The 60,948-nt window shown below is 42.9% G+C and overlaps 3 protein-coding genes and 1 pseudogene across 9 annotated transcripts in view; 1 reads left to right on the top strand and 3 right to left on the bottom strand.

The window, feature by feature from the left end:
* Positions 1–2,243: 2,243 nt before the first annotated feature.
* LOC133894764 (uncharacterized) lies at positions 2,244–24,414 on the bottom strand (annotated as a pseudogene).
* On the top strand, positions 15,301–18,574 carry LOC133894736 (uncharacterized). 7 transcript variants are annotated; one of them, XR_009905521.1, is made up of 10 exons: positions 15,301–15,710; positions 16,031–16,214; positions 16,323–16,573; positions 16,680–16,794; positions 16,951–17,043; positions 17,390–17,533; positions 17,618–17,732; positions 17,870–17,958; positions 18,062–18,130; positions 18,257–18,574. XR_009905521.1 is itself a non-coding variant. In XM_062334913.1 (8 exons), exons 1-7 carry the CDS (start codon positions 15,373–15,375, stop codon positions 17,729–17,731), a joined length of 1,239 nt encoding a protein of 412 aa, XP_062190897.1. In that variant the 5' UTR covers positions 15,301–15,372; the 3' UTR covers position 17,732; positions 17,870–18,219. The 7 variants fall into 7 exon arrangements, 2 of the variants coding, with proteins under 2 accessions (XP_062190897.1, XP_062190886.1); XR_009905514.1 differs by having other exon boundaries at positions 17,863–17,958; XR_009905520.1 differs by lacking the exon at positions 18,062–18,130.
* A 1,020-nt stretch (positions 24,415–25,434) lies between the features above and the next one.
* LOC133894728 (sphingosine-1-phosphate lyase) lies at positions 25,435–31,530 on the bottom strand. Its single transcript, XM_062334890.1, has 15 exons — positions 30,996–31,530; positions 30,821–30,866; positions 29,539–29,690; positions 29,321–29,380; positions 28,933–29,157; positions 28,689–28,830; positions 28,437–28,487; positions 28,244–28,335; positions 27,279–27,405; positions 27,155–27,170; positions 26,682–26,789; positions 26,535–26,589; positions 26,102–26,248; positions 25,916–25,994; positions 25,435–25,797 (listed from the first exon to the last, which is right to left on the bottom strand). The coding sequence occupies exons 1-15, from the start codon at positions 31,178–31,180 to the stop codon at positions 25,675–25,677; spliced, it is 1,608 nt and encodes a 535-aa protein (XP_062190874.1). The 5' UTR covers positions 31,181–31,530; the 3' UTR covers positions 25,435–25,674.
* Positions 31,531–57,391: 25,861 nt separating this feature from the next.
* The window catches only part of LOC133894724 (uncharacterized), a 5,446-nt gene continuing 1,889 nt past the window's right edge, over positions 57,392–60,948 (bottom strand). The window contains exons 6-14 of the mRNA XM_062334884.1: positions 60,834–60,935; positions 59,721–59,810; positions 59,565–59,639; positions 59,434–59,466; positions 59,270–59,350; positions 58,892–58,942; positions 58,732–58,803; positions 58,584–58,658; positions 57,392–57,895 (exon numbers count right to left, since the gene is read on the bottom strand). Of these exons, the coding sequence (XP_062190868.1) occupies positions 57,740–57,895; positions 58,584–58,658; positions 58,732–58,803; positions 58,892–58,942; positions 59,270–59,350; positions 59,434–59,466; positions 59,565–59,639; positions 59,721–59,810; positions 60,834–60,935 (735 nt within the window). The 3' untranslated portion in view covers positions 57,392–57,739. The remainder of the gene's footprint in view (positions 57,896–58,583; positions 58,659–58,731; positions 58,804–58,891; positions 58,943–59,269; positions 59,351–59,433; positions 59,467–59,564; positions 59,640–59,720; positions 59,811–60,833; positions 60,936–60,948) is intronic.

The following is a 60,948-nucleotide window of genomic DNA, read 5'->3' as shown; positions in this document are numbered from 1 at the left end:
GTCACCGCCAGGAGGAAGGCGAAGACCTGGAAGCTAAGGAACTTGCTGAGGAGCTCTCGCCGTGTGGCCTTGACAGCCTTGACGTGCTCTTCACGTGCTACCCCCACTCCAGATCCTGTCGCCCCCACGCAAGGAGGAGGACGAGGAGGGCAGGAGGTCATCGAATCCTGCCACCCCCGAGATGGATCCTGCCGCCCGCATGACGGATCCCGCCACCCCCACACGAGGAGGCTGACGAGGAGGGCAAGGATGATGGGAGGCCGTCAAATCCTGTCGCCCCCTCATCGAGTCCCGTCGCCCCCACACGAGGAGGCTATCGAGGGCAAGGAGGGCGGGAGGTCGTCAAATCCTGCCGCCCTGCGTGAGGAGGCCGACGAGGAGGGCAAGGAGAGCGGCGGGGGAGAGGAGAGGAGGGGCCGAGGGGGAGGAGACAGGGAGGCCTGCAAGCTCGAGGGGGTGAGGAGGCCAGGATGTGCGGTGAGAGAGAGATGGAGAGATAAGTGTGTGTGTGTGAGAGAGAGAGTCGTGAGCGTGTGAGAGAGAGCGTGAGAGATAGAGTGGGGATCGAGATAGAGCCGGATGTGACCCTAAAAGAATCTAATAAAATTTTTGGGTCCAACTCCCCCTTCAATGCCGATTCAAAATAAAAGCTCAGTACTGATACTATCACTGTCAATTTTTTATATAAGTCGACAATGATAATACTTATCAGTGCTGGTTTTTACCTGAATGAATACATTTTTACTCAATTGTGTTGCGAATTGGTACAGATGAGCTGACACACAGCTAGACTTAACTAATGTGCATCATAACTATCTCTCTAGCTCAAACTTGATCAAGCTACTATTCTTAACCCTTTAATATTACGACCAAGGAAAAACAAAGTCCTATGTTGCTTTAAGTGTCTTCCAACATCAAACAACACTTAGAACTAGATATACCATAATCTTAGCGTATATCCTTTGAACCATCGATATGAAAACTAATATAGGGACCGAGAATACCAAAACATTATCACCGTAATCTAACTTTTAATAGTTACTATAAAACACATGTTAGTTACAATGACCATATTATCATTAATAACGAAAACTCGAATTACTTATTGTAAATATAACATCAAAGGTCAATATGCATACGAACGACACAAATACATATTTTGCCAAGGAACGCTACTACACATACGACCTGGACGTAGGACCCGAGCGTACGACCAAGCTGCAATAAAGTTAAATTCTTTTGATTGAGTAAGATGACATGAACGGTGCCTTTGTGCCACATTACTATAGAAAACTCACAACTCCTCATCACTAACAGTTCAAAAATCATCACATACAGTTCTCATTGTTGAATCGTTTGTGATTACATTACTCGTGGTTGGCCTTACTTACCAAACGGAAACGTTTTAGTACTCTATACGTTAATTTCAATAATGCGCATCTAGTGAACACTTGCAGTTGAGCTGCATGCATCCAAGATGCATCATAGTTCATGGACCCTCGTCAGGTGACTTAGATTAGGTTTATCTCTAGGTCACATTTTGTAGCCATTAGATTTAGATCATTTGGTTGAGATCAGCCTTAACCCTATCCCTTTTAAAATGACTTAGATTTTGTTTGCCTCAGTCACATTTTATGGAACAAATCACATGAATTTCTGGAACAGTTTCTTATTGAAGCTGGAACATTTTCTCTAATTGAGTGGAACATTTTTATTTTTTTGCTTTTACCGGGATCATTTCCCTGTAAGTTGTCTTTTGTACAACATTTTATGGAACAAATGACAGCACAAATCGCGAAGCACATCCAAGAGACATAAAAATTGTCTGAGACATAAGGAAGATCTCGAGCGATTGAGAAGTAGCAAATCTCATATATACAAAAGGACAGGCAAAGATATCAACATCCAAGATTGATTTATTAACTACAGATTTTGATTCCCTCCATCGATCCTGTCAGTTTTATACAATTTGCATCCACATCGATCTGATCTGATCTGATATGAACTTGCATATGTTAAGTGAGGATTCTCGTACAGCCGCCTCAAAGGGAAATGTGAATGCGGGCCACGAACTATTTTCTTTTGCACTGTCCCTACAAGCGACTCTCCAATTCTCCGTGACAAATGCACGCATGCTCCAGTCTACCACTCCACTACTATAACCATGCAAAAACTATGAGAGCACCGAAATTTTTTAGTGAGATATGGTTGGCATAGGCACAAATCGCATCAAAGGCCACAAATTACACGGTAAGATACTCCAATTGACACGGTGAAGGTAAGAATCCGCGGCTTCTTTCCTTCGAACTGAAGGAGCAGGGAAGGCGCATTTCATTCGTGTGAACAAAAGAGAGAACGCATTGGGATTTTCACAAAGATAAAAGCTTAGCTAAGAACACAAGGAAAAAGGCTGCCGATCTCAGGTAGTGCTCCATCCCAAGATAAATAATATTGGAGTCCCATATTGATATAAAAATCTAGATGCAGTAAGCGCATATGATTCCCTTGCAGCTACGATGCTGAGTTTCCTGAGAGAACATGCCATCACCGATTGAGTCACCCAGTACCAGTATTCATCCTCCTATACAAGGCCAAAAACGAACACAACATTTTGACCAAAAAAACAAACAAACAAAAGCAGAAAGAAAGGAAAGGAAATGAAAGAAAACGAACTGTTCAGACTTCTCAAGATACCAGATCAGTGAAAGTAAAATGACAAATTGACAACAACCTGAAACTCTGTTCCTACTTGTCAGGCACGAATTCAGTAACACAATCATTCTAACCGTAGCACAGTAAGATAGAAAAGGTAAATTGTCCAAAAAAGGGCAAAAGGTAGTAACCTGAATGCACAACATATGGTAAGACTCAGAAACACAGACAAATATCAGGACTGAGGAATGAAGATTGAAGAACTACTAAAAGGTAGGCAATTGAGGGTGCTACTCTAACCAAGAGGATCATTATTTGTTACATCCACAGCACAAACCCATACCTCATTCTAAAGGCAGGCGGATTTTAAAGTTAGCTGACTCCCTTCAAAGCATACTCCAATGGCAATCCCCGTGGAAAAACCTGCACAAGTTTTCCAGTATGACAACACCAATCGCAATTCACAGCAGGGTAAAGTGCAATCTCAGTGTTTACTGCCTAAAGAAGCAAAAACAAAATGAAGAGAAATTGAAAGATGCAAGGAATGCAATTATTTGAAGATTTGCTGCTTATCTCGGGATCTATCAAGGGGCACCACTCCAATAACAGGTTGATTGCCTCACATCGGTCACTTACACTGGCTTCTGAGGCGGAACCCTGTCACTCAAAAAGAAGAAAAGAGAAGAAAAAAAACAAACAAAAGAAAAACAATGAATCCCGGGAGATATATGCATATCAATTTAGGCAGACTGGTCAAAATTAAGCAGCAGACAAGATCATAGATAAACCTACATCACAACTCCCTGTGTTTGTCAAAAGGCCAAGTACAAATATTGGTTAAGCATATCAAACTTTTTGAACCATTACTGATACAAGATACACATGGTACTAATCATATGCAACCAAAAAAAGTACTTGAAGCAAACTAAATGCATCAGAAGACGTTTGCAGTAAGCAGAGGAACATATTGAGACCATTTCACTAGCCAAAGCATTCCAGTTGAAATGTAACATAGCCTAGAAGATAAGTTGTTTATAATCTTGTACATGGACTTTACTTGAGTAAATGTGTGCTCCATTGTATCTTCAATCGACATCCCAGAAACGAGCTCCAACTCTTCATGGTATCATGAGCCTGAAATGACAAATATATAGTTAGTTTCGACCTCACTGTATGAAATCATCTTACAAGCTTCAGTGTCACAATTAGAAGTTTGCTCCAAGGAGCGAATCTCCATCAGTTGAGTTAATGAGGAATACATTTTAATGTATCAGATGAACACTCCAAACAGCACTCAAGTTCTTCAAAGATCTTCATATCCTGCAAATAAAACTCCTAAATCAGAAAGAAAGATAACAAACACCAGTTCAGCATTCTGCATCATCATCAATCAAGTAATTCTGTGATCAGCCAACTGAATGATATGACAGCATCAAGTAAACACTGTGGTCACTATCATATAGCAGACTCTCCAGTGCCCTCTAGAGTGTCGTCTATTCCAGGTCCAAGTTGCCCACTAAGGTCAGCTACAGCAGAGCACGCATCCTTCCTTTCATCATATTCCAAACCAGCTTCATGTCTAGATTTCTTATGGCTACTATTATTGTTGTTCAGAATTTCATCTTCAGACACTGTTGAGCTCCTCTTATGAGCAACCGCAGAAGTATCCATCTTTTTATCTTCCTTTGGATCCTTTACAGACCTTTCATCTTTGTCACCTCTGTTACCCCTGTGAGATCTTTTATCATCCTGTATCTCGGACTTTCTGTCCTTTTTATCACTGTGACGGTGCTTTCTCTCAGGAGATCTAGATCTTGAATGCCTGCTACGGCGAGAAGAACGCTGGTCGCGAGTTGGCGATGATTTGCTTCCCTTATGGTGTAGTGATGATCTTGAACTAGCCCAAGCTGACCTTGATTTTGATGGGCTTAAACTTTCTTCTCTTTGTTGCTCAGGTGACCAAGAATCAACTCTGGAGGGCTTCTTATGCCTTGGACTTCTACTTCTGCTCCTGTTTCTCCTTGAACTAGATGAATGATGATCATGCCATCGGTCACTCTCTGTTCTTCCAGACCTGCTATACTTGTCCCTATCATCCCTATGTGATCGATAACTACCATACTTTGAGTGGCGAGATCTTGACGGTGACCATGATCGGTGCTCCCTGAAGTGTCTAACTGGGGGGGGGGGGGGGGTGAAGGAGCGAGATCGCCTGCTCCTACGGTACTTGATAGGTGACCTTGACCGAGATTTTGATATACGAGTAGAGGGTGATGGTGATCTGGAAATCAAATAAATCTGTCAGCACACATCATGTAGGAAGGAAAAAATAACCAATCTCTTGCTTTTCTTCCCTAAATCGAAGTGAGAAGCATGTAGAATGAAAGAATGTATCAGGAGAATATTGCATGCATCAATGCAGTCAAACCAAAACTCCAAAAGAAGTGACACTGCTGCAAGTTCCTATGCCGATATAGCTGTCGATCTATTGCACAAACTATACTTAATCAGGATACGCCAGAATACCGAGGAATACATAAATCATGAATGAATGAGACAAGAAAACAACACATGTATTTACAGTTTGGAACTTCTACAGATGGTTTATTCCCTGCATACTTTTACTCACTTGACTGCTATATAAATAGTAAATCAGACGATTTACTATCCCTTCTTGAACTTTCATAACTCGTGAAATACCGAGTAGGCACAAATTCCCCCAAATTGTGACCTACCATAAACCCATACATATAAATGGCAAAATATAAGCCAAGCAACAAAACGCATGATTTGAAACTACATCTATTCAGAATAAAGCATGTGTTTTCTATTAGCAAACACACAATCTCATCCATACATCTATTATCTAAAAGAGGGAAGAACAAAGCAACATTCTCTTCATAAAAAAAGAATCAATGCTATAGACCCAGCTCCCAAAGTAGATGTAAACTAGAATCGGGAGAATGCAATCTCTCTGTCGTCTACAATGACCAGAGGTTGTTCCAGAACAAGAACGATTAGATCATTCAAGTTACATAAAATCGTATAAGTGTAACCTTCAACGCGTGTCGAACTGAAGACGAGTAAAACAATACCTTGACTTCCCTTTGGCAACCTTTTCCTCCACGTTGTCCCCACCAAAGCCCTCTGCCTTCAACTTCTTACTTATCTCAGCAGCCCTTGCTGCTGCTGCTTCAGTGGCAGATTTCATGGTGGCCGCACGTGCCGCAGCCTGTTGGGCTGCTATTGTCTGTTGCATCGCTAGTGCCTGCTGGAATCGCATCTGTTGCAACTGAACAGCTTGCTGCATCATCATAGGCAAGTTACTATTACCCAAATTAATTTTGGGAGGAAGAGATTTAGCCATCTCCACATTCAATGTGCGACCACCAACACCCACATTATTATTAAGCTGCAATGCTGCAGTTGCTTCTTCTGGTTTGGAGTACCCTACATAAGCAATGTGCTTTGAATCTGTGATGATACAATCGACAACTTTACCACATTGCCCAAAGAGCTGCTTAATATGATCCACCGTAAGAAGTGGACTCAGGTTGCTAATTTGAATCATTTTCTTTAGAGCATCAGCTTTAACTGTTGAGCCTACAAGGATACAATGTGCAAGTGAGTAACTGGACTCTAAATATGGAAAAATAACTGTTAAGCACATGTTCCAGTTTAGAACAGCATACGTATATAATTTCAGCTTGAGCAGAAGCTAGGGTAATGTTATGTTCAGTAAGCAGCTTAAATTAAAAGAAGCAGTTTTGTAGAGCTCACTACTTATTTGCTAAGTAGAGTTGCCATCTTAGCCAGGTATGAAATTTGTAGTTAGCCATGGCATATAAAGAAAAAGAATAATGAGCAAACAACAATAGCAGCACCAAAAAAAGTTGCAATATTGCAATAATGATGCCACTCAACTGATAAATCTGCAACATGATAAAAATAATGGGCCAGTAATCTTAGCTAAACGTGTGTCGTGCAATCAACTTACTTCAGCAAATAATAATTTTTTGGATGAAATCTTTGGAGTCCACAGAGATGTTAGCATGCTTGGTAAGAGCATCAAGGCAATGAAACCTACAGCAATCAACACATAAACAATACAACGAACTAACCATGCGTGCTGTCTGTAGGTTACAAGATTATGAATCCAACAGGTGATGGCCAAAAACAACCACCCCAGTCTGTCGCCTACCTTTCTTGTTCCTAGTTCGACACTAGATTTGAAAGGACTACAGCCTCACAGGTAACCCAGGAACTCATCCAAGACACACGTACACTAGTAGTGGTATTTTTTGGTGCTTTAATGGCTTACTGTCTTTTCTGTTTTCTTCTCTATTTATACACTGCTGACCACTACAATAGGGTCTGAGTCAATCAGCTAATAACTACAGTCATTACTGCTTTAATTGGCTATTATTCTCTCTAATCTGCTAGCTGAAAATTACTGGTTCAAACAGCTAATAACTACAGCCATTACTATTTTAATTGGCTATTATTCTCTCTAATCTGCTAGCTGAAAATCTGCACATATCAAGGCTTATTGCTAACAATCTCCCCCTAATCCTTGTGTGTGGACTTAGAATTGATGTTGACCATTCCAATCCTAGCACGAAGCTCATGGAATCTGACTCGCTCAAGTGCCTTCGTTTGAATGTCAGCGAGCTGGTCCTTAGTGCCGACGAAATCAGCATTAATCCTCCCATCTTCCCGACACTCCCTGATAAAGTGGTAGCGCACATCGATGTGTTTGCTACGTTCATGGAAGACAGGGTTTTGTATCAGCGCTAAGGTTGACTTGTTATCAATCTTCAGCTCGACGGTGTCGACATCCCTCCCCTTGAAGTCACCGAGCAGCCGAGCCAACCACACCGCCTGTGTGGCTGCGGTAGTGACAGCAACATACTCCGCCTCACAGGACAAGAGTGCCACCACCTTTTGCTTGAGAGCGTGCCAACTCACCAAGCTGCTACCGTAGAAGAACAAACTGCCGGATGTACTCCTCCTTGTGTCAACATTGCCAGCGAGGTTGCTGTCGGTGTACCCGACAAACCGTGCCTCCACAGTCCTCCCGTAGTGGCAACCGAGACTTAAAGTCCCAGCCACATAGCGCAGAATCCTCTTCACTACCGCCATGTGTTCCTCCGTAGGCCGCTCCATGAAGCGACTCACATACCCCACGCTGAAAGCGAGGTCCGACCGCGTGTGAACAAGATAACGGAGGCTTCCAATGATCATCCGGTACTGAGTGACACCCACCTCCGCCGCCATGCTGTCACGACTCAGCTTGAGCCGCTCCTCCATAGGGGTGTGCGCAGGGTTGCAATCTTGCATCCCCACCATCTCTAGGATGTGCTTGGCCTAATGCGCCTAGCACAACGTGATCCCGCTGCTACTCTGTTGCACCTCGATGCCAAGGTAGAAGGAGAGCAACCCAAGGTCGCTCATCCTGAACCTCGCCTTCATCTCCTCATTGAAGCGGTTGATCTCCGCCTCGGCTGATCCAGTGATGATCAAGTCATCCACATAGACCCTGAGGAGCAATAGCGAGTCGCCATGGCCATGCCGTACATCGCCACCTCATGAGGGCTCTGCTCGAACCTGAGAGCTCGCAATGTCATGTGCAGCCTCTCATTCCAAGCCCGCAGCGCTTGCCGCAGCCCGTAGAGTGCCTTCCGCAGGCGCATCACCTTTTGTTCTGCTCTGGTGATGCCGAAGCCCGGCGGTTGCGCGACATACACCTCCTCCCCCAAATCGACGTTGAGGAAAGCCGGCTTCACATCCATGTGATGCACCGGCCAATCATCTTGCGCAGGAACAGCTAGCAGCAACTGAACAGATTCAAGACAAGCAACGGGTGCGAATACCTCATCGAAGTCAATACCCAGTTCTGCACATAGCCCTTGGCAACGAGGCGAGCCTTGTGTTTGATCACTGCTCCTACCTCGTTCTTCTTGAGCTTGAAGACCCACTTCAACCCAATAGGTCAATGCCCATGAGGAAGCTCCACCAGCGACCATGTCTCGTTCTGCTCGATGGAGTCCATCTCCTCGCGTAAGGCTGCCTGCCATGCTGGATCGTGCTCTGCTTCAGCGAAGGAGCGCGGCTCTCCCTCGCTGACCAGCAGCAGCTCCTCGCCATCGACGACGTGATTGGCAAGGCCTGGTGCCTCTCCCCCTCCAAGCACGTCGTCGATGTGACGGTAACAGAGAGGGGAGGAGTCATGGTACGCATCCAGCCTGGTGGAGTTGTTTGGCGGAGGAGAGATGAACTCCAGGAGCGAGGCCGCCACAGGAGAAGCCCCTGTGGGCGTGGCCCCTGCCCCTGCGAACGAGAAGGGCGTGGATGCGCTGCCTGCAAGGGGCCCGATGCCACTGCTGGCGCTGTCAATGTGCGGTCCATAGGCGGACCTGCGGGTGGGTTCGCCGCGGAGGACGCCCCTACGGGTGTGGGCGACTAGATCACCCCTGTGAGCGCCATCGCAACAGGATAAGCGCCTTCTGCGCTGCCTGCGGACGGAGCCAACGCGCCTGGGTGGATGTAGTTGACCACTGCCTCCACATGGAAGTCAGATGTGGCTGTTCCACCGTCTTGTAGCACCGCCTCCCAGTCCCAGCCAGCGTCCTCGTCAAAAACGAGGTCGCGGGAGATGTGAACGTGCCGGGACAGGGGCTCGAGCATGCGGTACGCCTTGGAGTCATCCTCATAGCCGATGAAGACCATCGGGGTGCTGCGGTCGTCGAGCTTCCGCAGACTTGGTCGTGTATCCTTTACATAACTAAGACACCCGAATGTACGTAAGTAGCTTACCACTAGCTTGCGCTCGTGCCACGCCTCAAATGGCGTCTCGCCGTCAAGACTCTTCGTCAGCGCCCGGTTGAGGAGGTAGACAGCCGTGGTCACAACCTCCCCCCAAAATTCAGCGGGCATCTTCCGCTGTTTCAAAAGGGCGCGTGTGGTGGCGAGGATGGTCTGGTTCCTCCTCTCTACCACGCCGTTTTGCTGCGGCGTGTACAACGCGGAGAAGTGTAGCTGCACGTCGTGGTCCTCGCAGTGGCGCGCAAATTCAACAGAGGTGAACTCGCCGCCATTGCTCGTGCGTAGAACACGGAGCTTGTGCCTGCTCTCCACCTCCGCAGCAGCCTGGAACTTCGTGATGGCCGCTGCAGCATCACTTTTTGCTGTGAGAAGCGCCAGCCACATGTAGCGGCTGGCGTCATCTACCAACAGCAAAAAATAGCGGTGCCCGCCTGGCGTCGCCGACATGATGGGGCCGCAAAGGTCGCCGTGGACGAGGTCTAGGACGCCCTCTGCGCGGTACTTCGCCTTGGCTGGGAACGGGGCTCGGCGATGCTTCGTCATGACGCAGGTGTCGCAGAGCTGCTCCACGTGTTCTAGCCGCAGAAGACCACGCACCATGTCCTGGCGGCCAAGCTGGTGCAACGCGTCGACGCTAATGTGGCCGTAGCGGGCATGCCAGTGCCACGAGTCGTTGTTGTGCTGCATCGTAAGACAGATGGGGCGCGCGACATTGAGGCGTAGGATGTAGAGTCGGTTTCGCTCGCGGTTCACCTTGGCGATGAGATGGCAGCGGCGATCCTAGATGCGCAGCACGCCATCCTCGATCAGCACCTTGGAGCCGCACTCATCAAGTTGGCCAATGCTGATGATGCTGTTCTTCAAGCGCGGGATGAAGTAGACATCGGAGAATGCCTTGTGCTCGCCGTTCTTCTCCGCGAATAGCACCGTGCCGCAGCCGTGGATCTCGATGAGCGATCCGTCGTCGAACCGTACGGTTCCCTGTACCGCGCGATCAAGCTTGGCGAAGACGTCGCTGTGGGCCGTCATGTGGCTGGTGGCACCGATGTTGAGGTACCAGCCCTCCTGGAGTTCACCGGCGTCCGCCTCGCAGAGGAACGCCTGCGCTCGCGGTTCATCGAGGTGGACTGTTGTCGACGCCAGCATGGTGTCATCGTTCAGCGCGCAGACCTGCGCCATCAGTAGCGCAGGCTCGTAGTCGTCCTCCTGCACGAGATGCGCCTGACCTCACTTGGTGCTGCAATTGCGGTAGGCGTCGTTGTCGTCGTTGCGGGCAGCGTTCTTGCCATCAGCCGCGCCTTTCTTATGCGAGCCACGGGAGCGGCGATTCTTGTTGTCGCCTTTGGCAAACCGTGACCCCCCCCCCTCGCTAGGTCGCCTTTCCTTCTGGCGTGCAAGCCACTGCTCCTTCATGAGCAGCAGCTTGCCATCGAATGTCGATGGCAGCACCTGATCCGGGTCGAGGGGTCCTCCGCCACCTTGAGCCGTCCAGTGACCTCCTCGGTCGTTACTGTTAAGATGTCGAGGAGCGTCTCGATGGAGAGGGCGATCTGCGTGAACTTGGGCGGGACAACCCGCAGGTACTTGGCCACGACCTTGGTGTCGTCGACCGGATCACCGAGTACCTCCAACTGGTGGACGATCCCGGTGAGGCGCATGGCGAAGTCGTCGATTGACTCGCCGTCACGGAAGGAGATTGCCTCGTAGTCCTTCCTCACCTTCTGGGTAGTCGCCTTGCGAGAGCGCTCGGAGCCAACGTGCATCGTCTTGATCGCGTTCCAGGCCTCCTTCGCTGTCTTCTTCGCAAGGGAGGTGACCATCTCCGGTGGGACTACGTGAAAGATGGCCTCCATTGCCAACCTGTCGTCAACCCTATCCAGGCCGCCCTTGTCCACGGTCGCCCAGAGGCCGTGGGCTTCAAGCATCACCTCCATTATCACCGACCACTCGGCGTAGTTGTGCTTGGTGAGCAGCGGGTACGCGCCTCAGATATCTCTCACCACGCGCTGTAGCACAGGTGCATGAGCTGCAGAAGAGCCATCTTCACCCGCCATGACACCCTACTGATACCAATTGAAAGGCCTACAGCCTCACAGGTAACCTAGGAACTCACCCAAGACACACGTACACTAGTAGTGGTAATTTTTTGGTGTTGCAATGGCTTGCAGCCTTTTCTATTTTCTTCTCTATTTATACACTGCTGACCACTACAATATGGCCTGGGTCAATCAGCTAATAACTACAGTCATTACTGCTTTAATTGACTATTATTCTCCCTAATCTGCTAGCTGAAAATTCCTGGTTCAAACAGCTAATAACTACAGCCATTACTGCTTTAATCGGCTATTATTCTCCCTAATCTGCTAGCTGGAAATCTGCACACATCAAGACTTATTGCTAACAAGATCACCTAGCAGTGTTACCTGGATATGCGTGTTCGAATTTTTTTGGCGAGTAGGCGTGCAAATACACGTCAACTCGCATCCAACATGGTGCGACATGCATTGGACTCTTCTATGCCGAATCACCTTCACTTCAGCTGACAGTAGCTCCACGTGAGGACGACGGGACGAAAGCTCCAACAGCTCCACCCTCCATCCACGAGTGCGAGACAGGAAGGGATGGAGGTAGGATAGCAGATCCAGTGAGCTGCAATGGCGGTGGCGCTTGGCTCCCGTGCGCAAGAGAGAGGGAAGGAGGGAAGCGGCGATGGCGGTGGTGCTTGGCTCCCATGCGTGCGCGAGAGGGATGAAAGCTGTAGTGGCAGCGGCGCTTGGCTCACATGCGCACGTGAGAGGCAGAGAGGGAGGGAGGGAAGTTGTGGTGGCTGCGGCGGCGCTTGGCTCATGTGCAGCCGTGCTCCTCTCAATGTTGTGTTGTGCTAAGTAAAGAAAGCCCTAGTGGGCTAGTGCGTTTTTGGCAATGTGAAGGGAATGGGCCGCTGGGCCAAACCAATTGGCTCCCCTTTTTCCTTTTCTATTTTTCTGCAGCTTTTGCACTGTTTCAAGTGAACATTTATACTTAGGACGGAATGTTTTGAGGTGATTTAACCAAAAATTCATGTGTTACTTTAAAAATATTAATATTATTTATTAATAAAAATACACATAATGTATTTTTTATATAAAATTATTTTATATTAGACGAATCCCCGAATCCTATTTTTGCAAAGTTGCCGAATCGGACACCTGCACCCGAGTCGAACTCTGACACCTGCACCCATGTCCCGGTAACACTGTCACCTAGGCAAATCAAGTGGAAACTCCGCATTAAGTTTATGGAAGGAATTATTACCTGAAGCCTCTCCTGTGGCCTTGGACTTAGCCTCCATCTGCGCATGTGCCTGCAGTGCTTGGGCAGCCATGATGGCCTGAGCGGCTGCCATGGCAGCTGCAGAGGGCGCCATGGGCGCGCGGCCAAGGGCACTAACAGATGTAGTGGCAGCAAGCACGGACATCAGCAGCTGCTGCGGTGGGTGGCTGAACTTACAATCGGTGTCCGCCTTTGCACACCTCCCATTGATGTGCTCCCGGCATATCTCCCCCAGCGAGGCACCGACCCCCAGGAGGACAATTCCGCCAGAGGAACCGATAGAGGAACCAGGGATGAGGCCGAGGAGGCTGGGGAAGGCGCCAGAGAGGGCGCCTGTGTAGTTGGGCATGTTGGGCATGGTCTGGTTGACCATGTTGGGGTAGGCGGAGGTGGCGGTGGGGAGGGCAGTGGGGAAAGCTGCCGAGGATCCTGCGGTTGAGGTGCTGAAGAAGACGGGGAAGGGGCTCCCCGTGACAGGGACGGCATCGAGGTCGACGTGGACCATGTAGTTGCCGCGCTTGGGGACAGCGTAGGTCACTGCGTAGGAGCCGTCACCGTTGTCCTTGACGGCGCCCTCGAGGTCGTCCCCGCCAACTCCCGCGGCGGGAGAGACATATACACGTACACGCACGCGCGCACCACCGGTGGTGATCCTGCGGCCGTGACGGTCCTTGGAGATGACGGTGAAGGTCGCCGGAGCCCCCGTGGAACCGCCGGCGATTCCGGGCCCGGCGGCAGAGCACTTGGAGGGGTCGACCGGGCCGGGCGGGGGCGGAGCGTTGTCATCGGAGTTCGGGGAGGCGGGCTCGACCGGGGACGGCGCGGCGGGGTCAGCATCCTCGTCATCTTCGGACGCGGCGGTGGCGGGTGCGGCGAGGGCCTTGAAGGTGGCGTCGAAGGCGGCCTTGGCGGCGGCGGCGGTTTCGGCCTCGGACTTGAGCTTGACCTCCTCGGCCTGGCTCACCCAGATGGGCTTGGGCGCTGCCATGAGAGCGCGGCTGCTGACGCTGCTACCCTTGCCTCGCTACACTGATGCTCCCCCTAAGCTGCGCGGCTTTGCTAGGGTTTCGTCGAGAAGGGAGGCACTGCAGATGCAGGCAGATCGAGGGAGGCTGAGGAAGAGGCAATCGGGCAAGGAAACAAAAGGGAAAGGTAGAGAGGAATTCCCCTCCAGAATTTAGCAAAGCACATATCCAAGACGACCCAAGAGGTCTAATAAAGCCCAATTAGCCCAGTGGGATTGGGATTTGGATTTGGATTGCGAATCGAAATTTGATTCCCTTCCTCTTGCTTGGTATTAGGGGTGACAACGGGGTAGATTAGGGTCGGTGGAGTGAGAATGTATCTGATCCGAAACTCGAAATACTAAACCTGATATGGCCCCAATTTCGATATCGGGTGCAAAAGCACACCTAGCCCCAGCGGTGGCTTGAGACCTGACTACATCGCACGCTCAGGCAGGGGCCTTTGTCGGTGAGCGAGCGCACGGGCTTGGGCGATGGCCTCCGTCGGCATAGCAGAGGAGGTGCGGTGCTAGGAGGCGAAGCGAGCGTGCAAGATTGGGCCAGAAGGTGGAGGGAGGCTTGGTGCCAGAAGGTGGAGCAAAGATGCGACGTCAGGAGGTGGAGCGGAGTGGAAGCGCCGGGCGCGGCACACCGGCGTTGGGAGGTGGAGCGAAGCGGAGGCATGGCAGCGGCGTCGATGTCGAGAGGCAGATGCAGAGGTAAAGTGGAGTGGCGTCAGGTGGTGAGAGGTGAGAGGAGTCGAGCAGATGTGGCCCAGGAGTGACGAATAAGTGGACAGTGGCCCAGGAGCAGACAAATACAGTCCCGCCCACTGAACCTGATTTGGGTCAGAGTCATGACCCGATGGCCTCATGGGATAAATTTTGCACTCGAACCCACCCCTATCGGATCTCAAACCCACTGGCCCGATCCAACCTGCCCCCATTGCTACCCTTACTTAGTATTGTTTGAATGAGGAACCTATGCCAGAGAAAATATTCGGTTTAAAAATCCAGTTTATCTGCATTACTATTAGATTGGTAAAATACTAAACATGTCAAAATATTTCGACTAAAATTGAATTTAGCAACTTATAAAATGAACCAAGCAGATAAAGAAGAAGAAATAATCTTACGGTGCAATGTCACAACACTTTTTACTAAACAGGTAAAAAGAAGAAATAACCTTACGGTGCAATGGTGCAATGGCACGGCATCTTTTCATGCTAGGTAGATAATTTTTTTGAGAATTTACATTCTGACACGAGTCATATAGTTAAACGGTAGAAAATTTTAGGGATGAATTTTAAACTCGACATCGCACATTTCGGTTACAACTAACCTAATTGACATCTTATGTCCCTATAGCATCTGGTTGTTTTACATTAAAGTTTAAATTTGATTATCTTCTGTTAAATTTTTAAAAAAATTAAGTTTATTTAATTTAATTTTGATAAATACGATCATGTTTAGCGGTGACTCGGGTAAATTTTATATACCCGCAAAGAAAACCTTGCCCTGCGCTGCGGCTGCGCAACAACGCGGGCTCAGTAGACCAGAGGAGAGGAGAAAGGAGGAGCATGGCGCCGCCGCACGACCCGTGCCGCCCGTACAAGCGCCCGGCTATCTCCGACCAGCAGCGCCGCCGGGAGCTCGCCCTCCAGGCGCAGTCCGCCCGCCGCGCCGACGCACAAGCGCGCGCCCGCACGCTTGCCAGCTCCCTCCTCCACTCCATGACCCCTCCTGCAGCCACCCATCACCACGAGGATGAGCACGAGCAGGAGGAGGAGCACACCGTCGCTGACGTTGCCAACGCCGCCTCCAAGCTCCGTGGCTCCGACGCGCGCCGATGGTTCGCCCGCCAGATCATGCTCCCTGAGTGGATGGTCGACGCCCCTCACCACCTCGCCAGCGACTGGTCCGTCCCCTCCTCCCTCCCTCCTCACCTCCCTCTCCTTCTACCTAACCTGCCTATCTGAAGTCCATTTGATTCATTCGACTCAGTACTGTTTTGCTGCTCTATGCTCCTCCAAAGATGCCTCCTCCCCCCCTGACATCAACAAAATTTATTCTTTTTTTTAAACTCCGCCCTACCCTTATAATTTCAGTCGTGGTCGCATGTTGCAAACACTTCCTTTGTGTCTTACTTAGCATAATGTCACCAAGTCGTAACATTACAGTGACTGACAAGATAAGAGGATTAACACTTCTGCAATGTTTTTTCCCCAATGTATCTAGGCATGTTTTTGCCAGGCCTGCCGGCAAACGATGCTTGGTTGTATCATCCAATGGCATGACGATTAGCAGGGTTCGTAACGGATCCATCCTTCACCGATTCCCTTCTGCTCTACCGAACGGATCAAAGAGAGACATCTCCGGCCCAGCAAGTTCGTACTCTATCCTCGATTGCATATTCCATGAGGTACCCAAATCAAACAGTTTTTCTTTTCATTTGGTGCCACTGCATGATCTTTTAATTGCTTATTGGTTTTAGTACAGTTTGTAATGTTATTGTGCTTATGTGGTGCAGGCTGATGAAACATACTATATCATTGATATGATCTGTTGGCGAGGCTATTCTCTGTATGATTGCACCGCAGAGTTCAGGTTCTTCTGGGTAAACTCTAAGCTCACAGAAACTTCTGCTGGTGATCCTCCATCAACGTACCATAGATATAGATTCAGTGCCGTGCCTATATATGAATGCACTATTGAAGGTCTTCAAACTGCATACTCAGGGAGCACACCTTATGTCAAAGATGGCTTGCTGTTTTACAACAAGTAAATTCCTTATCCCTTTCGATGAATATGTTCTAGCTAGTCATGTCCACATGTCTGTTAACTTCTTCTATCAATCATTCACAAGGTTGTTTTGTTTTCTTATCAGACATGCACACTATCAAGCTGGAATCACACCCCTTGCACTAGTATGGAAAGATGAGGCTTGTAGCCAGTATGTTATTGATACAGACAGCAAGGGAGAAATACCAAGTGAGCAACATGTATGTTTTTCTCTTTTTGTTTGATTTATATTATTGCCAACACATTTGATCATTCTCTTCAAGAAAAATTCTAACATCAAGTATTGTCAACTCTGGTGTCCGCTACTGTTTCATACCTAATAATTTTATTGGTCTTGTTTCTTCATTTGCTATCAGCTTGTGTTGGAGTTGCAAGAGGATGGAAAGCTAATTACTTCTGATGACCCTCCTGTTGTATTCGGTAGCTTGGACAACGAATTCATACAGAAGGTATTGCATTGAACTGCAGCATATTTCCAACCAAAAAAGAGTACATCATATGGAATCACTCATCTCAATGTTTTCCCCTGTTTATAAGGGTGTTTGTAATCTTCAATTCGGCATCTGACAGCACCTTCCACATGTAGTTGGTGACATTAGCACATGATTATGTTGATGGTTTGTTCTCATTGGGAGAATAAGCTCATCTCCATACTGTTATATTATGTTTGTATAGTGAATTAATGATGCACTTAGATATTTCTTTTCAATTTGTTCTCCATTTACTGTGATTATCTGTCTGTTTATCTTATCTGGTTATTTGAAGCAGTAAACTTAATTTTACATGATTCTACAGTCTAACCTACGACCTGGGAACCTTCTCCGCTTTGGTGTAAGAGATGAGAGTGTGACACTTGTGGATGGAAAGATGCAGATCGGTAAGCTGCAGTTTGTTGGATGGCCAAATCGTGCTCGTGCTTTTGCTGACAGCCATTCGAAAGTAAGTGCTGACATGAGAATGCATTAATATTTCAAACAATTTCCTATTCATCACATCTTCGTATGTTTCTCATTGCACGCTCAGGCTTTGTTCCAGTATGCTGCAAGGCATGTTCCTCTGAGAATTGAGGATCTGGTTGTCTCCATTCAATCAAAGAATATGGAGCTTGAATCCACAGATGTTGAAATGCAAGATTAAGGTGAGAGAGTAACGGTCCATATCTTTTCGTGTTTTTGCAGAGTGAATTCTTCCGTTCATTAGCTGCCCTCTTCTGCAATTTCTCTTTTCTTGAGTTTTTATCCGTGTGTAATGGGATTTTTTTCATACAGAGTATAGATGTGCCAGTATTTGCTGTTCGATTGGATTTAAGAAGGGGACTTTGTGATCAATTGAAACTTGTGCAACTGAATGCGAATGAGACCAAGGTCCGTCCCACTCCTGTTTCTATGCGTTGTTGAGCTAGACACTTTACACGGGTGTTTTTTTCTAGCATCACCCAATACATATCATTTTACAAATAAATTTCAGCGCAAGTATTTTGATGAAATATCCATGTATTCCCGTTTGGAACCTCGTCCGTACCAAGCCACATACAAGGTCTTGAAACCATTTTGCCAACTCATCTGCGTTAAATTGCTAAGTTGTTAACTGTGTTAGTGTACATATAGCGATTTGGAAATTAGGTTGTTTCCATTCGAAAATAACAATTTCTGCATATGGCAGGTTGAAGATGCAGCATTCATGTCAAGAGTTCAGCAAATGACGTGATTGTCTGAAACCCGTGATCTTCAGGGAGCGGGACGTTTCCAGGTCTGATAGATATTAGTACCTCAAGACAAAAAAAAAAAAATATGTATGAGTTTCTGAAAGATGAGCATTCTGAACATTGACATGTACATGGAGGTGATGTATACTGTAACTCCATTTGTGAAGTATCGTTTGTCCTGAGCTTGCAATGTATGAATGGCAATTTCAGTAGATGGAAAGTACCCAAAAAGGAAATGTGTATCGACATGTTTTATATCTACGTATTTACTCCCTTACAGTCGACTGAAATTGTGTCTTTGCTTCAGTCGACGTTCAAACTCGCTGGAGGTGTTAGGGTTTAGGGGAGGAGTGGCGGGGAATCATGGCCTTAGGGCTTAAAATGGGTTCTATGAGAGGTAGGAAGGTCGGGCGAAGGAGATGGGTGGTAGGAAGATCACTGGTAGGCGGGGTTAGGGTGGGAGTGTCACATGCTGAGGGGTTAACGTGGCGGGAGTGGCAAAGGTGGATTTGGCGGCGGCACCACTGAGGACGGAGAGGTTGAAGACAATGGATTGGAAGTCCGATCAAGATTGTGCGGGTGATGGGTGTCGACTGAATCGAACCGATATTTCAGTCAACTGAAATATAGCCTGCCCCTTATTTCTACTGTATGGTCACCTGCAGCCTTTGCCACCATGGCTTCTTGATACACATCCGTCAAGAACAATATTTGAGACGGCCGATCTACACCAACGGACTGCCAGATTTCGTAATAGCTGCGAGCTTCTCTTTTGGTTCTGCATAGGAGACATAAAGAGAAAAATGAGCAATCACAATAAAATGATGGTGCATCAGTGAATCGAAGGAAATAGTAGTAATGTAACGCACCCAACCGTCGTGTCGAAAAATCCACACAAGTATTTTCTAAGGTCCCCGTAAGTAGTGTTTCCGAAAATAAGTCTCTGGGCTTCTCTGCTGCCACTAGAATATATGTAAGTCTGCAAAATGATGCATATGGTACCGAAATAAGAACACGAGTAATGTCAAAAGCAGGTATTATTATGCTGCATGTTAGATTAAGGCTCAATTCGTTTCGTGTTTCGTTCGTTCCTATTGTTGTTTCTAAGTATGTTATGATGGAGTATATTTTAATGTGCTCGGCGTACTGCAGAATGAACTGCTAGGGAGGGGGGGGGGGAAGAAAATTCTGTGAGACCCGGTCTCACAGAAAGACCTTCATCTCTACGTGACACGTATCCTGTACTTCTCTCACATATATTCAATCAGACCGTTGGATCCAGAATGAACGGTGTAGATCAGGGTCTCACGGAGGCCTTTCTGCAGAGGGTCTCATATAATTTTTTTCCGGGGGGGACTCATCTCCTTCTTCCTCCCCTCCCTCTTCTTCTCCCTCCTTCCTGTCCATGGAGCACCCCTTAATATGCTTTTGGATGATGGATGTGAAATTTCAGTATCGATACCAATAGATAGCCTTTGTAGAGGCAGAAGAAGAAGGGTCTTGATGCCGCTGCCGTGCCACTTCTCAAGCGCTGGAGGAACATCCTCGAACACCACTCCTTTGATTCCCTGGCCCTCGAACCCAGTTCTCCATGTGTGACCTGCATGGCATCAATATCAATATCAATATACTAACGGTGGAAGAATTCTCAAACGCCCCTGCTACTGTTGCTACTGTAGCAGTAGGCTGAGTATATATATATATACGTATATACATATATATACATATAGTATACATACATATGTAATTTTCTTTTTCAAAAAATTCTAGAAAATGTCGAAATGAATATGAGTTATATTAATAAATCACTTGAAAAAAATCTAAAATGCAAAGAAAAATATCTAAAACTCAAAAAAATATGAAACAAATTTTTTTAGGTTAGTATTACTTTCACCTACATGTTAAAACTATGTGCATACATAAAAGTATTATTGTTTTCTCTATAATTAATTAAATATGTTTAATGTTAATAATTTCATAAATAAATATTGAAATATACGAAATTTGTGAACCTAAGTTTCTAGTCTTCTTTTGTCGTGCTCCATACAAAAAATAAAAAACAGACGTGGTGTAGACGCGCTAATCAAACTAGTATAGCTTAACGAAAGAGAATCATCTTATGTAACTCGCAACGAGTTATGGTTAGAGGTGAGACTTGGGCCGGGTCGGGCCGGCCTGACCCGGCCCCTTTGGACCTTGGGCCTTCCGGGCCGTGCTAGGATGGTCCAAGAAACTGTTCGGACCGGGCCGAGCTGGTCCAAGTCACCTTCAGCTAGACCCAGATCCGGCACGGATGCACGATGGGCCTCGTCGGGCCGGACTGGCACGGGCCCAGTACCGTCACACTCCACCGCACTGGAGGGCGCGTGAGGACGTGGACCTATTTTTTTTACCAGGCCGAACCGCCCATTGAGCCCCATATCAAGACTCGGCCCGGCCCATAAATCGGGCCGGGTCAGCCCAACCCATCAGTGCTCGTGCCAGGTTGGGCTTAGGCTGGATCGGGCCGTGCCGGGCTTGAACCGGCCCAAAAAGCACGGCCCAAAGTCCTAGCTCTAGTTATGGTTATGACTGGCAAGAGGCTCTGGTACCTGCAACTGCTTCAGTGGCGTCATCTTCCGATCCGCCGTGATCATGGCCTCGACATTGGCAACCAGAGCATCGATGGCCTTGTCCTTGCCGGCCTCGTCCGGCGGAACCGGAGCGGCGCCGTCCACCACCTCAGCTAAGTCTTGCGCAACCTGGCAGATTTCTCCTTCAGAAAGAAGCCACTCTAAGAGCAACTCCTCGGTAGAATCAGCTGGTACGTAGTATCAACGCGAACCTGAGCACGAAGCAGGGTGATGTCGTCCTTGGTCTCCTCGGTGTCGTAGGTGGCCGCCAGGTGCTTGCGGACGTTGTCGCGGGCGTAGGGGAAGAGCACGCCGGTCACGGACGAGATGGGGCTCGTCGTCCCCTCGATGTCCAGCACCACGCACTGCTGCGAAACGTGGCATGTTGTCGTCGAACTGGCGTGCCGGATGATGGAAGGAAGGATCGAGGATGGATCACTCACGACTGATGACAGCTGAGAAAGATTGGCCGCGCTTGCAGGGGCTGCGCGATGGCGGCGCCCGTCTCCGCAGCTGTTGTGACCCAGCAGCCCCGGGACGGCATTTCTAGTCGTCAAGAGGCTCGCAGCTGCCGCCTTGAGCGGTGCAAGTTTGTGCGGCGGCGGCGGCGGCGGAGCGAGGAATCTCAAGCCCTTCAGCCGGCGGGGTCGGAGACCAAATCAATCCGTAAACCAGATAAAAAATCGATCCAAGGACAGCAGAATATATCCGGAAACCAGCTGGCTACATACTTGTATAGCTTACTAATCCAAGCCACAAGCCCCAGCTTTCTTCTTGCTATTCTATCATTCACTTAACTTTTATGGCACTTTTATAGATTCTAGTACAAGATTGAACAGTAACCGAAGAGGGGGAAAACAGAGAGTATACAATAGAAGCCAACTATTTTAACTGTACATATATACAGTATACGTCTATGATTTTTATCAGTTTTTTCCAACTGCAATGGTGTACTCCAAATCCAGACGTTCCGTTTCATATACAAGCTACACAGTCTACAGTCCTGCAAAAGTGGGGCTAAGGAAAAAAACTCACTGTCAGATATGCAGCAAACAGCAATAATGAATCGAATTAAAAGGTTTGCATCTTTGCGAAAAAAGATATGACGGATTTTGAGTACAAAACCTTTCCATATGTGTCGCTATTTACTATACTTTGTTTAGCCCCAGCTGAAGCATTTTTTGCATTACGTTCTTGTACTCCAGGCTCCTTGACCACTCATCGATCTCCCGGGCTCGCATCACGGGCAGAGGGTGTGAAAGCTCTCTGGTTTGAGCGTTCCTGCAACATGGAAAGAGATAGATAAAGATTGCCATACAATACATATTCATTTCCAAAACATCAATAGAATCATGCTGCTTCAGCTGGGTTCAAGAGATAGCAGTTCTAACCGGATGTACCACCCAACCGGGTTCGCCGCAGCCTTGTCGTAGGATCGAGCTTGCTCCAGGAATGCGTCCACGTTTAGCTGGTCGGCAAGAGAAGGGCATCCTCCGGCCAGTTTCATCAGAACAGAGATGACAACCTCTTGACAATCAAGAGTTCAGTATAGGAGAATCAATAAAGTGCCTTGTAGTGTAAGCATTATGGAGAACGCTACTCTTTTCTTTTAGAGTGAAGAAAAACTGTTTCCTTCTATGCACTAAAAATTGCATGGGCCTCTACTTTTGCACAAACAAAATCTCTCGCAGTACCATGCAAAAAATCCAGTTCCAGAGCAACAACAAGGACATTAGAAATAACGTTGCCACCTCTGCTGGATGTTACATCAAGAATCAATTTACATTCAGAAAAGTAATTATAGTCTCAAAGGTACCTTAGGGTCTTGCACTACAAGAAGAGCTGCTCTGTCGCAAGTCAGCTCTGCAGCTCGTAGCCATCTGTACAGCTGCTCTTCTAGGAAGCCAGCAACCATGCCAAAACCTGAAGAGAGTGCATGTAGTTACAATCAGATGCAGTTGAACAGCAGTGAGTCGTTAGCTCCTTAAAGCCTTTTGTGTAAGATTTATGTGGTTAGATGGTCTACCAGGGACACTGTACGCTCCCATTGTTAGTACGTTGGCAAAGGTAAGCCACACACCATGATCGCACTTCAGATGACCCAGCTCATGAGCCAAAACAGCCTGATCAAAACAAGACCGACATGATGAGTAATTGATGCATTCAGACACTGACATTTACTAGCTAGAAATTCATCACTCTCATCTGAACGGCTCATCTAGGCAAAGGCAAAAGAAGAAGAAGGGAATTAACATTTCATTTTCGTAGAACCAAGAAATCTACATATCTATAACAGCTGACAGCTTTTAATGAGTGTGTGAAGACATAATTGTACCTGCAATTCATTTCTAGTAAGCAGCTCCACAAGGCTTGTGTGAACGACAATGAATGGTTTCTTGCCGTTGATTGCTAAAGTGTAAGCATTAGGAACAGGATTCTGCCGTATGTACAAGTCAGGAGCTTCCGTGGTCAAGAGTTTTGCAGCCTCAACCAGGAGCTGGTGAAGATCTGGCAGCTGAAGAGAGAGAACACATTTTCATGCTTTGAATTCAGTTGGAATACTCATGTGGTGATGGTGGAAATGACAAAATGAAATGACAGATGCAAACAGAAACCAGCCGAAAACATTATGCTCCATGTCATGATGTCAGTGATATCAGTCAGTCAAGCATGTTCTCGATAGTATAAGAATTTCACCGCGAACAGATTGATGTGGAACTGAAACTAATTATTGAAGAGCTGACTAATTTGGCAGACAAACCTGGTTTGGGGAGACGAGAACAGATGTTCCAATGTTCTGGAGGACCATAACTTGCTCAGAGACAGGCCCTGTAGTAGCAAAAGACAACAGAAATGAATTGTAGAGGCTTGTCAGGCTACTGCCAGCATTGAGGTGGTGAGGTGGATCAGTAAGGCAGAAGTATAAGGTGAGTGGGCGACCTAGCAACGCTTTGCCGATATCATTAAGGCCAGGGATGGCTCTTAGCAGCAACGTGTTCTGCAGAACAGGAAAGAGAAGGAGAGAAATAATTTCTCAGAGAGAAAGATATCTACCATCATGCAATCGAACAGCATCAGCATGTGTAGATAGAGAGACAAGGAATTATAATTTAGCTGACCTGCTTGTCGAGCGGGTGGCGGAAGTCGTCGGCGTCGAGGCCCCGAGCGGCCGCGGGAGAGGCGCGGGCGGAGCTAGCTGGAACCGCAACGACGCGCCTGCGCCGAGGGCGTCTGGAGGAGGAAGGCTTTGGGGCCAAGTAGCAGCGGAAGGCAACGGGCTGGCGAGGGAGCGCGGGGCCAGAGAGGAGGCCAGGAGGAGCACAAGCCGCCATGCCCGTGAATCGAGAGCGGGGCAAGCTCCCACGAGTCCGTCCAGCCGAACAAGGCGAAGAAGGCTGGGTCGACGTACGGACGGAGGAGGAGCTTTAGGTAACTAAGCTCAGCTGGTAAGATCATCCAAAGGAGTCCCTTTGCGGACGTGAATTTGTTCAGCGCTCTAACAATTTATCTTCACAATTTTTATCTAATTTTTTAAAAAGATTATTCTCTTTAATATATGATTTTTTTCTTTTTACGAATTCTATTAAAGAGAAATTATTAAAAATGAGAAAATCAGAAACGAAAGAGGAATGAAAAAACAAAATAAAAAGAATATAATTAGGATCATCTAACTACATACTTGAGCTATTTACTGCTCTTAATCTAGTTTGTATGGTGTCAAATTAAGTAACTCATACCTGCTATTACCAGAACAAAAGGTTTTCACTCTTAGTATGTACTTTTTTCTATCTTTATTACCGTAGTTCGGACTGACGTGTTCCGTCTCAGGCCGCTTGGCTCAGCCTCAGTCTCAGCCCAACCAGGGTGAGCCATGAGTGCGGCCGTCTGTGTACCTTCAGTTCAGACGTTACCGCACTACCAAAAATATGACAGAAAGTACAGGTCCATGGATTTTTCAGATCATTACCAATACCTCCAAACAATGCACAGATTTTTTTTTTCAGATCAGTACCACGGATTCTCAGTCTCTCTACACTATTCACCAAATATTTGTAAACTAAACCATCCTGTTTTTTCACTACCGGACGAGTAACACATAGTATCTCTCCTGGGGGCAAAAAAAAAAAAAAAAAAAAAAGCATGGCATATATATATATATATATTGTATTGTATGGCCATATCTGTTCCTGACTAAGTATAATAATCGGTGCGGCGAGTATGATCATTGATCACTCATATTCGTACCTGCCGGTTTTTTACCCACTTATAAGTATATCTATAAACACCCACGGGTGAAGAACTAGCCTCAAAACTCATTATCCGTGGATACCCGTTTAACAGTAGGACGGCATGACGACGTGGTTCACCGGAGGTTCCGGGTTCAATCCGAAATCTTCAAGTTTAGATCTGTTTAGTCTCCATCCTTCTGTTCATCTTTTATTTCCCAGCAAGTATATTGTTTTTGAAATACAACAAATATTTAGAATTGGTATCTAACCAATATCTTTGACTAAGGAGACAAATGAGATCAAACTATGTATTTTATTGGAACAAATAAGTGTCTATCTGCTGGCACATGACATATGCATTTTCTGATACAGGTATTTCATGGGGTGGTACAGCTATGTTCGCTTCGGTATACGGTGCAACGCCTCACTGGAGTCACTGCCTTTTCCCCATCGTCATTTTGTATGTCAAAGCAACACAGATCACAGCACTGTGACTGCTTTTTTGTCGTAGAAGCAATAATCAAGTGGTGATGTTCAGCAAGAGCTGTCCATGAACTCCACAAGCAACTCCCTCACCGTGCCTCTGTCCGGCATCTTCCCAGCGGCGCCATAAATTGGAGCCATTCCCCCGCTAATAGGGCCTGGGTTTGCTTTCACCTGCCAATTTCAACCACATGTACTCAAGAAAATAATTACTCATGGAGGAAGATAGCCAGGTATGGAATGGATCAATGGAGTAGCTCTTAACGAACATAATAAGCGTCGAGCAACTCACAGTGTTCACAGAATCTTGCAGATCGTTCAGGAATTCCTTGTAAACAGCCGTGTGTTGAAGGGTCACACAAATGTGTAAACTGAACCAGAAAGAATGTCAGGCTAGACTAGATAACACCAAATTTATGAGAAGGTACAATAGCCGATGGTGTGAAGGTACAATTGTTTGTCTGAAACTAAAGTTTACCTGTTCGGTCTCTGCAGAGCATTAAGGTGCCAACCTTTCGATGACATTATGTCATTCACCTCAAATATGTCAACAACATCCGAACCAAATGCCACAACGGTCATGTCTGGCTTTCCAATCACGAACAACCCAGGGATTTCTTCGATTCTGCACAAATTATCAAAAAATTTAAGCATAGCATAAACGGTAATGCATTTCAAGGGTCCATTCGCAGCAAATTTATGAGAAGTACATATGTTGCTTGTATACAAATATTATTACAAGCATGCTAATTAATTTGGCACTTGACTATGCATACAACTATTAGAAAAGATGCGAGTACTACTTTTATTTAAAAATGTTCTAAATAAACAAAGTTTGTAAAAACACAACTACAGTCATAGTCAGTCTTTTATTTGTAATCCAGAATTCATGCATTATAAGCAGACATTACCCTTTTTGTATTTTCTTCGAAACTTCCATGATACGACTTGTATGTTCCAAATAACCTGGAACCAAGAAAAGCAACAGTATACACCACAATTACTGTTTGATTTCCAAACAACAACTACACCGATGGAATTCAGAGTAAATTTGTTACCGTTCAGTCCAAGAGACATCATAGCAGCCCAAGCTCCTGCAATTAACCCGCCTGGCCTGCTTCCAGCAATAGTGGGAGAAACATAAAGCCCACCGGTCCACTCAGTAACTGAAAAAACAAAGAGAAGAAAATAGAAAGATAAAACACTATTCAAACTTTTGAACAAGATTTGATACTCATGTTTGCCAACTCAAAGCATGTAAAGTGGTCCAATGATCAGGCACAAATTACAACTTGCATGAATATAGATTCCATTCAGCCAAAGCATAGGCAACTCCAGACCATTTAAAGGAAAATGTAAGCTTCCTAGCTATACTTAAATATTTATCTGCAATCTCGCAACCTGTCATAGCTGTTAAGCTATTAAAATTATGTATTATAAAATGGAAACCATGATGTTACTTGAGTATATATAGAAGTCAGAAGTTCATTAAAGAAACTTCATTTTATTTGAAAGAAGATGAAGAGCTTACCAGCAACAAATTGATGCTGAATTCGGTGATGATATCCAAGATGTCAGAGTCAATCACACGGGGATAAAAATATTAGAATTTAACCAAGCAAAGTAAAGAAAGATATTCCATGGTATTTTTCTACCTTTCTAATTTCATGATTTCTGTACAGGACAATGCTTGTGCCTTTTGGGGCTAATCCGTACTTATGAACATCTGATGAGATCGATGTAACACCCTTGACAGAAAAATCGAAAGGAGGAATAGGGTACCTGCATATAGCAGATAAAATGAAGAACAAAATACAAAAAACTTCGGTACTGTCAGAGCTCACAATCACAAGGCCTTTACATAATGGATACCATATGATGCACTGCTATTCTTCCAAGTGTCCAAAAAGTAACCAATGTCCCTCAAAAGGAAAGAAAAAACACACAGCTTAAACCAATTCAAGCTGAGAATCTCCCTGAGATACATTGGCTAGTGGAGATGGTTATCACCCAACTAACCAGGGTTCAATTCTCACCTTATACATATTAATGCTAGGGTGGACATCTCTCTCCCTAGTCGAGTTTTTTTTAACCAATTCAAGCTTCATCGTGAGCTGATTTTATGATCAGGAGTTTAAGATTTGCAGCTTTTGATAATTCCTGAACCCCAGACGTCAATTTTTGTGAATTTGAGTGAAGAAAGTGTTTTATGAAGAAATTTTTGAATCGTTTCAACTTATCCAAGTTGGGGGTGGGCATGATAAAACGGTTATGGCAGACTAAAGTCTAAAGGTTACCCCAAGCTAGACAAGTACAGGTGCAACCTACAAGAGCCATGGTTTATGATCCTACCAATGGTCAATGGCAATATTCCATCTCTGATTCACAGTTAGTATTCTAAGCACTCAGCAATTTACTTTATTGGAACGAAGAATTCATTAATAGCTCAATCACCAAGTTACCGCAAGAAAGTATTAGAAGTGTTATTTACAAGGTTTTCTAATGATTTCTTCAAAGCACACACGCCTAGTAATAAACTGACTAGAAGTTGCAGCACCATTAACACTTGAGTAAAATCATACGAATATAACAAATTAATGGTTATGAAGAGAATTAATACCCAAGCTTGCGGGCGAAAGGCAATACAAAGCCACCGAGGCATAGATCAACATGCAAGCAAATATCATAACGCGAAGCCAATTCCCCAAGTTCCTGGAGAGATGTTATGAAGCAATCACCGGACCAGCTCATGCATTAGGAAAAATGTATGACTAATACTAATTTTTTAACATGATGATGATTGAGTTGTATACCTCGATAGGATCTATTAAACCATGTGGAAATCCTGGTGCAGATCCAACCATCTGTACAACGGGAGCTCTTTAGGGGATATTATATATAGAATAACACACATGGAAGACACAGGCAACTCTTCCCAGTCAAGGTGAATGAAGGTACCAGAACAGTTGCATCGAACAAAGGCATCAGAACAGTTTTGAATTAACTGGAGTACTGGACAAGAACATTTTAAACCATTGAGATTTTAAAACATGACCAAAGCTTACCATTATCGTGTTTCCATTTATACATCGTTTGAATCCTTTAACATCTGCAAGTAACTCTTTGTTCACAGGTACACGGCGCACTTTAATATTGAAATATTGAGCAGCTTTGTCATATGCAGAATGTGCTGATTCAGCCATTATCCTGTACAATAATCTTTTCTTACCATGGAGAAAACAAGTTGCAAAAGGTTCAAAAGAAAAAGGTACATGTCAAGCAAATCAAACATAATCATCGTTATCTCACATTTCAGGCTTTGTAATTCCCTTCTTTGATCGCATATAGTCACGTGATGTTTTGACTGCTAACAATATGCTTTCAGTTCCGCCTGATGTCATGTTGCCGCAAATTTGTCCACCAGATGATTTTTCTTTGCTGCCAAGCAAAGAAGCTGTCATTGCAACTACTTCAGCTTCTAGTTGTGCCACACTCTTGAATATATCCTGATGAAGCGGATTAGTGTGTGAAAACCTGAAAGAATAAAAAAGAAGAATACTGATGTGGTATCCGTAGTAGTCACAAGAGATCAGAATAGTAGCCTAAAATTAGATGACGGAAGGCCTAAAATAAGCTAAGCAGCAGCACATGGGATCAATCAAGATTGTAAGTGACGTGAGAAAAATATCATCCTTACATGGAGTACGCCTTGTTTATCAATTCAAAATGGCCCTCGGACTCACTTCCAGCAATATATCTACGAGAAAAGAAAACCGCAATAAGTCGACAGGGAAAAATGAGGGATTTACAACACAATGACCAAATCAAAGTACTATGGATGAGCTGCACTAATTGGAACGTGATGAGCTGCACTAATTTCAGTTTATTGTCTGAGAGAATGAGATGCACGCATACACTGTGCCGGAGCATTTTCCCTGCCAGTCTACATCTTTGGCTTTCAATGTTTCAAGATCCTTGATCACTTGCTCGGAAAGCCCAACAGTTGGCAACTCAATTCGTAGATTGTTTTTGGTGGATGCCCCACCTGACTGCATCTTGTCAACAACCTGATACAAAAGTACCAAGAAGACATTGTAATATTTTGGAGATATCTTGGTAGATTATAAGGCAAGTAAACAGCAAGCGTGCATAGCACATCATATCCGAAAGTAATCACAAGAGGAATCAGGCCAGGGGCGGAGCTAGCCCTTTTTATCGGGTCAGCCAACCCTGATAGAATTCTGCAATTCCTTAACAAATTATTGTTCATCGCCGTAATTTAATAAAGTTGACCCGTCGTTTAATGAAGTTGACCCGTCCCTGATCAGGCCATTCAAGGTAAGCATTCCATCATGTAGATGTCATCTCAGCACTGATAAACAAGATTCAGAAGGATCACATGTCTCACAAGGTACACTTTTGCGTGCACGAAAGCTGCTAAAAGATGCGTATACTCAGCCACATTTGAAGGAGAAGCTAACAGCAGCACCAAAAAATCAAGACGCGCGTCCGTGGTCCTAGATGCAACTATGCAAGAACGTGTCAGTAAAGTGAAACTTGGTCCCGTCGTCAGCAAGTGAACAGGGCAGACAGCGAAGCTGCCTGCGTACGGGCCTTTGCCAAGATGTAAACACAGCCAACAAGCATCTTTTCATGCCGCACAAGTCAAACACTGTTGACATAAAGAAGTCGTGGCAAGTTTCTGGCCTGGTTATAAAAAAACTCGACCAAGTAAGAAACATCCGAAGGTATTGCAGTAAGATAAAGAAAAAACCTCAAAAGCCAGCTATAATCCACACGTTATCGTGTGAGCGACCACACCAAGACTATGGAAAAAGAGGCTTTTTTTGCAAGAATCAAGATTCGAGCCTGATTGATAGCTTCACAACTGAAGCTCCTTAACACCGTGCTATTCGCACGATCCCTCTCGCCTTGTTATCGTAAGGGGAAGGGAAACAGTGACTGGCTATCTGCCTGCAACTGCAACCCCATTCCCACGGCAGAATCAGGAGTTAATCACGGGGGTATAATTTAATTTTTGACATGGACGAACAAAAACACGAACGCATCTCGATTGGTGCAAGTACGAAGCAACAGAAAGGTCTGATTTTTTTTTTTTTTTTTGGTTCTCCGCATGAACATCAGTAATGTAATCACGAGGCCGCAGCTGAGATGTGCATGAGTAGTAGCGTCTCACCTTCCTCTTCTCGGCGTCGATGTAGCTGGAGACCCCCGGCAGCAACCTGCGGCAGAGCAGAGCAAAGTAGAGCACAGAGATGAGCAAGCAACGCGGCGTGCTACGCAATCAAGCAGGAGGCGCAGCATCGAGAAGGAGCCAAGAAGAAGCAAGGAGAAGGGCGGTGGGTGCTGACTTGACGGCGGACATGGCGAGGCCGACGAGGCCCCTGTCGGCGACGGCGTTGGCGGCGGCGTGGAGCGCGCGCGCGAGGAGGAGCGCGAGGAGCGGCGCGGCGACGAGTACCAGCGGCTCGTGGCGGGCGAGGCGGTCGTTGGCGGCCGCCCGCATGCGCAGCGCCAGCTCCGCCGCCGCGTCCATCGTCGTCGCGATGCTCCGGATTCGATCGGATTGGGTCGGCCGGGACTCGGGATTCTTGAGCGTGGTGTCGTGTTGCGGAGGATGGGATCGAGCTGAGCCGAGCGGGGCCGAATTGAATTGTTATATACCACGAGGCGGAGGAGGAGGTGGGGGAGAGAGAGGCTGCTGCTGCGGGCGGGTTCGGGTCTGGGAGGAGAGAGGGAGGGAGCCAGGGAGGTGAGCAGTGGCAGCCGCCGCCCGGCAAAGAGGAATTCTCAGGTCTGAACACAACAATCAGCACGGCAAGAGTGAAGAGAGGAAGATAGTTAATGAACTTGTTCCAGGATTTATTTCCCTTTTTCTTTTCAAACAAAATTATATTCTTCCCATCCTTTTTATTTTCTGGTCTTTATATATGAACGGTGGAGTAAAGTCAGCAAAGGTGTGCTTGGAGCTCCTCTTTCCTAAATGGAGTGAGTGCAATAAATGAAATCCATAGATTTTTTGCTTCATTCTTGCCACCCCGTTCCATAAAGTCCACCAAGGCACCAATCTAGGAAAGGTACGACATCAAATACTAGTCCATATCTTTAGTAATATGTTACAGATATATCTGTAAAGCATAGAAAAATTATAATGTTTTGAGACTATTTTTCGAGACCAAATCTCATGGTACTACCATTTATCAATTAATGATAAATTTTAATATACAGGAAGATATTGACCGCCAACTTAGACTGTCTAACTACATGCAACCTAAAAACGTCACTTTTCACCTATTTTTCATCGTTAAACAGAGGCTAAGACCAGTGGTATTTAGGGATTTCAATTTTGTTTTTATAATTTTTTCATTTATCGTTAAAAATATCAAAAATTGTAAAATTTCAGTTATTTTTTTCCTCCATGTGTCTGTGAAATAAAATTTCAGAATTAGATATTTCTTTTTTCTCTAAAATTCTCAAAATTCAAACAATTTTACTAAATTTTGGCAAAATTTTAATACTTGGTGGTATTACACTAACTTTAGTCTGTATTTCCTCAACTACAACCATTCTTCCGTGCGGAAGAGATAGAGAGGCTGAGATGCATACTAAAAGTTTTGGACGACAACATATACAGTAGTTGATTGTTGTGCTTCTAGAAGCACTTAAAGCTGGTTTCCAACTCATGTGCCTGTCATTTGGACACGCTCTACTCTTATCGGCGTGTTTAGCTGCAGCTCTTAAGATTGACCACCTTCCTGGTTCGTTCTTGCCTTGCCTACACACTGGGAACTAAAGTAAATTTTATTGCGGAGCAGCATTCATTAGCTTGTGCTGTGCCGTGCAATTTCAGCCTCATTTTTTTATAGGGAGAACTAGTCGGTCCCAGACCTCTACGGCTTCGCAACCAGTCGTCTAATCATTTTTTATTATTGACCAAGGAGAGGAAGAATAAAAAAGAGTGGAAGAAGAAAAGAAAGATTAAAAAAAAGAGATGGATGAGTCCTCTTACCGGTGTAGTATCTAGTTTTTTAGTAAATGGTAAAAGTAGTATCTAGTTATTTAGTAAATGGTAAATATTTTAGTGATTAATGATAACTATATTATTGTGACTAATGTGTATGATTTGAAGAAAATAAAAAATTTAGTTTACAGTGTTAATTATGTATTCTTGGTTCCTAAGCTAAACTCATAGATGACTAAAGGATCTTGTAATTCTAAGTGTCATAAGTAGATGAAGGATACTTAAAGTATTATATATTCATTTTGTTAGTCTTTTGATCGTATTATAAATAAGGGCTAAAAGTAGTAGCTTTATCTAGATGAGTCTAGATATGGTTGATACACACTTATAAAACTCTAGCACTATGTAGCTCAGAGAAGCCCACAGATAAGTTGCTGAGAAGTTAGAACTCGAAATTGGTTGAATTGAATGAGTTTAAAAGAAAATACTTACACCAGATGGTCCATATTCTTGAAGATAAACTCGATGGAGTATTCTCAGTTCAGTTCAGTAAGTTGTTGTGGATGTTCCATTGATCTACAAAGTCATTACATCGGAGCATTTTTTGGGTGATGTGGCCAGAAAAATAACAAACCAACGCCAGATGGTCCGACTGCTCTGCAGGATGAACACTCCAGAGTGTTTTGACTTAGAAAAGCAATTTCAAGTCTACACACTGGATGGTCCAGCGTTAAGGATGAAGAACGCTAGAGCATTTTACGCAGAACAGGATTTTCGGCAAAATAATTAAGTGTGCATGCCGGATGGTCCGACGTTGATCGGATGACATCGCCGGAGCAATTTCTGCAGAGAAGAAATTTTAGACTGATTTCTGTGTTTGTACACACTAGATGGTTCGATGTGTGAACCATAGGCTTCGCCAGAGTATTTCTCACAGTAGCGGCTAATGACAGCTAGCACAACTTGGGGCTCTAAAAATGTACACGCCGGATAGTCCGGCGTGGGTGAGTCGGTGTACGTCGGACCTTTCAGCGTTCACAAAAAATTGGGTTATTAAGCAACAGTTAAATTAGACCTCTAGCCTATAAATACCCCTCACTTGGTTTTAGTTTAATCTTTTGCGACCCAGAGTTCATACACTATGTGTGTCATCATGAAGCAAGAGAGTGCACCTGAGTTGATTTTCAAGTCTCTAATTTAAGATTAAGGATATCATTAGTATTTCAAGAGTAGCAAGTGTGTATCTAAATGTAGTCTAGGCTTGATCATGGTCAAGTAAATCTATTGGCTTGTTACTCTTGGTGGTTGGTAACACCTAGCCGATCTTTGGTGATTGAAGATGTCTCGTTGAACTCTTGAAGTTCTTATAGGAGCCCTGGGAAGAGCTTGTACTTGATTTGATGTCCGCTAATCTGAAAATAGAGAAGTGACAATCATGAGGGAGTATTTGAGTCTTGGTGATTTAAAGGGGAGAGATATCCTTGGTGGATGCTCCCACGAGGACTAGGGAGGAGTGCTAACTCCTCGCTATCACGGGAAAAAAATCAGTGTTCTCTCATCCATCTCTTTACCATTTTGTAATTTAATTTGAGTATTTACATTCTTACAAACTTTCAATTCCGCATTTATATAGTGTCTTTACTTGCTAATTGTGTTGTCTTCCCCTAGCTTATTCATATAGTCATATTTCCTTTCTTCTAGGCTAAGATTGATAATTGTTCTAGAATTTGGTAGTAGTTTTAATTGCCCAATTCACCTATCTCTTGGGCCATTCGATCCTTTCAATTGGTATCAGAGCTTTGTGCTCTTGATAGGTTTAAAATCCTAGAGTAATGGCCTTGAGGAATGACGAAAGCATGCCAACATTCGAGAGAAAGAACTTTGCCTATTGGAAGGTTCACATAGCGAGCTATTTTGAGGCGATTTTCTCTGAAGTTTAGCTTGCCACCTCCATTGGGTTTGATCAACCATTTTCTGAGGAATAAGTTAGGTGAAATGCAAATATAGAAATACCATATTTGAGGGAATTAGTGAAGAGATATTTTTCGAAGTGAGGAGTAAGGAATTAGCTCATGATATTTGGATTAGACTTTGTGAAATTCATGAAGGTTCTAGAAAAATCCAGGAGAAGAGATATCATATGCTAATAAATACTCTTAATCAATTCAAGATGTTTCCTAATGAGCTATGCAATGAAATGTACTCTTGTATGAATATGTTTGGTGAGTAAATCAATTCTCCTAAGCTCACTCAATTATCTCAAGAAGATATTATTCGTAGGATCTTGATGGTGCTTCTTAAGCCACAATACAATATTGTCACCCCTCTTCTTCATGAGTGGGATATCAATGACATGACCGTCACCGATGTCACTGGGAAGATAAGAGCCCATGAGATTTTCTTATTTGGTGATCAAGAAAAATCCTCAACCAAGAAGAACATTGCTCTCAAGGCAAAAAGTGACAAGAAGAAGATCAAGCTTCCATCATCAAGTTACTACACATGGTCCTCTTCGAACCAACTACCTACAAAAGTCTTGCTTATCATTATTAATGATTATACAAGATACACTTGGACTTTCTTTCTATATGACAAGAGCAAGACTGTTGGAATGTTCAAGAAGTTTGCAAAAAGGACTCGAAATGAGTTTGAGGTCACACTAGTGAATATCCGAAGCAAAAATGGCACAAAGTTCAAGAATACTCAAGTTGAACAGTATTGTGATGATAGGGGCATCAAGCATGAGTTCTCATCAACCTACACTCCTCAACAAAATGGCATGGTGGAGAGGAAAAACAAGATGTTGATCACTCTTGCAAGAGCTATGTTGGATGAGTATGATATGCTGAAGAAGTTTTGAGCGAAAGCAATCAATACGGCGTGTCATACATCCAATAGAGTCTACCTCTATCGACTGAAGAAAACACTATACGAGCTTCTCATTGGGAGAAAACCCAGTATCTCATACTTGTGGGTGTTCGGGTGTAAGTGCTTTATCTTCAAGAAGAGAGAATGCCTAGGATTTCTTGTTGGTTATGCATCTAACTCCAAAGTATATAGAGTATTCAATAATATCATTGGTTTTGCTGAAGAAATATGTGATGTGAAGTTTGATGAATCTAATGGATCCAAAGAGAAGATATTGCATGTGATGATGTTGGTGATAAACCCTTGAGAGAATCGATGAAGATTATGGTAATTGAGGATCACCCAATTGACTTGATCATTGGGAGTCAATCAAGGGGAGTAAGAACTCTCTCTCGTCAATGTGCTTCATTTTATGAACATTACTCATTTGTTTCTTGTGTGGAACCCACTCATGTAGATGAGGCTCTTAAATATCTAGATTGGGTGATACAAATGCAAGAAGAACTCAACAAATTCATCCACAATGAAGTTTGAATTCTTGAAGAGAGACCTCAAGACAAGAACATCATTGGAACCAAGTGGGTTTTCTGCAACAAACAAGATGAAAATGGTGTGATGGTTCCCAACAAGGCAAGATTAGTTACGCAAGGTTTCACACAAGTTGAAGGCTTAGATTTTGGCGAAATATTCACTCCCGTGGCAAGGCTTGAAGTCATACATATCCTTCTTACATTCGCTTCGCATCATAATATTAAGTTTTATCAAATGGATGTGAAGAGTGTATTTTTATATGGCTTCATAAATGAACTTGTATATGTTGGAAAACACCCCGATTTTGAAGACACTAAATATCCTAATCATATTTATAGGTTACACAAGGTGCTTTATGAACTCAAGTAAGCTCCAAGAACTCGGTATGAATGCCTACGCGATTTCCTCGTTAACCAAGGATTCAAGATCGGGAGAGTGGACACTACATTATTCGCAAATATCATCAACAATGAACTTTTCCTTTGTTAAATTTATGTTGATGATATAATATTTGGCTCAACTAACAAGGAATTTTGTAAGGAATTCGAGGACTTGATGTCAAAAGAGTTTGAGATATCGATGATTGGCAAGCTCAACTACTTCCTTAGATTTCAAATAAAGCAATTGAAGGAATGAACATTCATCTATAAAGAGAAATACCAAAGGATATTCTCAAGAAATTCAAGATGAATATTGCAAGCCAATCAAGACTCTAATGCCTACTAAGAGACATCTCGATTTGGATGAATCGGGTAAATTGGTTGACCAAAAGCTTTACCGTTCTATTATTATGTCACTTCTTTATCTTACCACATCTAGGTCCGATATTATGTTTAGTATATGTATGTATGCTTGCTTTCAAGCTAATCTTAAATCACCATAAAAAGACTATTAAGATATCTTAAGCATACATATAGCATAGTCTTGTGGTATCAAAAATGTGCTAGTTTCCTAATCTTGTGTTACTCGGATTCGGATTTTTTCAGATGTCATGTGGATCGTAAGAGTACTTTGGGTGGGTGCCACTTGCTAGGGCATTCCCTACTTTCTTGGTCATCTAAGAAGCAAAATTATGTAGCCTTGTCAATCGTTGAAGCCGAATACATAGCCGTCAGAGCATATTATGCTCAAATCCTTTATATGAAGCAAATCTTGTTAGACTTTGGTGTTCGTCTAGAGAGTGTTATACTCCTTTGTGACAACGAAAGTGTTGTAAAAATTACAAACAATCCCGTTCAACACTCTCGCATAAAGCATATTGATATTCGTTATCACTTCCTTAGAGACCATATGGCTAATAATGATATCTCTCTTAGTGATGTAAGGTCAGAAGATCAATTGACGGATATCTTTACTAAACCTCTAGATGAAGCACATTTATGTAGGTTGCGAAGTGAGCTAAACGTGATAGATATTTCTAACTTCATGTGATACCCTTATCATATAAATGCACATCATGATAGGCGCTTGTCTAACCTTCTCAAGATAGTGGTGAACATAGGTTTTTCTTAAGTTGGTGGATTCACCATGAAGAAGCTTGAGAAAGGAAGTAATATGACGAGATAGTTTATTTTATTGTTATGCATTCACATGCCATATAATTTGCATTCATGTTTAAATTCATGTAATTGTTATGCATTACATGTGCATTAGCAGTGGAGATCAAAAAAAGAATATTACTCTTTGAGATTTTTGTTCACTTTCCATGTGAACATACACCTCTATAAGTGTGATTAGAAAAGTATATGTGCTTAATGCCTATTGAGTTATATCCTAGTGAATTAAAGCCTAAATCTTTGAATTCATAGGCAATATGGCTCAAACATTTCCTTGAAGTTTTCTTCCTCATTTCTTTGGTTTTTATTGCCTATTTCAAAATTATTATAAGATAGCCGTTTGGCAAATATTTGCAAATGAGTGTTTGAGAGGGTGAGACATCATTCAAACTTGTCCAAATATGTGTTTTGTTGAGTGGTTATTTAAAATTTGGACTCAGTGAGAGATTTTAGTTCAGTAGAAAATATTTCTTCTAGAAGGATGATTCGGCTTTCCCTTCTTTCTTCTCAGCGGATCATCTAACCCTCAATGCTCTCTCAGTCGTGTTAAACCCTGGAAAATGGTTCGGCGTCTACTTGAGGTCATCACCAGACCTTCCGGCGCTCATATCAGTGGCAGCTTATTAGAAGCTTTGGAAATTAGTCCAGCGAGTACAAAAAGTTCAACACCGGACCTTCCAGTGTTCAATATTGAAATTTTTTTGAGAAAAAGGTCTGGCATTCAGTGCAATGTTCAATGAAACATCCGACGTTTAGAAGTGGTTTTTGGCTCAGCTTACAGGCTCTCTGCAAGAAATCATCCGGCAATTAATCCAACATTCACTTGGTCCAGCACCAAAACATATAAGCTTTCAGGCTCCATTCCTTCTCTCTCAATTTTTATCTATGTCATCGTCGCCCATACCTCCTACACCACCCGCCAACTCCCCACCCCTGCGCCTCCTGCTGCCGCCGAGCTCTGCTGTCCAGGTCCTTCCCCTCGTTGTTGTCGCTCGCTGCACCACCCTGGAGCCACCAAGCTTCGCTGTCTCCAGCGTCCAGAGCCACCACCGCTGTCACGTCCCCTAGCCTCGACCGCCATTCTCACCGTCACCGGCCTCTTCTAGAGCTCAACACCGACATCTACTCCCCAATCCTTCATGGTGAGCACAAATCTTCGGCCACAACTTCAATTTGATCATGCCATAGGTTGATTTCATCAAATTTACTCAAATTTCATTCAAATTCAGTCCAAAATTTGAGAATTTCTTGATCAAATTGTTGCAATTATATCCATATCCTTTACATTAATGTTGTATTAGGGCATGTTGATCCAAATTGTGCTCAAATTACTCAATTCTTTCAAATTTGGGTCGAAATCTTTCAATTTTCATATGCCCTTTGATTAATTCCCTCGAATTAAAGTCAAATCCTTTGAAATTGATCGTTGACTACTGTCACAAACCTGAATCCATAGCATGTCTTCATTTTTGTCCACAAATTAGTGCTTAGGATTCAAATTTAGGTCAAAATTCGTTGAAATTTCTTAAACCCGAATCATTTGCTCATATCTTTTCATTTGTTTCATCTCCTAGATGGGTCGTGAATGACGCGACAAGGGTAAAGCCATTGAGCAGTCGAAGAAGAAGAAGTTGAAGACACAGAAGGAGTGGGATAGAGTTTTTGCTGCAGCAAATGCGTCAAATATGTAGCGTGACTTTCAGATCAGAGATGACTCCTCTATGCCACGTCGGTCCACCCGCACTCGTTCTTGTGCGGGGTTAGGCTCGAAACCTTTCGAAAAGTCAATCAGTCGAAAGAGGGCTCGTCAGAAGCTAGAGTTAGAGGAAGAGGAGGAGAAGTAGACAGAGGAGCAAACATAGCAGCAACAGTTAGAGCAGCAACCCCCACCTCATAGAGAGATATAGTTGCACGACTTGACCTCATTCAAGTCACCAAGGATTAAGAAGCTGCGTTTTGTGCCCGTCGATGAGTGGTTTACCCAGTACAGAGATGAGGGGGTAAATCCCAGGTTCTGGACATTACTGCAAGAGAGCTTTCATGCATCTTACATGAAGAAGAAAGTCAACCTGAGCAAGCATAAGACACTGAACTGGTATTACTTGTAGTAGGTAGCAGGAGGCATGGATGTGAAGGCTCACTTTGACACCTTTCCTGGACTCTCAACTCTTCTGACAGATGTTGACCGATATGTTGAGAACTAGGTCTGAGTCTTTTATGCTACAGTGTGGATAGAGTCTGAATGGAACTTCATTTAGTTCATGTTTGAGGGAGAGGAGATGAGGTTATATAGGAGCAACATGCTAGAGGCCTTGGGGGTTGAGGCAAGTGAGAGGATTTTGTATGAGGTCATTCATCAGAACGCCAACCCCCTCATCATGGTCTCGTTGGAGGAATTTTCCCTTCCGACGACAATATTAGGCCACTCTTCAGCCATCCCTTCCTCCTAGGTTCACCTCGCCTGCTAGATATGCTTACACTTGAGGCAAAGGTGATTCGCATGGGTATGAGATGCAGTTTGCTACCACGGATTGGATACGCAGAATCGATCATGAGTTGGCAGGAGTGGCTCCTCCTTTCCAATATCACTCATCAATGCTTTGATATTGTTGATTTGATATTGTGTGAGATTAAGGACGTGATCGCTGATAGGATGATGATGGTCAGACATAAGCCTTATGCGCATATCATCTCCAGCTTGCTTGCTTATGTCATCAGGTTCCCTCAGTTTCTACACACCTATGAGCAGTCTCCTCACTCCTTCAAGCAGTACATCCTCACTGTACCAATAGACTAACGTAGAAGTCAGCGTGCTATGTTTTATGCTCAGTAGCAGGTGTTAGCCGAGGATAGAGAGAGAGAGAGAGAGAGAGAGAGAGAGAGAGAGTTGCAATTGAGGACCAAGAACTAGCTGAGGCCGAGGCAGACTTACCTCAGGCGCTCTTTGACTTGGACAGTGGTAGCAACTCTGACAATGTAGAGTACATTCCTCTGGTCGCTAGGTCACACGACATCGAGGCAGGTGGTTCCTCTCAGGCTGCTCCTCAATTCTCAGCTCCCCTTCCTTCGGCACCTGAGTCGGCACCTCCCATACCTCCTGCTACACCGCCATCAAAGTTCACAACTATTCTTCAGCAGATGCAGCAACTACTTTTACAACAGCAGGCTTTCCAGGTTGGGATGCAGAGACGTCATGATGAGGCTTAGGCAAACCTTCAGGCAGATCTCGTACGCTAGTAGGAGCAACAGATGGATCTTTTACAGTCTCTTCTGTAGCAACAACAGTCTCTTTAGCAGCAGCAGTAAGCCATGCTTTCAGTGCTTCAGTCGAACAGGTAGAATAACAATCGATTGTTTGGGCTTTTGTTCCAGGTTATTGGGCTTCAGCTGCTTGCTACCCCTCGAGGCCCTGCTCCAGCTCTTAGTCCTCTCCTAGGCAATGTCAATGGACTTTTGGGTACTTTGGTGTCGGAGTTTCCTCTCTCACCACTCTTCTCCGCCGAAGTTTTCTCATAGCCTGCCAGGATGTCTCTGAGATCGATACGTCATTTGTCGTCTTCTGTAGCACCAGACTCCTCTTCTCCTCCCGCTTTGGATGCTTAGATGTGCCTTAGGTGTCTCCTTTTTGGTGCTTAGATACCAAAGGGGGAGAGTGTTTTGGAGAGTCTTAGTTTTAGGGGGAGTTGGGAGAGAGAGAGTTATTAGTTTGAGTGTCTAGTGAGCTTGTTAGTTTCAGGGGAGTTTAGGAGCTTGGGTAGTTTGGTTTGGCTTGTTGGTTTGTTTTGTTTTTTGATGTAATGACATGCTATTTGGATCTCTCTTTGGATGTGTTTCGCTTGTCATCACATTATGTTTAAATTTCATATGTGCTTAATTCTATTTCATTTAGCATGATAGGTTGTTCTGCTATTAGGCTTTCTCTTACTCAATTGTTATATGCTGTCAAATTGCCTAGTATGATAGGGTGTACTTTATTTCATATCTTCATCTTCCTATTTGTGTTGTCATCAATCACCAAAAAGAGAAAGATTGTAGCACCTAGGCCCCTAGGTAAGTGATAAGTGTTTTGGTGATTAATGACAATTATATCATTGTGACTAACGTGTATGTTCTGAAGAGAATAAAAAATTTAGTTCACAATGTTAATTAGGTATTCTTGGTTCCTAAGTTGAACGCATAGATGATCAAAGGATCTTCTAGTTCTAAGTGTCACAAGGAGATGAATGACACTTAGAGTAGTATATGTTCCTTTTTGTTAGTCTGTTGACTGTATTATAAAGAGGCAATAAGAGTAGTAGATTAACCTAGCTGAATCTAGATATGGTTGATGCACACTTATGAAACTCTAGCACTATGTAGCTTAGAGAAGCCCATGGACAAGTTGCTGAGAAGTTAGAACTCGAAATTTGTTAAATTGGATGAGTTCAGAAGAAAATACCTACACTGGATGGTCTGGCGATCTTAAAGATGAACTCGAAGAATTATTCTTGGTTCAATTCAGTAAGTTGTTGAGTGCACTGGATGGTCCATCGATCTACAAAGTCATTTACACCGAAGCATTTTGTGGGTGATGTGGCTAGCAAAACAATAAGTCCACACCGAATGGTCCAAAGCTCTGCGGTATGAACACGTCGGAGTGTTTTGACTCAGAAGGGAAATTTTGAGTCTACACACCGGATGGTCCAGCGTTGAGGATGAAGAATGCTAGAGCATTTTACGCAGAATAGGATTTTCGATAGAAGAATTGAGTGTGCACACCAGATGGTCCGGCATTCACCGGATGACTTCGCTGGTGCAATTTTTGCAGAGAAGAAATTTCAGATTGGTTTCTGTGTTTGTACACATAGGATGGTCCAGCATTTGAACCGAAGGCTTCGCCAGTGTATTTCTCGCAATAATGGCTAATGACAGCCGGCACAGTTTAGGGCTCTGGAAATGTACACACGGATAGTCCAGCGTGGGTGAGCTGGTTCACGCTGGACCTTCCGACATCCACAAAAAGTTGGGTTGTTGAGCAACGGCTATATTTGGACTTCTAGCTTATAAATACCCCCTCAATTGGTTGCAGATTAAGCTCTTACGACCTAGAGGAGTTCATACACTGTGTGTCACCAAGAAGCAATAGAGAACACTTGAGTTGATTTTCAAGTCCCTAATTGAAGATTAAGGACATCATTAGTGTTTCAAGAGTAGCAAGTGTGCGTCTAGCTGTTGTCTAGGTTTGATTATGGTCAAGTGAAGTTATTGGCTTGTTACTCTTGTTGGTTGGCAACACCTAGCTGATCTTTGATGATCGGAGATAGGTTTGATGCCCGTCAATGCAGAGATGGAGAAGTGGTCTTGATGACCCAAGAGGGAGCGATATCCTTAGTAACTGCTCCAACGAGGATTATGAGGGAGTGCTAAATCCTCGATACATCGGGAAAAAGTTCGATGTTCTCTCGTCCATCCCTTTACCATTTTCCAATTTAATTTGAGCGTTTACATTTTTGTAAGCTTTCAATTCCGTATTTGCATAGTGTCTTTGCTTGCTCCTAGTTTGTTTATGTAGTCATATTTCCTTTCTTCTGGGCTAAGGTTGGTAATTATTCTAGAATTCGTTAGAAGTTTTAATTGCCTAATTCACTCCCTCTCTTGAGCCATTTGATCCTTTCAACTGGATTTCACTGCATCTGCTATCGCTTATGAGGATGATCTTATGAGAAAATGTTCTAAAGGCAAAACTTTTAGAACATGTGGAGGAATGGCAAAAAAATTTATTTGTATATTTTTATTTTCAATATTTGCAAAAATACATGTCTATTTTAAAATATTGCACATTTAGGCTATATGTCCATCCAACGAGTAACACCTTGTGAGACCCCCGGCGCAACGGTCAGAAATTAAATATCCTAATCGACATGACATTCACGTCAATGTGTCACCTAACCAACGGGTGACACCTTTGCTATCCCCTATTGGCAGGGTGATAGAGTTGTAGAGGTGCTATTACATGCATACACGTGATTATGTAGGCCCATTGTGATTAATAAAGATGTTATCTTTTCCAGCTCTTGAAAAGCATGCTTTTGATTAACAAAAGCAAAAGGCACCATTGTGGGAGCATGTGTATAGAAAAAACATGTACTTTTCCAGTGGGTTCTGTGGGAGCACAGGTGTTACCTGTTGGTTAGGTGACACATCGACATGGATATCACGTCAGTCAGGGTATTTAAATTTTGACCATTGTGTCGTGGGCCCCAGAAGGTATCGCTAGTTGGATGAGCGACACCTTGTTGTTGCCCTTCCAACGGACGACGATAGCCTAGATAGCAATATTATGAAATGGACGTGTTTTTATAAATATTAAAAATAAAAATATATAAATAAAAAATCTTGAGGCGCCTTGGTGAGCATTCAAGGTGTTGCATGCTATACTAGCAAAAATTAATGAGTAAATTGTCGCAAAACTACATATTTAAGCAATAGTTTCATTAAACTATAGATTTAATGCCAATTTTATTACAAAACTATAGATCTTTGGCAAAATTATTGTAAAACTACAGATATAAGCAATAATTTCAAAAACTACACATTTAACGCCGATTTTGTCGCACAACTATAAATTCTAGAGGAGTTGTTCCCAGCCACATTACCATGATGATCGGGACCCGCTTGCAGTCTCACAATAGTTGCTAGGATGAAACAAACCGTTTAGAAGCTCATGAAACTACAAATACTTTGGTAAAAATTATCGCAAATTACAAAATTACATATTTAAGGAATGTTTCACAAAACTACAAATTTAGCGATGACTTTATCGTAAAATTATAGATTCTATCACAGATTTGTTAACCTGCGAATCGGATGGTCCATTTCATGAGCTGGCAACTGTTGTGAGACTAGGGTCTGATTGTCATGGTAACGGGGCTGAGAATAGCTCCTCTAGAATTTGTAGTTTTGCGATAAAATCGACGCTAAATCTGTAATTTTGTGATAATTTTACCAATGTATTTATAGTTTTGTGATAAAATTGACACTAAATTTGTATTTTTGTGAAACTGTTATTTAAATATGTAGTTTTATGCTCAGGGAAGACGGTGGGCTGCCTAGCTGGGGCAATGGGCCAAGAGCGGTTGTTTGGGCCTATGGTAAAGGGCATAGTAAGTGGGGAGCCTGGAGCTGTAACAATTATTTATGTTGGGCCAAGCGTCCCAAGCCTAATGTATTTAAGGTTTGGAAAATAAATTATTTAAATTTAGGAATTTCCAAAAGTCTTATGGGATCCCTAAAAATATAATCTTAAAGGGGCTTTTCTAACTGGAAGATAAATTGGCAAGTGAAAAAAAGTGATGAGGATAGGTGACTAAGCTCTTGTTTAATGATTTATGTTCTGTTTGTCAAATTTGCTGAAGGTGTGTGCACGTTTTCAGAGGGTTTCAAAGCATATAAGTTTATTATTTGGAAAGCTTATTATCACGCCCCAAATTTCCCTAATCATGTCATTAAGCATACACATGCCATTGGCATCATAAGCATCATGTCTATGTGTTAAGCACTGTGAATTTATTGAATTTCATATGGTGGTTTGTTACGTATTTTAAAAATGACCGATATTAGAGTTCGCGAGAATGTGGGAAACACTAGAGTTCTAATCTTTGGGCTATTAGATAAGGGAGAGAAAAAATTGTTTTTCACCTGAACTTTAGTTCTCTCTTACGCGTGGGACCCATTTTGGCTAGCCCCATACCCTCTCCATCACTTGGGAAGCAACCCCACCCCTCCACCTCAGCTCCCTCACTCTCCTCTCCTCTCCCCTACAACCAAACAGCAGCAGGAGCTGCTGCTCCCCCTCCCCCCCCCCCACTCAAACTCTCTAACTCTCCACCCAAATCCCACCATAAGCCCTTGAATTTAAGGTATGCATGTATTATCACTGAAATCCCCTCCTCTCTAGCTCTCTATCCCTCTAATTCTTGCTCACATGCATGAAGGACTAGAGGAGTGGCAATTGATTTCGTCGCCCATTGTGGTGCTGAAAATTGCAGCAAGTTGCTCCCTTTATTCAAGTGTTCTCCTTCGATTCTTCCCCAAATCAACATCCTCAAACTTTGGCAAGGGACTATGAGTAAGTACCCCAGGTTTTTCCTTGATGGCATTGCATGTTTTAACTCGATTTTAGATGGCGTTGAGGCTGCAAATTGAAGATTGGCAAAGCGCCTCATGTCTTGGGGTTTTGAGCTTTAGGAGTGAAATGAGGTGAAGATTAGTGATTCGTGTTGCTAGAGTGAGTGTATTAGGTCTAGAACTAGTGTATGAGTACCATTGTATATTTATGTGGTAAGGATTTTAACATGCAAATCAAATCCACCGAAAAATTTGCTTTGCAAAGTGCTCTCTGGTGAGCCCAGAGTATCCGGACTAACCCGGATACTCCGGGTGGCACAACGAGCATCCCGTTGATTTATATTCAAAACTCATTACGATTTAGAGTGTGTTTTGAGTTTAGAACTCTTGTACTAGTCCTTATGCATGTTTGGGTGGAAGGGATCTAACGTGCACTTTTGAATCAATCATGAGAATCGCCGTGAGTTTTGGGGTTGCCAGAATCCGGAGTGTCCGGATCCACCCGGAGACTCTGGGTAATTCGGGTTAGAACTTCCCGAGAGTCCCCTGCGGAGTATAACCCGGACAATCTGGCTAACCCGGAGTATCCGGCCCAGCCTGGATAGTCTGGACCAATTGAGTTAGAAAAATACCCAGAACCCAGGTTGACCGGGAAGGTTCGGCCCCACCCGGAGGGTCCAAAAACAGATACTTCGGCCTGACCCAGACTATCCGGGCAGCTATTATTTTCTAATGTTGTTTAGTTCGCAAATTTTATTTGCTCCTTTGTTTGTCTTGTGCCTTTAGCTTATGTTTATGATGCATCTTGTACTGTTATACATCATGTAGCATATATCATTGCATCTATTTTATACTCATCATTGCACGCATTCTTATTTAGTGAACGAAGGACCGGAGGGTGATGAGGCCGCGATCAAGGGGGATTCGGAGGTTGTTTCTGCTGTTGGTGAAGCTAATCAACAAGGCAAGCATCTAAGCATTTTCATCCCATTACTTTGGATCATCTATCGCGTCAATTGATAAATTATACTTTATGTATGTTGCATGTGAATGAGTCAAGTGTCGGGTCGATATGCGTAGATCCTATTTGTTGCATTGCCCTTCCTTGACACTGATTATCGCTTGATCCTTGGTAAATTGGGTGGTTCATGTCAAGTAATGATCTAACTTAAAAGGAATGCATTATGCTTAGCTTAGCATAGGTCATCGGTAGAAGTCGAGCGATGGTTTGACCATCGTTCGTGAGCTTAGGGCTTACCTTATACCACAAAGATAATGATGATGGAGGATAGTGTAAGTTAGTGAGAATGAGCCGAGATTCAGGCAAGCAATAGGGATGGCTCGAAAAGGGAGTCTTGGATGCTATAGGCCCGCTTGAATCGATTAAACACCGTCCGTTGTTGCAGATGGCTTTAGCACTTGTCCGTGCTTACCACGTATCCGAATATGGGACGAATGAACCGAATACCTTATGTAGTTGTGATCTTTTGGCGTGCTAGTCTCAGGTGTTGTTGGCATAATAGGTTTGGAAGGGATATCTAGTTTGCTCTGGGAGTAGTTCTAGATGACCCCCTCATGCCGAGACGCATGTTCAAACGGTTGGAGCGTATTTGGGAAAGGTTGATATGAGAACCCCTTGTGTGGACCTGTGTGGTCACACAAGCCGTATGGTCCTCAAGTCGTATGGGTAATGGAGTACCCCTGCAGGGTGTAAAACAATTCGAATTGCCACGCTGAGAGATTATGAGCACGCTCTTGTCCATTTGCATCAATCATAGAATTCCGGTTGTGGTTGTGATGGTATGGTGAGAAATGTATGGTGATGTTGTTGAAGTTTTGATATGGTTCAAGTTATAACTATAGTATGGTAATGATCTTAGGATAGAAGGTTGTTTATGGTTATGTGTAGATGCTTACACTTGAGTTGAAATTGATGCATTTGCTTAACTTACTTAACCTTGAGATCGAGTTCTTGCAAATTATCCAAATTGCATTCTCCTTGGAGTCATACTATTTATAAGTGCTCACTATGGATTAAGCCTTACGAGTACCTTCGTATTCACATGCTTTGTTTGCTTTTCAAGTGAGGAATCATTAGTTTTTGGCTACTTTACCCCGCCGACGTTGGCGATGGGTAGGAGTAGTGCCTACTACTCGTGTGTGGATATTTTGGGGTGGCTCCTTAGGAAAAACGTTGTTATCCACCTTTTGTATTTATGTACTTTCTGCATAGATACTCTATCTGTGTATGGATCATATATTTTATGTAAAGTTTAATTTGCTTAAAGACTTGTAACTTATTTTTAATTACTCACTCTTTATTATATGTTATGATAATGTGCTTGTTGTAAAGACGTGTATTTCGATCTTGGAAGAAAAACACATACCGGGACTACCGGGGTGATATTCCGGTTAGTCATTAGAGTTGTGATTACATAAATGATCGACTTAATAATTAATTAGAATATTATCAGGACGATTCCTCATATTTATCTTACATCTCTAAATCCTGGTAGGGAAAAAGAGATGTGATTGGCTGGTGAATAACAACCATCCAAATGCTGATGAACAGCTAGAGATATTAAAAAGTATTGCATCACTGCTACACCAATAGACAAAGAAAAAAGAAAAAAAAGAACACTCTCTGAAGTGTTCCAACCTAGAGACTCCTTCCACTATCCTTAGAAAGAACACAAGCTAGAGTCTATTATACCTCTCCTTCCCAGTATGTTCCCACATCAACAAAAATCTCCTCAGAAAGAACAAAACAAGTCTGAAACAAAGCTTCCAAACAACAATAGAAACTCAACCAGCGATCAAACAAACTTTAGACCAGGGCCACTCCAAATCTCTTCACACCTCTATTCGATAGTACCCGCCGCCCAGGGAAGCGACCACCAAATTCCATTTGATAGGTAGGCTCGCCGCCCATGTTTGCTTCATGCTCAGGAGAGGCGGTTCTTTGTAAGCTTTGTTCGCTGCATAAGATCTGGCCTCATCGATTGCTTTTTTTTTTTGCCTTGAGTGATTTTGATTGGTAAAAATACGAAATCTGGACCAGTATGGAAGCCTGAGATCCATCCAATGTAATTGCTTTCATCGGTGTTGTGCCACATTGTTTTTGACATATACCACAACCCCAACATCATCCTGGCCATCAAGTGCCACTTCTCCTTCCAGCTTGTACGATCCTATTCCTTCCTCTGCAATGCTCGCTCTCCAACCGCAGCTGCTCACCAGATGCTCGATGAAATGCCTGAGAGGGGTTTGCGATGTTATTCAAGATTAAATATTGTTGATTTGATTCCTGGACCGTTCTATTCAGCAAAGCATGCGCCGCTACATTATGGACACCTCATTGTATGCTGAAAGGCACCAAATATTATCCTATTGCCATGGTCTGTAATCTTGTCCTTTTCATTTGTAAAGGCTAGAGATATTCATATTTTGCATGCGTATCCACATTCTGAACTGAGTTCATGTTGATACTTGATAATAAATGATAAAAAGCTCATGTTACCATGATTTGTACAATTGATAACAAAGAAATTGTGAATTAGTTATCACATACTCTCAAGATACAGATGATTTCGCTGCATCTTTCTTTGAACAGTCATGATAAAGTAAACAGGAAGCAAAGAAACATGTGATGTTCTTTTTGTTCAGGGAGAGCAAAGTCAAATGACCAATTGAATTCCAAGCTTGATAGATATTCAGTTCAAGCACAATCATTTAGAATTTTTCAGTGGACCTTTTTGTGTTGGCATGCACATGGACTTTTGAAGCACCATTTGAAGCACTTCCTGATCACTTGAATATGACCGATCAATTTCTAGGTATGCATTTAATATTCTGTTATTAAATATGGGTAAAAAATAAAACAACAAAAAATCATGCATTTTAATTCAAACCTTACTGTCACTATTGCAGATGTAATAGGACATATCACTGAAGTATCAAATGTTGCTACGATTAGAGTATTTGATAAACTCCATGTAAAAAGAACACTGATGCTCAAAGATCTCAGGTAAAACTACACTTTGCACTATAATTTACTTCAAGTGATTTTGAATTTCTACATACTGCATGAATTGTTCTTTATCTAAGCCTTTCATGTGGAGCATACCTTTTATTTTATTTTTTTGTGCCCGTGCTACTAGGCAACAATCCTGTATAACTCGAAGAGCATGCTAGCTTGGTTGAGTTAGGAATTTTTGTAACTAACCTGTCAAACTACTAGGGCATGCTAGCTGAATTTAGTATCACACCATACCATATCATGCAGTTTACTGCTTAGGGAAAGTATTGCTTGCTGAATTTTGTATGAGTGATTTGCACCCACCTGACTACACAACACAGCGGTCAAACTTCCCTAATTCCCTGTAATTCCTGACCATTTTAGCTATTTAGAAAGTAAAATTTCATGTGCACACGCCTTTCCCCAGGTTGATTGACTCAATAATAAAACATCTTTTTCTTTCGTTTAAGCCAAAATATTGATCACCAGAACCTTGTTTGCTACTTCCCTTATGTTCAACAAAGACTTGGCTGCCCAGGCATATCCATTAGAGTTGATTTTGGGTTTCTGTATCTTTCTAAGTTAGATACTCATGTTCATAGGTTCAGTAAATAATGTTTGAGAATAACTGTTGTATGCTTTGTTAATTGAAATTTTCATCTTCTGACACCATAGCGATCAAATGATTTGATATCCTACATTTTTCCTTCACACTATATCAAATGATTATATTTGTTGAATTCTGAAAATGCCATATGGACGTTTGGATCTTTTTCTTGCACACAACATATAGCCAAACACCAGTAGTCAAACTTGTTCCTTTATTTGTACATATTGTATGACTATATGTTACTTCTAAAGAAAATAATAATATATATTTTGCAACAATACAATGGACAAACAATAGAGCTATCTCTCCTAGGAGCAAGAGCATCTGAATTCAATGGTGATACAGTATATTAAATAGGACAAGATAATCCTGTCATTGCTATACTTGTTGGAACGCTATGGAAAAGCTATAGATCTCAAACACCTTTTCTAAGTGGATCATCAGCATGTCACTGGTACATTAATGAAGAAAACATTCCAGATATCAGAAATTTTTATGCATGGTAAGAATAAAAATTTACCTTCTAATATTATTTCCAATTTACAGTGTTATTTCTACAATACAACCTTGTTATAACATTATTATATTTCCATTTCAACTTACCTGATATTGTAGAACCAATAGAGAAATTAGAGCTTCTTAACGATCAAAGCATTCAACAAGAAGTTAAATAAGCTATTGTTCTACAACTTAAAGATATCGATCCATTTGAAGATATGGTAAGATATCTAATGCAATCTACAATATAACCATATATGTCTATTAAACATATAGATATTACCAAAACATATAATTTGTTTATTATACTTTTCATGCAGGATCAAAAATTTCAATGTATTGTTACCATCACAAGGCTAGCACAGAGACAAAGTTGGTATTACCCGTCATGTAGTGCATGTCACTCAAGATCACGATTAAACGGTTTAATTTTTAACTGCACAAAGAAGGGTTGTTCATGTACTAAAATTGAATACAGGTATGCCTTCTACCCTTTATACATAAGAATTTACTACAGAATTGTTAACCTTCAATTGAATCTGAAATTTATGCTATTTCAAGGTACAAGCTATGTCTAATGGGAAGTGATGAAACTTATGAGCTTGAATTTGTTCTATTGGGTCAAAAGGCTCAACAGCTAATAGGAAAACCTTGTCAAAAACTGCAAGCTCTCTATGATCGATTTGATACACCTCCCGATATACAAATATTGATTGGACAAAAATATACATTTATTAATTGAAACCAAGAAAAGTATTGATAGTGATCAACCATCCTTTGAAGTTATACATATCAAACAATAGTTTGGAAAACAAGCAACAATACCAACAGTTCGACAAATTGAAAATGTTCAGAGTTTATCAGTATCATCAACATCATCTTCTTCTATTCAAAAAAGTCCCCTATAATACCGATAAAACCAAAACAAGCTAATATATAGGTTCGTTTATCTTCTATGTTACATATTGTCATATTCCTTATAAAATACAATTAATACTCACACATCTCCAACTATGAACAGGAAGGCTCCCACAGCTTCACTAATTTCAATGTTGACGATGACAGGATGGAGGTACAACAGATACAGTAAGACTTTCCTTTACAATATACAACATAATTCCAAAATTTAATTTGCATGATCATTGAACACTTATCTTATATTGCACAAGGGATGCATCTTTACCAGATGAACTAAAAGGAAAAAGATCCTATACATCTACAACAACTGACATAGTGGTAATTTATTCTCTTTAATTTCTGTATCACAATTTTACATTTTTATCACAGACTTACTACCCACATATTGCACCACTGTGTATTAGAGTGACCAACCTCAAGATAATACATCAGATAAATTTAACAGAAAATGCTCGAGCCACACCAAAAAGTCAAGAGTACAATAAGGTATCAAAAAAACCATCTCTTACCCTTTCTATCTCAATATTTATTTAAGGACATCCTGCCCTCTTCAATATCTCTTAACAAACATTGATCTTGTACCTTTCATCTGCCTTGCAACAGGCTCATGCATTTTACACTTATTTGTTCACCTCATATAAAAAGTTGATACTTTTTATACACAACAATATCTATATTCTGCTGAGTTGTGAAAACAAAGAAAGATTTTGTTACAAGCATGTGGGGCTGCATGTGCTTCAAGCATTAAAAATGCTCACCTTTTTGCTGATTTTGAATGTTGCATTCAATTTATTAGTGCTGTTCAGATTTTGCCTTGCTTTGTCTATGTTGTGCTTCTATGTTAATATGACTTTGATCAGATTTTGCTTGGGCACATCTGAAAGTGATTTAGGTAGCTGATAGGTGTGTGCAAATACAGAGAGCTCTACTTATATATACTGAGCTGACTTTTCCAATCCTTCTTCGGTTGAACATGCCCATTAAATATTTCTTTGTATAGAAGTGCTAAGCATGACACTCATAGTTCATAACTTGCAATTTATATCTTTGCTGCATACAACAATGCAACTTACAAACATCTCACTAACCATATGCGTACCATTTCCTTGTATGCAAATTTTCCGTAGGAGTACCTGTGGGTACATGTAACAAAGATTGTATCAATATAGACCATTTAGCTTGTATGTTCATTGATTCATACCACAGAATGAGGATTAAACTAGTGCAACAATTATCTGCTAACTGATGTTCAATTAGCTAGTAATACCAGTTCTTTCCTACTTATACAGAATATGATTAACGAAATAGCTCTTAATCATTTATATATTTTTCTAATTCTAATTAAGGCTATGGTCTCAATGTTTTGTTACAGATCATGTTGGACATGCACAAGAACATTGTGGCAGATAAGACCAATTAACATTTTTCAACTATACAGTTTGCTTTTCCTAACTTTTCGGTGCTCAACATGCTAATCATTTATGCAGTTCTAGTAAAAAATATCTATTAATATTTTGATGTATATATTTCACTCATCCTCACCTTTGGGTGCACAATATCCTAATCGTGTATGAAGAGGTACTGCAGAACATAGTACTCGGGGGGGGGGGGGCGGTTAACATTTTGATGTATACAGTTCCCTCATCCCAACTTTTTGTCACATAACATGTTGAACATGCATGATGTAAGGCCAAACAAAATCTATTTGTATTTTGATTTATATATAGTTCACTCATCCCGACCTTTTTATGCATATAGTTTGCGATACCTCCCTATTTTTAACCATGCTTTGTACCAATTCATTTATGTATATATTATAACAAGTATGTAAACTAGTTTCCTTCGATTATGAATAATCCAACGACAGGCACAATTGCGAGCCAACGGCACGCCATTTTCTTGTCAAGTCTATTTTCAATGGATCAAACGACGTGTGATTTGGATGTCACTACCAAGAGTTATGACGACTGCGCTAAAAATAGATATTTAACACCCCAACAACCCAACCTCGTTAACCAGTTCCGCAACCGTAATTTTCAATTTATCGAAACCGTAAAATGTGTATGACCATAAAAACCATTCCGCAACCGTAAATTCTAATTTATTGAGACTATAAAATGTGTATAATTAACACCCCAACAAACCAACCCCGTCAACCAGTCTCGTACCCGTAAAAAACATCCCGCAACCGTAAATTCCAATTTATCAAGATCGTAAAATACGTATGACCGTAAAAACGACTCTTGACAATGAAAACTACACAATTTTTATTATCAAGAGTCGTTTTTTGCGATTACAGAAGCCAATTTTTAATGGTTGCGGAATGGTTTTTACAGTCATACGCATTTTACGGTCTCGATAAATTGAATTTATGGTTATGGAATGGTTTTTATGGTCATACGCATTTTATGGTCTTGATAAATTAGAATTTACGGTTACAGAATGGTTTTTATGGTCATACGCATTTTACGGCCTCGATAAATTGGAATTTACAATTGCGGGATGTTTTTTATGGGTGCAGGACAGGTTGACTCTCTCTTTATATAGAGAGAGAGAGGTGGTGATCGTTCGAACTCATTAGGTCGCCTCCACATCATTTGATTTGATATGATTTTGGAGTGATTATTACGCTCGGCAACATGCATAGCGCTAGATCAAGGATTGTTGTTCATGGCGTTGCCGCCGATGTTCATGATGCTGCCGCTAACTAGGGCTGTCAAGAAAAACTCGAAGCTCACAAGCTACTTGAGTTTAACTTGTTATATGCTTGATTCAATCTCAAAACGAGTCAAACTCGAGCCTGGGCTTGCGAGCATCACGAGCTCGAACTTGAGCATTATAATTTTTATTTAAGTTTATCATTCTACTAAATCTATACGTGCTTAACTTTTCTTATATATCTGTAAGGCCCAAAGAGATGTTGCAAGGATCGAAAGGGATGATGCATCTTTAAACCTATCTAGATGATCATATCATAACAACTAAGCAAGACGACAAGACATAATTAATGTTTCTCCCGTTATCAAGCTTAGACGAGCTGAACTCGAGCTGAGCTCGAATCCATCCTAAAACTCGGCTGTTGTCGTAGGCTCGCTCTAGCTCAGCTTGATCTTTCATCGAGCTCGAGCTTGATATGAAAAGCTCGCTCGTGCCCGACTCATTTACAACCTATCGCTGACTGAGCCACTGCCGGAGCCGGCGTTAGAGCCAAAGCCGACGTCCACCCCAACCCCGGCTCCTTCCACCGCCGGCGCCAAATTCCTGCACCGAGGAGGGGTTGCCGGCGGCAGCGGCGAAGAGGACAACCACGATGAGCTTCGCGCTCATCATCTCGCTTCTTGCTGTTGGTGCTTTACGCGCTAGATGTACATAGCATAAATAATGGAAATGTGAAGCCCTTGGTCCCATCCGGTCGGGACCGCGAAAATCCAGTGTTTCCGAAAAAACAACCGCACTGCTAGATGGAGCCTTAGAAAGCAAGTCTGCCGTGCCGACCTAAAGGAGCAAAGGTGGCCTTGCCATTTCCGTGGTGGCCGGCCGGTGCCCCATGGACGCCGGCGCGAACAGAGCGGCGTCGGTCCTCGTGCTCGCAGGCACGTTCGAGGCGACAAGCTGCATGCGGGCCAGGGACCGAAAGCAATAAGCTGCGGTGTTCACAACGCAAGAAGCTTGTTGCACTGCAATTCATCATCGTTGAACGATCGAACCGAAACTCCGATCCAAAGTAGTACGACGACGTAGCTAGAGAGTAGAGACTGAAGCATTCATGGAGGATCAGGCCGGCGCCCAAGCCAAGATCACTAATGTCGTTAGCAATTTAGCGTGCAGATAGAATTCATATATATACGTGCTAAATTAATTGTGGATGCGTGATGCGTCCAGTCAATTTTATTTATTATTGACGATGGTAGGTATACAGGTGGTGATCATCCATACATATGCACGTGCGTGCGTGCGTGCGTGCTTACGTCGCCTCCACTTTAATTTGTTTCGATTTGATTCGTCTTTGAGCACGCACGTATACTACGCAAGCAAATTCAACTCAGTGGCTGTTGTTGCTGCTGCCGCCGCCGCCGCCGCCGACAACGACGCTGACTCCGACGGCGGCGCGGTTGTACGACCTTCCAGTGCCTTCGCCGGCTCCAGAGGCGGAACCGCCAACTCCTTCCGACAACCCGCTGTCGATTCCTTGCGCTCCTGCCTCGACTCCTTTCCCGGTGGACCTGGCTAATTCGCACGCGTTGGCTGCTAGCGCACCTTCCCCACTAGTCCCTTCTTTCTATTTTCAGAAATTTTTGTAAAAAAACTTTTTCAAATTTTTGAAAAAATTTAGTTCAAAACTTTTAAGAAAAAGTTTTAACTCAAAATTTTTGAGAAAAAACTAAACACGACTCAGCTATCATGGGCAATCACGCATCCTCGTGTGGGCTGGCTCGCTCGTGGGCCGTCAGCGCACTCACGCGTGTGCACATAATAGGATTTCTGATTCCCGATCCTTTAACGGTAGAAATGTAAGTGGGTATCAATAGGTAATTTTGAGTTACTATTTAGTTTTTTTAACTTAATTAGATGAGAGTAAATCTCTAGTTTATTATTTTAAAAAAATTGATGAACCAATGACTTAAAAAAAATACAAAACTTACACCCTACTTTGACAGCAATCCGAACTCTTTGAGTTAGGGTTGCTGCCGGCAGTAACGATGAGGACGAGCTTTGTGCTCACCATCTTGCTTGGTGCTGGTTTTTCTATTTACTAATGATAGATGCAAGTACTCTGAATGACATGCAGTAGGGAGAAGGGGTTTATTTAGTTACAGGAGCGGCCAGTCCATCGATCATGCATGCATAATAATATCAAGAAGAAGAAGAAAAAAGACCACCAATGATACACGCTTTTAATTATGATGTATATATTTTTTGAATTAGAACTTATGGATTTTATTGACCATGATGCACGATAAGATCATCGGCAACCACATCAGGTACAAAAGTCGGTAATTATGATTTATATTTCGTTGCACCATTAGATTGATAGATATATAAACGAAGAGAGAACATGGAGGACTTGGTTCCACCCATCCGGTCGGGTCCACCGCAGTTACACAAATAGAGTCCCCCATGATAATTTAACGCTCGAGATGCAGTATAGATGCAAATTTGATACAAATCTGAAAACGCTACTAAAAAATTATACTACCTCTTAAGCTCTTAAGGATACGGACTAGACAAACACTACAAAACGGAAGAAAGTAGTATGCGCAGAACAGCACATCGAATTAAACCATCGTCGCTGGTTCTCTTTTTGAAAGGGAGTACGGTATTGAGAAAGAGAGATTGCAGAACGCCCTTTGCCCCCCTTTTCTTTGTTTTCCTTCATTCTCTTAGTATTGTGATCCGGATCAGAGAGACAAAAAGGGTACTAAAAAATGCAAGCTCGGTGGGATGGACGTGGGAAACAACCATGAATGCATGCGCCACTTATTGGCCTTTTGCTACCATATGCATGTTGCTCTTGCTACCAGCAGACAACAACAAGACAACAACGCATGCTATCCATGGACGACTTCACAGAAGTTTGGAGGACCATATCTTGTTACTTGTACCAATTCAGCAGCCACCCCATGGTATCCTGAACCCAACGAAAACACAAGAAGCTAGTTGCAGCTGCTCCATGCCCAACATTAGTTCTAGAATGCAAAATGTTTCATTCTCAGCATCACCGTTAAATAACATCGATCGTCCACTGCCATATACAAACAACCCTTCCCAGACAGCAACTACTGTCACAGGGCATCATGTTTCTCTTCCAGCAACTAAAGAGAAGACACGGTTTAAAATTACGATGTAATCCTTGGCATCAAGGCGCTGCTCTGCAAGCTATTACTTCCTACAAAAATTTGCATTCCCAATAGGAAAAAAGGGAGCTGTCCTTTTGGCAACTGCCCTGTTTTCTACTGCCTACATATATAGGGTGTTAAGCTGCTGTCCTCTTTGGATAAAAACGCTATCTACCTGAGAGCACATACGTCTCACCTAGTGTAGCTCCTTAGAAAGCCAAGCCCTCCAAACAGAGTTGAACTGCCGGGTCTTCTGGGGCTGGGTTCCGCCGAGCTTGGCACCACACTCGGTGACTCGGAGCATCCTTGCTTCATAGAACTTGCTCTGCTAAAAACAGCCTGATGCTCCTGCAAATATGTAGAGGATTAATAACTTAGACTGCAACTTCGGAGAATAGACAAAAATGTAGGCGGCTTTGCTCCTGGTTTGGAGTAACTCATATTTCTTTCACTGCAAGAATGTGAAGTAACTGGTGCCATCAGATTGTGCACACTGTTTCTACAAGTACGCACTATAACCACGTGATACTACAAGGTACTTTGTCAACTAGGTTAAAAGTGGCCCGGGTCAGACAACACAGTTACAGTCAAATAGTACATTTCTCTTAAAGCTATTCTTGTGTTTCTTCTTTTTGAGTCCTTAAAACCTATACTAGTGGCGCCATGCTATATCGCTAAATTAAGCCAGTTTCTGATTGAAAATGGTAAGTGCCAATAGTCACTACTATGTGGCAACACAGCAGAACCAAAGTAGGTTTAAAGTTACTGCTACATAGAGTTTGGAAGGTAACGAAAATAGAGCACTTAGTCCAGCAATAAGAATCGACAAATACAACATATTATCACCAGTACAATTGCCTTTGATGTGTTCTCTCAAGTATATGCAACATAGTTATCTGCTGTAAGCGCCATTTGCATAAAGACAGCTAGTATTTTCGATATGTATAATCAATGTGTACAATAATCATTAAACATAAAAGACCATGTGCAGCAGTAACCTAAAATCACAAAACCCCTTAATTGATCAAGGTCTCACTCTTTTAGGCGGCATTGAAGCTCCAACTAGCATACTCAGTCCTGATGCTGACATGGTTGTAGATGAACGCACAACCTACAAACACAAAAATATATCAGATGGAATAGGCTAGGTCAATTGTATTGTCAAATAATAAACCAAAACTGACCTTAGGTGTCTCTGTTCTTGGTGATTGAGCTGCAGGAGACTCTGGTTCCAAAGCCGGAGGCAAAGAAGCAGCCTGTGGTAACAAAGGCAAAGGGTTAATCAGCGAAGGTCCAAATTACAAAAACTGGAAAAGGTAAAAAAAAAAAAAAAAAAAAAATTACCCTAGAAATTCCCTCTGAAGATTCGATAGCAAGATGAGGAGTTGATGCGACCTGAAAATTGTATGAATAACAATCAACAAGGATGAAACAAGATAGTTGCCAAATGCCATAAAATGCATCAAATTGGTATCACCCTGAAATCTGTGCCAAAGCACTTGCTTGTAGTCACTTGAGAAGACAAAACAATCTTTTGAGTAATGTTGCATCATCTATCAGAAACTAATGGGATCTTCTTACCTTTCCATCTAAATAAAGTTGTGCCCTATGGGGTTACAAGGGATACGAGGTCCAAACTTCTAACCACATGCTATAGAATTAGCATGCCAATGCTCGCAACAAATTAGTAATTAGGGAGTCAGGGGCACAGTGCTGACTTGCCTGACGAGTATCAGCTTTCGAGCTCTGATCCAATCTTTTAGTAAATTCACACAAGTCATATATTCCTCGTGTTGTACGGTCCTAAGACATGTCAGTCAGAGATTAGAAACATATATGGTTTTCTAGGGGTAAAACAAGTTGCAGTACTATGAACTTCTACTTACTTGAGTATAAGCAAGACGTCCAAGCTTCGTCTCCTGCAATACAAGAGGGAATCACTTTATGCCTAGCATTAAAATGAAAAGGAGCTATCTTGAACAAAAAGGAAGAAATATGCATGGTACAATGTACCTACCAGACTACGAACTACAAGATGAACTGTTTCCATTTCCTTCTGGAAGGCACTAAGATCCCCATGGATGATTGTAACCTATGAAATAATTTGTCTCAGTCACCCTTAAATTATACCAAAAATCCTGATAAAAGCAAAATATGTGGGTAAGCTTCAAACCTCTTGCTTTGTGGCTTCTGTAATTTCTTGGCATTCATCTAAACTACAATCCACACGATCAATCCTTCCAGCAAGATGCCTCTTTGCAGCCTGATATCAGAATATGTCACATAAGTAGAGTTCTGGTTGCAACAGTAGGACTTAGAACATCTAGATACTACCATACAACGAAACTAATCTAATGTCTGGAGGGATATCAGGTGTGAACTGTGGAGCCTAGAAATCTTTCCTTTGTCTTCTCGGATGTTTTTTCCCTCTTTCAGTTCAACATAGGGCATAGGCATAAGTGGAATTATAGAGAATTCATATATATCAAAACCATAATGGGATATGCACGTGTAGATAATGTAACAAAATTGGGTATAAACGTAGTCCCCCAGTTTCCAAGTACTTGACACTTTTAAGCAAAACTTTTGGTTTTGAATACTTGACTCTTTCTCAATCCCTAGGCACACTTTCCCAAATTCCCCTTATTAAACCTACTAATCCCCCGTATTTTACTGGTCAAAAGTGCCAAGTATATGGAGACAGCAGGAACAGACTATCAGGTATGGATTCATAAGAAATATAACAATATAGGAGATACAAGCATCATAAGAAAGGTTCTGTTGTGAATTGAAGGTCTTTAGCCATTTTAACTGAACCCATTTTAACTGAACAGTCTTTGATGTAATGATGTGTATTTCTGAGTATGGGGTAGCAGTTCCAGAAGGTATTGACATATCAAAGCCATAACTTCATTAGGATGTCACAGGATTGAGTGTAACAAATGTTTAGGACTTCGTAGTATGTACCCATCATTTTCAGGAAAGTTCATGATGCAATTTTATCACAGGACAAGTTGTTTTAAGAAAAAGGGCTACAAGGCTGTATACATGGTATGGATGACCATAGTAGTTAGCATTTAATTGCCGGTCAGGTTGCATAATTGGGCTGGTTAGGCTGTATAATCAGTTAACCACTACTAGGTGGATGAAGTTACCAAGTATTAGAAAATTGTATAGTACTTAGTTCAAGTAGTATGCATCAGATACGCAGATCATCGTGATGCACATGTGAAAACTTGAAGGTCTAAGAGTATTATTATAGTGAACAATGGAAGAGGAAACTTACATTAACATTTTCCGAAACCTGATCCACTTGTTTCCCCACTACATTGCAGGCATCAGATAAGCCACGCTTCGTCACAAACATCATATCAGAAAGTTTCCATCCCTGTAATCAACAA

The sequence above is a fragment of the Phragmites australis genome, chromosome 2 (assembly GCF_958298935.1).
Source record: "Phragmites australis chromosome 2, lpPhrAust1.1, whole genome shotgun sequence".
Classification (NCBI taxonomy): Eukaryota; Viridiplantae; Streptophyta; class Magnoliopsida; order Poales; family Poaceae; genus Phragmites; species Phragmites australis.
This window is presented reverse-complemented; position numbering and strand designations above follow the sequence as displayed.

Excerpts from the sequence above, each read along its gene's own strand:
- LOC133894728 (XM_062334890.1), bottom strand. The coding sequence starts at position 31,180 with ATGGACGCGGCGGCGGAGCTGGCGCTGCGCATGCGGGCGGCCGCCAAC. Across the intron at positions 28,488-28,688 it reads TAAATGGAAACACGATAATG|ATGGTTGGATCTGCACCAGG; the intron begins GTAAGCTTTGGT and ends CCCGTTGTACAG. Across the intron at positions 28,336-28,436 it reads GTTTAATAGATCCTATCGAG|GAACTTGGGGAATTGGCTTC; the intron begins GTATACAACTCA and ends ACATCTCTCCAG.
- LOC133894736 (XM_062334913.1), top strand. The coding sequence starts at position 15,373 with ATGGCGCCGCCGCACGACCCGTGCCGCCCGTACAAGCGCCCGGCTATC. Across the intron at positions 16,215-16,322 it reads TCGATTGCATATTCCATGAG|GCTGATGAAACATACTATAT; the intron begins GTACCCAAATCA and ends TATGTGGTGCAG. Across the intron at positions 17,534-17,617 it reads TTGCTGACAGCCATTCGAAA|GCTTTGTTCCAGTATGCTGC; the intron begins GTAAGTGCTGAC and ends TTGCACGCTCAG.